We start from the raw sequence: 71,501 nt of genomic DNA, 5'->3' as shown, positions 1-71,501 counted from the left end.
ATGTTATTAGTCTTGCCTAATGAACACCCTGATAATGGGGCTACTGATGTACCTGTGACTACTGTTTACCTTCCTGTCCCCTTTAGTTCAGTTCAGTTCTTTTATTGATTGGCCCATGGAGGCTGTCCTGGCCGTTTCCTGTCTGTGAGGTGTGTTTTCTATACATTCCCCCTTCTTTTGTGTGTTCTAGCAGGGGACCAGTGGCTGGGACCTGCTTAACAACTCTGAGAGGCCCCAGCTCTTCTCAGATGACTTTGCTGTCTTGGCTATCAGCAGGCCATCCCAGGCACAATGGTGCTCCTGAGGGCCATCTTTGCTGCAGGTGGGCCACCTACAAGCCCAACTACACTGGATAGCASTGATTCTATCTCCCTGAGTTGAGGCAGATCATTTGGGGCGGTCACCCTGAGAGGTTTCTCCTGATCCTTCTAGGGTGACCCTGAAGAATCTCTGATGACGATGACTTCGTCCTGGAGGTCTTTTCTCCTGATACCCATTCTTTCAGTCCCAAAGTGCACCACATGATTCATTTGTTACTGGACGGCTTCCCCGGCAAGGCTCACAGGGTAGACACACAGCCTGGGCTGTCTGTGGGAGACGCTCCTTTCAGGCCTGTGCAACCTGCATGATGTTCTCAGCACACTCAGCAGAAGGTGGCAATAACTGTGTGAGGATGAGATGTTGAATGCCTTCCTACACTCCCAGTGTTTACTGGTAAGCCAGGCTTTCACAAATTCCAGACTGAACATCTCTTTTCTCTGTTAGCCCATGGAAGCTCTTGGCTTCCTTTTCTGCCTGTGGGATGTCTTCTGCACACCCCTGCTCATCTTTATCTTCTCAAACAGATCTGAAACAATTTCATGTTGCTAAGCCCAGATCAATGGCCGCGAGAGACCCTGCTTCTCCTAGGATGACAGTGCCATGGGTGCAGGCAKGCAGTCCCCAGCACAGCAGGGTTTCTGAACTTCAGCTTTGCTTCTGGTGGGTCAATTTTCATGGGTTTCAACTTTCAACTTTGGAGGGTCCTCCTGCAAGGCTTCCCATTTGTCTCTTGGGAGGTCTGTCTCCATGGGTTCCATGTTCAGGATGACTGGCAGGTTAGCATGGAACAACAGGGTAGCATGGAACAACTCTTTTGCTAAGTGGTAGGAAGACACACGTAGACCAGGTAAGCAAATGCTTCCATTTTCCACCTCTGGAACATCTGCCTTCTTCACTTCCCCTCAGCTGCCTTCTCAGGGAGCACTGAGCTGCTTTCAAGGAACCAGGCTCCAGCTGAAGGTCACGATGGTCCACGAAGGTCACGATGGCCCCTCGAAACGACTTCACCGCCTCTTTGCCAGCAATGCCACCATGCAATTACCCCGCCGGCTCSGGCCGGTCGGCGCCCGCCGCGCGCCAAAGCCTTAGGGCGCCCAGGGGCGGCACCGCTGCCCCTCAGCCGCCAGGGCGGGAAGGGAGGAGGCGGCGCCGGGAAGGAGCCAAGGCGGCTGCGCTGGCGACGGGGCGCGAGGCGCTGCCGGCCGGGGAGGAGCGAGAAGCCGGCGGCGGTGGCGGGAGCGGGGCGGGGAGAAGGGCGGTTGGGAACCGTTGGGAACGGTTGGGCGCGGCTGGCGACCGTTAGGCGTCGCTGGCGCCCGCTGCGGAGCGGGGCTGGGCCAGACTGGGGAAAGCGGGGAAGGGCTCTTCTTTATTTAATTGCCTTATATCTTTGTTTTTTTTCAGTACCGAACCTGTAAGTGAAAGTTCATGGTAACTGTCAGCAAAATCCCCTAAAATCCCCCCCGAGTTGAGACTGTTCGGCTAGCAACAGCAATTAACATATTCACATGTCAGCTATTACTTTATTTATTGGAAGTGGGGCTGTAACGAGTACGACTTTAAATGCTGTTATCAGAGCTAGCAGTGCGAGTTGGGCAGTTCTTACATTTCAGATGTCAGAGCAGTATTTGTAGATGTGTGTATATGTACTTTGTGAAGGGTGAGTGCTGAGGCACCAAATTGAGGTAGTGCTTACTTCATTAACACGCCTGTTTTATTAAGACATTTCAGATTGTCTTTATGGACAGTTAGCATTGCTTTTAATATCCCGTATCAGCATTGATGTCCAATGGCACAATGTGAAAGGAAATACTAAATACATAATTAAGTTGGATGTATATTCACTAGTGTATTGTAGAAGAAATAGAATTGTATGAAAAGCCCSTTTGTACTTCTTAGAAAACAGTTTCCTTTTGTTCTGTAGTTAGTTTTCTTTACTAATTCTCACCTAAACTGAATTGTGACAAGTGTGATTCTAAATTAGAAAATATTAGCAGGAGAATCACATTTAGATATTTTTCCTTCTATTATATTTTGTCAAAATTTAGTAATGGCGAAGGTCACGTGCAGATCAACAATTACAGTTTGTGATAAGATTCATTATTATTGAAACAACTTTCTTTGGAAATGCCTAGCAGCAGCACTGATAATTTTGTTTACTGTTATAGCTGTTACTCAACTCGGAATCATTATGTTAAAATACACTTTTCATAAAGATTTATTATAACACAAAAGAATTCTCCAAAACAGATGCATTATTCAATAACACCCCCTGCCTCTAGTATTCACATTGTGCTTTTATTTGGATATGGCAAAATGTTGTACATAGCCCCAAAAGATTTTTTTTTATATCCACATTGCACTTACCAAAGTTCAAAAGAAATGTATTTACTTGAAAGCTGCTTGTGTAATAGTTGGTATTCTTGTTCACAGAGCTCGCAACGATTTTGAGAGTTTGGTTTACCTTTAGCACCACCGTGTGGCAAATGTGTGAATTATTTGTTGAAAGAATAAGAATAATCCAACCTTTCTAATTAATATCATCTCACAAACATACAGGAAAGGAGAAAACGTGCCTGATAAAGTTTTGCGTGATGGGATGTGACTGACAGTAACAGAAACTACTGCTCCCTAAAACAGGGCAACCGTCCTCTTTACAAGTGAAAAGACATGCATAGCCAAAGTGATGTCCTGGCCTTCTGCCATTTAAATAATCTTTTATAGAATAACTCTATGTACAATCACTGGAAAAGCAGTGTCGGGATTTCTGTGTCCAGTCACACAGCTGTAGTTAGATTATATAAAGTAGGTGAGAGAAGACTAAAGGAGTACTGCTACAAGAAAGGCACGAGCAAAAGAAGGGTGACTTCCCAACCATACTGACACACTAAGGTAGATCTTYCATGGATTTGCCCAGTTCATTTATGGGAGCAAGGGAGGAGACCCTCCCTACATACCRTGTTTGGTGGGACTGTGTAATGCTCCCCAAGGCACAAGGGGAAGCAGCACTGCGGGCAGCAACAATTTCAGGGGCAGGGAGGTGCTGCTGCTTTGCCAGTCAGTTCACACCCCAAAGGTGCGGGTGAAGCTCACACCTGAGCGCGCGTGAACTCTGCGTTGGAGAAAAAGACACAATAACTCATCCAAAGAGGAAGCTCCAGGTAGACAGCAGCTGTCCTAGGAAGTGTCTCCTGCCCTAGCTTGTCTCCAGGGAGCCAGAGGAGTGCACCGAGGAAGAGCCAGGCGCCTCCGCGTGGAGATGTGCCCAACCCGGAGAGCGGGATTTGGGATCTGGCGAATCCTTCACCTACCTCTTCAGTTTGCTGAGCTCCTCTTTACTGCCTACCCGAGTAAGGACAACAAATGCATGATTTTTTTTTTTTTTTTTTTTATCCAAAGTTAAAACTGGAAAGGAAAATGCCAAAATCCCCACTCATGAAAGCCAAGGAACGCGACACGGTAACGTTCGGCTTTAGCGGAAGGCGATTCAAATCCGCAGCATGGACGCCCAGCCCGCCAGTTGCTACGTGACGCCTTCCTTAGCAACGCGCGGAGCCCCTCCCTTCCTGCRGGCGCCGCGGCTCCCCATTGGCCAGCGGCGGCGCTATATATAGACGTCACGCAGGGGCGCACTTCCTTTCTTCCCGCGCCCGGCGAGCCCTCCACACGGCGTTGTCCCCGCGTGAGTCCCGCGCGGCGGCGGCGGCGGCGGGGGGGCGCTCCGCGCATGCGCACCGCGGCGGCGGCGGCTCCCGCGCGCTGCCCGGGCCCGACCGAGGCCTGAGATGGGCGGGGAGCGGCCCGAGAGGCCAAAATGGCGGCTGGGGCCCCGGGCGGACACGTTGGCCCGGGCCCTGCCTCCCGCACGTGTCCGATCCGCGGTGTTTGTCCCCCCGCTACGTGCACATCCGCCGCGCTTGTTTCCGCGCACAGGCCTGATGGGCGGTGCTCGTCCTCGCGCACGTGTCCGATCCGGGGGGCTTGTTCTCCCAWCCCCCCACGTGTCCGATCCGCGGYGTTTGTCCTCACGAACGTGTCCGATCCGCGGGGCTTGTTCCCACCTAAGTGACCGATCCACGATACTTCTCCTGCCATACGTGTCRAATCCACGATGCTTGTCCTCCCGCGCGTGTCCGATCCGCGGTGCTTGTCCCCCTCTACGTGTCCGATCTGCGGTGCTTGCCCTCCCTGCACGTATCTGATCCGCGGTACTTGTCCTCCCACTCYGTGTCTGATCCACAGCGTTTGCCGTGGCAGGTTCCCTGTCGTTGCTTCTAAAGGGAAACCCACAATGTCCGGAGGTCTCGATGTCCTGCAGATGAAGGAGGAGGATGTCCTCAAGTTCCTCGCTGCCGGGACCCACCTGGGAGGCACCAACCTTGACTTTCAGATGGAGCAGTATATCTACAAAAGGAAGAGCGATGGTGAATTGGTGGGGTTGGGGGGTCTCGGGTGTAGCTGGTTCAGGCAGCTGGGAATAGCAGGGTGTTGTGGGCAGAGCTGGGCAAAGCAGGAAGGTGACAGAGGCTTCCAGTGGCTTCTCTGGCCTGAAAGGTACAGGGCTCCTTAAGAACTGAAACATCTTGCTCAAAAAAGTAGGGCCAAAAGTGTTTTTGTTTGTTTGTTTCTTAGAACATAATAAATTAGTCAAAATCGAGTTTGAGCATTTATGCTGGTTTTTTTAATCTTAATAAAAGCACTTTTGATGCTTCTATAGTAATCTCTGTTTCTTGTGTTGTTTTTAAAGCTGAACTGCACAGCTTATACCAGAGCTGTTGCATGTTGGTTAGATTTGGAGGTGTTTAAAACCATAAAAAGCCATATGGGCTTGAGTTYTGTTGGCATAGAAGTTTTTTACCAACTGGGAGTTGAGAGTAACTGAGTTATGTGATGAGCTTAATAAAAGGCTCATCACATTAATGATGAGGCCTCTGTGTTCACTGTAGATTCTTCTGTTATTCATAGGTATTTACATCATCAACCTGAAGAGGACCTGGGAAAAGCTCCTYCTGGCAGCCCGTGCCATTGTTGCCATTGAGAACCCAGCTGATGTGAGCGTCATCTCCTCTAGAAACACCGGACAGGTATGGACCTTACTGGTCAGGAAGCCTGAAGTCATGGGAGCAATACCCTCTGGCCTTGCATAATGCTTGCAGGTAGCACCTTGAAGATGATTCTAAATTCAGCACTTAGGAACTTTTCTGGACGTTTGTTTTTCGGTCACATTTGGAGTTTAAAACAGATTGGTGGAAAATAAACACTCTGTAAATTCATTTCAGGATTTYGTGGAGGAGAAGGGGCAGCTGGAGAGTTTGTTCTTTCAAATACTGCCTTAAGKGCTTTGTCTGGACTTCATTTTAGCTGTTGCTCCCCTCCATTGTTCTTTGCATCATTACCACTGCTTTTGGAGGAAAAAGCGCATCGTATATAGAAATTTTGGAGAAACAAAACCTTCAGTAAGGAACACTAACAAGTGCATTTTTAATGTTTTGTGTATTTCAGCATTGCACAGCAGAATGTTTCTCTTAAAATCTAGCAAGGGGACACAGCCTTCAGATAAAGTCTAACTGGCTGCTCAAGCTTACTCAAGTAAGCTTAACTTGTTTTAGAGTAATCCAGGTACTGGAGCAGGGTGGGTGGATTTTGAGGAGGAGAGCTTGGCCTTCTCCATGTGACCTGCACACTATTAAAGCTTGATGCTGAGGCCAGTCCCTGGCCGATGAGCTCCCAAGTGTCGGAAGTGTGCTACAGCAAACCACACGGCAGGGTTTTCGCTAACACCAGGAGAGGAGCTCCCTCTATGATTGGAGTTTGATAGTAGCCCTTGCCACAGGCCCCGCTGGCGGAGAACTGAGAAATTGAAAGCTGCTACACATTGGTAAGAATCGGTGACTCCAGCCTTAGTGGGTGCTGCTGCTACTTAATAGTGATCTTAATCTGACAACTGAAATTACCCTGCTGGATGTAGAATAGATCTAGAAATAATGCAAGGAAGTTGGTTGTATTTTTCATAGAGTCTTTATTCCTTGTCCCATTTTCATGTTTTTTTATGGAAAACTAACTTAGGAGTTACATAGCTCAGTTTTTCTCAAGACAGCATTTTGTTCTGTATTCCTGACTTCCTGCTTTTGATGACCTTTTTTTTTTTTTTTTTTACTCCTTGTGTTGGTATAGCTATTAAGTATATTTTTATGACATCTCCTCCCGAGTGCAGAACTGTTGAGTGATCCCCAGTTCAAACAACATCAATTGAAAGCCATGTGTCTCTTCTGACAGCAAACCTGAGTGGCTTGGTTGAAATTGAGTTGTCCTGCTTCACCTTTGCTGTGGTCCACTTTGCAGCGTGCTGTTCTGAAGTTTGCTGCTGCCACTGGCGCTACTCCTATTGCTGGACGTTTCACCCCTGGTACCTTCACAAATCAGATCCAGGCGGCTTTCCGCGAGCCGAGACTTCTGGTGGTTACAGACCCTCGGGCTGATCATCAGCCCCTGACAGAGGCATCCTATGTCAACATCCCCACCATTGCACTGTGCAACACTGACTCCCCACTGCGCTATGTGGATATTGCCATTCCATGCAACAATAAGGTAAATGCTTGGCAGCAGTGTTCAAATGTGGAATGCACCCTAGGGTGCTGCAAGATGAGATGCTTTTTGCAAGGGCAAGTTGGATTGTGTCTGGTTGGCTAATGAGGTGAAGAGTAAGGCCTTGGGCAAGAGGAGTTAGGCTGCACACAGTTGGAGCTTGGAGCTGAGGCCAGTTTCTGGCCAAGGAACTCTCAAGTGTAGGACGTGTGCTATAATAACCTGGCAGGATTTTTCGCTGACACCACGAGGGTCTTCGTGGCCTGATGAATGGAGTTTGATAGTCATTCTTGCCACAGCTGGTTGATATTGGGGGAAAAAGGCAAAGGGAAATGATGAAGAAATTTCTCTGAAATGGTACCTGCTTTTCTTGGAAACAAAAAGACAAAGTTTAGGGGGGAGAGTATCTCTGATAACTGTTTAGAAGCTATTAACCAAAATTGTAATGTACGCCAATTCCTAGCAATTGTGTGTAAGGGCTGTGTGGTCAAACAATATATGTGCATATTGCAKAGGTGGTGACTGTGTATGTGGGAATTTCAGTAGGAAGCTATGCTATGTATTGAACGTTAGTATGCTGGTATTATGCACTTGAACTTAAAGGACTCTGCTTTAAGACATTTTCAAGTGCATGATAGGTTGTCGTGCTGGGCATTAAGTGTCATTAGCAAACTGTCTTCTCTTATGAAGAAATAATGACTTAGTGCAAACATTTTTTGCTCTTTTTGTGGGGGAAAGTGTTTTTCAAAGTTTTGTCTTTGACACAGAGTTTAAATACTGTTTTTCTACTTTAAGGGGGCGCATTCAGTGGGTCTGATGTGGTGGATGCTGGCTCGGGAGGTCCTGCGTATGCGTGGCACGATTTCCCGTGAGCACCCRTGGGAAGTCATGCCTGACTTGTACTTCTACAGGGATCCTGAGGAGGTAGGACATCTGTGGAAGTGTGGTTGTGAGAGACACGTCTGTCCTCCTACCCATCATCATGTGTGCCTGCCACTGGAGGATAGGTTTTAGCCAATATAATAATTAGACTTTACACTTAGGATGGTGATTAATTGGTTGTTTTGTCTGCAGTCGGTGCATATTGCAAGGTGTGTGGTGATGTAGGGCATTCTGTTGCTGAGCACCTTCRGCTGTACCATTGCCTTGCAGATTGAGAAGGAGGAGCAGGCTGCAGCAGAGAAAGCGGTTACGAAGGAGGAGTTCCAGACTGAATGGACAGCCCCTGCTCCCGAATTCACTGCTCCTCCGCAGCCTGAGGTTGCAGATTGGTCTGAGGGGGTGCAGGTTCCATCTGTGCCAATCCAGCAGTTCCCCACAGGTCAGTTTGGGTTAGGGGGGAGGATCTTGGGAGCAGAAATGRAAATCTGTGTCCAGTTAGCTGCAGAGGTGTGAACAATGTTGGCAGTCTCATTTTCAGAACCAGGGGAGAATTGAACAGCATTCATCAGGCACTTCATTCTTCTGGGAATGTATTTGTGCGTTAACCTTTCTAAGCCAACTTGATACAAGGTGCCTATCTTGGTCACAGTGTTCCTTGAAAGTCAAATAGGGTGTTTTGGAGGCACAAGATCTCCATGGGGTAGTRTTTTATGGGTACTTTTTTGTGGATAGACAATAAATGCTTAGTGTATAACATATTCTAGTGGGTGGAAAGAATTGGGAGGTGCAGTCAGGGTGATTGTGTTCTGTCATTGCAGAGGACTGGAGTGCCCAGCCTGCCACGGAGGACTGGTCAGCAGCTCCCACAGCTCAGGCTACTGAGTGGGTTGGAACTGCCACAGAGTGGTCTTAACTTCAGTGCCGCTGTACTGAGAAGAGAAATAAAGCTGGTTTAATACACATTGTGTTTTGGTATGTTTGAGTGTTGCCTGGTACTGTTTTTTTCCCTTTGGGATGCATATTAAAAAAAAACATAATAGTGGTATGAGGGTTATTAATTCTTGCCCAAAGGTGGGAGATGAAGGTGTGTAACCTGCAGGGGCAGAGGTAGTTTGCCATCTGCCAGCCTGACCTGATATCTTGGGAAGCTTGCTGGGACTCCAGATCTGGAATGTTACAAAGACTGCTGAGACTGGTCTGTATCATCATCAACGGGTGCTTGCAAAGATGTTACTTGGGTCCCTCCTGTTGCCTTGGCCTACCCTACCTATTCCACCACCACAGGTGTCCCGTGTACTTCCTCCTGTTCGCTGAACTGTCACCAGAGATGGCCACTCAGATAGCTCAAACACCAAGAAGCGCTCACAGAAATTCTGTGCCTCTGTTCTAGCCTTGGCCCTACAACAAATATGCCTCCCTATGCTTCCTCCCGTATCCCAGGCTGATACTATGCCTGGGGATGTTACCCAGATAAAATGCTACATGGGTGGAATTACACACTGATCAACAGCTGCCTATAGACAAGCGCTTTTGGAGAACTGTTTCCCTGAAGATCCTGAAGCACTTGGAAAAGTAGCATTGCAGTGCCCTCCTACTTCGCTGGCATCGCCACTGCTGACATGCATGCCCAGGCATCTTCACAGCACGCTGGGAAGTGAGGGCCTGAGCTTGGGTCGATGCAAAGATCTCGGGGTGCTGTCACCCAAAGAAGGCTGCTTTATGTGAACTCAAAAGGATGCTCAGTGAGCAAAACACTGAGCCAAAGGATGCAGTTTATTTAACACACAAACTAAACACAACCAAGTGCAATAATACTGTTTCAGAACTCTCAATGCATGACCGCAAACTGCTCACTTTCCTCCTGTTTTGGGGTCCCCATTGCCTTGCCTTGACTCTGGTTCCAGTGGGGCATCTCCCCACTTTACTCAGCCCAGCCAGAGCTTTTGCATTTGCAATGAGTCTGGCAAAGACACCAAGATTTCAGAGTGTGAAGAGGCCTTTTAAAGCCTCTGCTGGTGCTGGGGATGCTGGAAGTTTTCCTCAGCAGATTGATACTTACTGCACCTGCCTCAGGGTAATGGTGGAAGGTGGCCAAGTTAGTGTAGCCTGTCATTGTTGTCAGTCCCTGTCTTATCTGCTGAGTGCAAATTCTCATGTACTTGTTGTAGAACAGGGACTTGACTTCATGCCTGCCTGAAGAATGGTCTGGCCATTGGGCAACTGATGGAAGAGCAGACAAAAAAGGGACAGTAAATCTCCACTGAAGAGGAGAAGCTGGCACCTCTAGGTCTCCCCTGCCTGCACAGGGCTCAGAGTTCTCCTTGTTCCTGCTCTGTCTCTACTGAGAACRTCTAGACTGTGCAAAGTGGATCAGTGTCCTCATGAGGGTCTGAGGCAGCCCAGAGGTCTTGTGCTCAGTCTTTTACAAGGATTCATTTCAACAACCATCCTTGCTCAAAAAGGAGCACAGAGAGTTTTGAAATCTCTTTTGATCCTAAAAGCCTTCAGTATTCCTTTCACGGAATCACGGAATCACAGAATCAYGGAATGATTGAGGTTGGAATGGACCTTTGGAGATCATCTAGTCCAACCGAATACACGAGTTGAACGCCACTCATCAGGATTATCTTTGCTACCAAGCAGACATGTCAGAGTGCACAGACACATTTTCTTGAAAGACGGGCCAGGCTGATGGTCCAGTTGAATATTYGGACAGCAGTTTCATTGAAGAGATTGATTATATTTCAGCCTTCCAACAGTTAGTGATTACTACCTTGTACATCCCATGCAGAATAGTAAAATGGATTTAGTTATATTCTTTTCTTTTTCCCTCCTGTGCAAATTTTTAGTTTACTGAAAAACACCTATTGCTGTAGAAGATTTCCTCTAGGTTCTTAAACTGTTACTACAAAGAAGAACAGGCGAGAAGGAAATTATTCCTAAAAAGAAAGAAAAAGATAAGTCTGTTCCGTGGAGGGCCCAGGGCACAAACCTGAGTTAAGTGATTCTGCAGCCCAATCTCTGCAGCTGAAAAGTGTCATCATTCAAAGCTGTAGTCGCTTAAGCAGTCAATATCCAAATTACCTTTGCAGTACTGAGTTTGGAGCTGCAAAAGCACTTGTGGGAGGAAGGTCATTAGAAAAATGATTGAGGCTTATTAGATTCAGGGGAATTAAAAAGCCAAAACAAAACAAAAACAAAACCCCAAAAATGTATATAGAAGCTTYAGGTACTCTGTTCGCTTCACTAATGGTTGATAAACTGGACATGGAGATAGGACGTTCTACCTCTCCTGTGTTTTTCATTGTATCCTGGGAAATTCRTAGGCATTATACAGATCTGTTTTGCCTCAGTCCCACACTATTCCCACATTTAAGACAGATTTTTTTAGTCTTGTCTTGCTTTACATTTCCTGGAACTCTGCAGCATGTTGAATAGTTATGCTTTTTCTTTTCCTTAGGTAAGCCCTAAGCTCTGCTCTGGAGATTGGGTAAAGCCTAGCTGTGCCTATGTCTAAGGTCTGAGTTGAAGCCCTTCGCAAGGCAGAAAAACATTGGAGCAGCTCATCTCTGGGTCTGAGATCTGCTCGCATCAGAAGAGGTTCAGATAAAGCCCGTCCTTGGCTTTATAAGGATCATTGCTCCACTAAGTCCCCGTTACCSTTGGTCAGATGCTGTTAACTCAATTTTTGCCTCACACTTAATGCATAATTAGCTTAGAAAATATTACCCTTCCTGTCTGGCTGAATTCCCTTACAGGTGATAAAATAGTTGCACTATTGAACCTCTGTTTCTGGGTATAGATTTTCCTTTGACTGGTGTAACTGAACACAGGAAATAGCTTTGCACTCCTTTTCTTACAGGCCCATAAAAGCGAGCTGGTTCCAGAAGGCAATTTGTAAGACCAGTGAGCCATGTGTTAGTGGTGGCAGTAACCCAGCTTGATTGTCTTTGATTGTCTGCAGGCCTGGTGCTGGAACTGATGCTGAAAGTGGGGCAAGTGCATCACTGAGTCAGCAGGGAGCAATTCACTGTTTCTTAGGGAGAGAGGAGTTTTTTATTTGTTTTTGTCTGTTACTTTTTTGGTTGTTTGTTTGTTATTTTGGTCATTTTTTTCAGTGGAGTAGTCACATTTATCTAGTTACAGTTCCAAAGTCCATGGGATAGATGCATCTTGGACATAAAAGAATGTGATAATAAATAGGWTCAATAATTATGGTTGGCCTGTGTCCTCCCCCTCTTCCTAGCACTTTGCTCTTTAAAAGATATCACAATAGCATGTAATACAACCAAGGGGGATGTTTCTGTGCCTAATGCATTTAGGGACTGCAGGATCCATCAACTGACATGCAGACTCCTGCTGTGCCAGTTCTTAAAGGTTGGGCTTCTGTAAGAGACTTTTGTCCTAACAAAGTGAACTCACACTGCTCAGCTCTGTGCTGTGCCCGGAAACCCCACCGTGAGGCAGAACAGCCCAGGAAATCTGATCTGAAGCTTTCTTCCTCACATACAATGCTGAATTCAAGCAGTAAAACCTAAATTATTAACCTTGGCATTGGTAGCAAGGCCTGTTTTTCACCTTACCTCTAGAGCAAATGCAGTGCTAAAGGAGAGGGAGGTCATTTGGATATTTGCCTTTTGCATCTGAGCTAGCTAAAACCAGTTCAGTGCGGGTGACCCAAGCCCCCTTTCATTACTGTCAAGCATAGCTATGTTCACAGTAAYGGCTTCCTGGGAGCAGGAAAACACCTGTACATCGTTCCCATCTAGAAGGTTCCGGGTTGAATCTTCCAAATAGGTTGCACAGCTGTGAAATACTGATGAGATTGTTTCCAAAACCCCAGTAGATGGGGCTGGTAGACCTGGCTTTTCTACATTTCAGCTCTTGTTGGCCGCGTAGCCAGAGCAGCCGGGCAGGGTGGGCCCTGGGATGGTGCCRGAGCTGCCAGCAACCCGAGCAGCGGGCAGAGCACCCCGGCAATTACTACTATTGACCTCTCTGCAGTATGTGATGCTTGTGAGAGCCAGACAACTCCACCAGGCCTGCGAGAGGCTGAAAGGGAGCACTCTGAGGTAGTGCTGATAATGCCCTTCAACTTGYGCTGAGCCGAGTAAGTGGTTTGGGGGAGCCAGCTCTGCTGTAGGCAGTTTTGCACTCTGGCCTCACAGGAAAGCCATTTGGCTGCAAAAACCTGTGCTGTCCTCAGCTGTGTGAGTTTATAAACTCCAACAACATCCCCTTCTGCTCTTCTACTTCCCCTTAGGAGGATAGTGCCCTCTCATGGGGCTTCTAGCACTTTTTGCAATTGCACGTAAGTACTCTTTGTATATGTCTGGGTATTAAACTTGGTGCCTCCATGCTCAGTGGCAAGGCTTGCTCCCTTTTTATTAAATCTGCCTAAGAAAGCAGCTGTGGGATATTGTTATCTTCCAGTGCAGGGGGAAAAAAAATAAGTGTTCATAATTTAAGATGCCTTGAAAACTTTCTAGGTCTTCTATCCCACTAGACTTAGCACTGTCAGCATGTCTAGAGTAGCCTGTCTTATCCCTTGTGGCCACAAAACTCATAGCTAAGTGAATTCAGGTTATACAATTCAATGTTTGCTTTGCTTAAACAGGTGAATTTAAGGAAACAGGTGAATGTGGAAAGGGAAAGAGCATGAGTACTACTTTGTTTGATAAGCAAGATTTTTAAAAAAGCTCTTTTAAGGAACATTTCTGCACCTGGTAGGGCGAGGTTTTRTAAGTTTCAGGTGTTAGAGGCTGTAGTGCTTCTTCAGCTTCTTTCACAAGAAGGGGTGCAGGTGCAAGGTAGGAGCAYAGTTTTTACTAATTGCTTTTCTTTGTTTTGTGTTGGCTTTAGAAATAACCTTTGTGCCTTCCTGTGGTCTCAGAGGTAAGGATAAGCTGATCTTGAACTTTTTGGTGGCTCTCTAGAAGGCAAATCCATTTTGTTCAAATGCTCCATCCAGCCAGTTGTTCTCTGTCAGCTCTTTCGAAGCTCCAGCAACTTGTCTTGAAAATTTCAGGAACTAGTTTTGTGCATTTCAAGTTCAGTCATCTGAAAAGCTCTGGAAATGGCTGAAATTTTCTTTCTGTTTACCTTGCCGTRCCTCAGGTTCTTTCTGCTAAAGCTTCTGGGTTTTGACTTCTGTTTGATTTTTTTTTTTTCCTTACATGAAGGCTGCTTGTTTTTGTTTTAAAGTGAGAATTGAGGTTTCTTGAGCCCTATCTTGAATGTAAATGTGGAAGYTTACAGCATCTTATCACAAGTCTCATATTTGAGATTTTAATTAAGTTATCAGCAGTGCTGAATTGCTGCTATGTGGCTCTTTCCTCTTGAAGTTACAGGCTTGGCCTGCACTGGCTAAAACGCAATGTGATCCCTGGGAACCAGGAGTAGAAGTTGCTGTGTTCAGGTGAACAATTATCAAGTCTTTGTGTCTATTTAACTTTGTTTTAAACTTGAGGATTGTTTTATTGTTAGATGAATTTTGTAGGTATCTGTAGTAAAACAGTGTATCTCTTAAATGGAGCCTGGTTAGGAAGGGCTCAATGTATGTGTCTGATATGGGAAAGCTTCGGTAAGATTTTCTTGTGTCTTGAGCTTGATTTTGTGACTAGAACTCCTGAGGCTCTTCTGTCAATAAGAGAACTGCAGAGCCAAGTCTAGAGCATGACAATGAATGGCTTTGGTCTATTGCTAACGTTGCAAGCCAGTGAGGATCAATATAGAGATCAGGAGCAGAGCATGCTGCACTGTTGTTTTCTCACTTCTTTCTCTCTCCTTCCTGAAATGTCTGAGACTTTTCCTCTAGGTTTGYTCCTGAGCCCCCACTTGTTTTGTATCCTGTGGCCCTTCCCTGTACTTTTGGGAATACCACTGGACTTGTGGTGCTCACAGAGGGTTGGAAGCTTGGAATGTCTGGGAACATGGGCTGCACTCTTCCCAGCCCATGTGCTGAGGAGGCCAATGGGGCCCAGTGCCTTTCCCTGCTCCCTGGTGTCGCTATCCAGGTGGGACAACTGATTTAGTGTAATGTCTACCACATCCCTCTTCATTTCCTTTTGGGGGCTGTAGGGATGGCTGCCAGTTTGTAGAAAGGTATTTCACACCCTTGGGAGCAGCAAAGCAATAGCCAGGATGTGGTGGCTGGGGCAGGGCAATGCAGAGCATCTGTGTAGGGAGTAGGCTCTGTTCTCTGACACTGTTTTGTACTTTTATTCCCCATGATGTCTGTTCTGGCTAACCAGCTCTGTACAGGGCTTACTGCCATTCTCAGGTAGAAGGGAAGTCCTTGTTCCTGCCAGTCAGCCCCAAGCACATTCAAAAATCCTACAAATTTAGCTTTAGCTTGGCAATGAAAGTGTTTTGGTGGTTTCTCTCAGCTGGTAAAAGCAGTAAGAACCCTTGGTTTATGCCAGTCTAAATTTTGAGGCAGAAATTCCCACTGCCCATCCTGTGCCGCTGGTGAAGATCTCCCCAAACCCAAGCTGCTGTCTGGCTCTGTGTGCCYAAGGGTGTTTCCTCATCAAGTCCAGGGCTAGTTTAGCTAGCCTTTAACTGCCTTAGCAGTGTGACGTTGATACCTTAGGTACCCCTGCAGCAAAAGTGCGCCAGGCACATTTTACTGGATTAGACAAGACTTAAGATTGTTTAGGAGTGGCTCTTGCTGATGCAGAGCCCTCCACATCTCATCTCTCACATGCTGGCAGGCACACATTTCTGACTGTGTAGGTTTAGGATAACTGGTTAAAAGTTAAAGAAGAGCTCTCCTGCCTGGTTAGTCTTTTCTCCACTAGACCTGGGTATTAGTTTGGTGGCAATGGCTGTTCTGATCTTCAGGCCGCTGCTATGACTGGTGGCAGAACGGTCTGTGAGATGTCACATGCACGCACCCTGAAGCTCCCTCCTTGCCCGTGCCAGGTGGAGTGACAGCCTTTCTGATAGGTTTAAATAGGTGTTGTTTTAGCAACTCTGTCCTGCATCATCTTTGCTGCTAACACAAGACCTGGATGTTCTAAGAAGTAAGCACTTCTGAGCAATCTGAGGATGCTTGCTGACCGCCAGCGTGTTAATGCTGGCTCTGCTCCAACTCCAGTTAAGCCAAAGAGGATAACAATTTGAAATGCATTTAGTAAATGAACCATGACGAAGAGGAGTTGAATCAGCGCTGAATCAGGCTGGATGTGTTCTTGGAAGGGAGACGTGTGATTCAGTAACAACGAGAAGTGATGCAGGAAACTTCATTCTGCCTTGGCTGGGAAGGAAAGTTAAGTGGTATGAATACCTAGGTGTGCTGTGGAGAAAGGTTGTACTAAAGATGAAGGTAACTTTGGGGTAAGATGGCAAAAGGTGMTTAGGTTTTACCTGTTGTATCCTGCTGCAGAGATGTGAACTTTGCCTAATGTCCAGGACAATCTTTTATTTGAATAACTTGGTTGTCGATACTTCTAATTCCCCCGTGTTCTGCGTGGATATGTAATTATTCTTCCTGGGCTTTGAACTGGGGTAATGCTGTGAGCATTGTGCATCAGTCATGAAGTGATTGTTCTGGCTATTTGGTGGATAACCAGTTCAAATACAGTATTTGGCTCAGTTTAAAGGGTAAAGTATTACAGCTGCATAACCAGATAACGGCTTATCCTCTTTCATGACAATAAGATAAACTCTCCGGAGCCAGCAGAAGTATAAAACTATTCATGYTCCATGTTATTTATGCCATGTTATTGACGTTGATTTAAAAAAAAAATAAGTGAAAGAAAATGTGTTTGGTACTTAKCTTGCCCTTAGGATTGTTTACAACAGACCCTACTGCTGCCACCCGAGGGGACTGGCTGTGTCCCCAGGTCAGCGTTGAGGGCAGTGCAAAAGCAGAGCTTTCCCCGCTGCCTGCCCTTTGCTGCTGTGGCACACTGCTGTCCCCAKGCAGGGAGGATCACGGCCTCCTCGTGGTTTGATTTGCTGCCAGCACAGCAGGGCACTATCTCTGCTGGGCAGACCAGTTTGGGTCACGTTTACAGGGCCCGCTAGGGTCAGCAGTCTATCCATCGTTGCTCAAGAGAGGTTTGGGGCTCCTGTCTTGTCATACCTCTGCAAAACTGCCCTTYCCCCCTAGCCTCACTAGCACGGTTCCTGGTGTCCCATTTGCTGGGATCGTGTGGCTGTTCCCTGCACAGACACAGTGCAGGGGCATCTGTGCCCAGTGCTCCCTGCCTGGCGCAGTGGGGACTCAGCTCTGTGATGTAGTAGTGTAGGAGCAATCCCTGATGCTCCCCCTRGGCCCTGCCAGGCTCAGCCTCCTCTACTGCCAGAAACTTTGTTGCCCACTTAAATCCATATTTACACAGAAGCTCCATTTTTTTATGTCTGWTTTTGCAGAGTTCAGTTGGAGTGCAGTAATGTTGCGTGTAAAATGAGCCTGACCTTGTGTAACTGCATTAGAATGGGAAATAGAGCTTGAAAAGGCACATCACATGTAGGCTGAATTGTTGCCCTTGCCAGTTCCTTTCTTGAATATTGGGGAGTAGCCTTAGAAGGCAGTACCATGTGTTGATAAGACTGCAAGATACTGCAAAACTTTGTGGAGGAAATGGATACARAATACTGGCAACTGGCACGTTCTCATCTCTGAGAAGGACTAAATGCTTGTTCCATGTTTTACATGGTCCTCAGTGCCATGTATGGTGTTTTGACAGCAGAGATGCACATGTGGTCACAGCACAGGTTACACAACACGGCTGTGTTCAGTGACAGCCACTTATTCTTCATGTCCTTTTTCCCCTGGGCCCTGCCAGTGAGTCCAGGGTCCAGCATCGCAGGGGCAGCATGTTATACAGCATACATGGGGAGCAGTGTGCACGTGTCTGCTTGTAGAAAACATCTCATCTTCTAGTAAGATGGTTTCCACAGGAAAGGAAGGGTTTTCTTGCCAGAGGAACTTCTGAGTGGAACCAGTCAACCTGGTTACCAGGGCTTGTGTGCATGGTTTGGGAGGGCACCTGGGTTACAATGTGGTTTCTCAGAGTACCAGCTTGATCCTGCAAAGGGGACTGTGCCTGAGGCAGGTACCATTACTGCTGCATGCTGATGCAGACGTGGTGTGTTGGAGGCTGTGCTAACTGCAAATATATAGGGAAGTGGGAGAGGGGAAATGCCGGCCTGCTGTATGTACCTTCTCATCTCTGTGCTTCAACTTCTTCCTCCATAAAGACACTTTGCTTTTGGAGGAACAGCCTTGCTAAAGGAGGGATTGGGGTCTGGATTAGTGTTTCTCAGTGGAAATCAGCAGAACTGGGTGAGATGATGTCATTTATCACTGTGGTGTATCAACAATCATTCAAACACAAGGTCAGTGCTTGGAGGCCYGTTTGGACTGAGCTCGAGGTGGCCTTTCAGTGTTATCCATTTAATCTATGCTGCTTGCACATAAGCAAGGCTGATCTCGAACACCTGATCTCGAACACTGGCATCCTGCCTGAAACGTTGGTGTGATGGTTCAGCAAATTAAGCTTTCGTCAGACCCCTGKCTGGCTGCTGTCCTGCAGGGAGTCCATGGGGCACTTCAAGCTGTGCTGGAATGCCTTTATTGAAGCAGTGCAACCTCTTGTTTGTGTGTAATGGTRGCTTGGGACCAGACTTGAACTCGTGGCTCCAGTTCACATGCAACCCTGTGACAGGTTATCTGCTGCTAGTGGTTTATCATCAAATACTAGTCAAGTAGAGGAGCAGAAAAAATGAAGGGGACTCATGCAGAAAGCTCCCAAATAAGTGATGGACAGTGGCCCAGTGAGGGAGGGCTTCTCCTTTTTCTGTGCAGAACAACCCCTTTAGTCACTTATTCTGCCTGCTGGGTCCTTATTGATGTTTGGAGGAGGATGTGGTGTGGAATTAGGCCTAATCCCTTTGCCCTGCCSTCGTGTCTCTGCTGCTTTTGTTGGGGGAGCTGAGACTGGTGAAACAATCTGTAAGGTCACAAATTTTGTTGGTGATGCAGGATCATGGAGAGATTTGGTTTCTTACCTGTATAGCCAGGCTGTATTTAAAAGCTGCCCTTGCAGGCATGAACATGTCACAGTATTTCACCTAGCCATCCCTTATTCTTCTTGAAAAGTAAAAGATAGTCTGTGAAAGAYTTTCAAGTTAAGAAGTGGGGCTGCTTGGCAGAGGGTAACCTGGCTGCAGATGGGCTCCAGGAGTTTTGATCAGCACAGGTCAACAGCAGAGTCAGCTCGTGCCCTCTGAGCACTGAGCTGAGCTCAGAGCAGACTGCRACTGAAAGCATGTTGATGGTTAATTAGTTATTTTTGCATAGACAGTGTTGAAATACTTTTGCATCCTTAAAAAAAAAACAAAAAAAAACAAAAAACAAAAAACTCCTGTTCTTCTAGTAAGAGGGTTTGCTTTTGCTTGTCCTGGTTGTCATCTCAAAACAGCTGGGTGGGGGGAAGCACAACTCTGCTGCAATGTGAGCCCAGCAGCTCAGTGCCACCCAGGTGAGCTGGCTCCCTGCTCTGCTTCTTCTGTAAAGCCCTTTGCAAAGTCCCCTTTAAGCTCTGGGCTTGGTGACAATTTCCCCTTTGCAGTTAAAGCTCACAGAGTTGGGAAGACCTGCAAGCTGCAGCATAGCCTGTGCCATAGCAATGCAGCTCCGTTTTGTATTCAGGCAATGTCTGCAGTGCTGCTATAGTGAAGTGCTCCAGTTACTGAAGAAGGGATGGTGTGTGTGTGTGTTTTTTTTTTTTTTTTTTGTTTGTTTTGTTATAAAGCAGTTGCTCTTTACCTGGATTTTGGAGACTCCTGATTTAAATCTGATAAATAACCTTCATATCTCAAAATTCCTAAACATCTGCCTAGCACTGAATTATTTAGAACTAATGCTGTACAAAATAAAGCTCCACAGCTGTGAAACTTTTCTTTATTAGAACAAGGTTTTGGTGTTGCGTCTTCTGCAGAAGCCTGAGCAGCATTAGTTTGCTGGAGTGGAGGGGAGGACGTGCCAGGTAGGGGTGTTTCTGCAGCAGCTGTTCCACCATAAAATGCAGTGATAACTAACTCATTTTTAGTARTATTCCACCTATTTATAATCTGATCTGCACACTTGATCATTGTGATGATTTGCCACAGTTCTGGTATTGTGTCACTATAAATTTTTTTTTTGTTTGTTTGTTTGTTTTTTTAATCCCCAACTTATCTAAGTTATCTTTTCCTTCTCTCACATTGCCTGGAGAGGTTGCAGGAGTAACTTCTGAGAATACCACTAGGAAGCCCCCRTCTCCTTGATTTATCCTTTAATATTCTGAAGCTGTTTCATAGAATCATTATAGTTGGAAAAGACCTTCAAGGTCATTGAGTCCAACCGTAAACCCTTCAACAACAAACCTGCTAACCCRTGTTTGTAAGTGCTTTGTAAAACTTGTTCTCTGCCTGAACACAACAGGTGCCATAGGAAGTGCCATAACTGCTGGGGGAGGTTATACTTAATTTTTCTCCAACCCCTGGTTGCATCTGCTTCCTCAAACAAGATCTAAACTGTGATGTGACTTAGATCAAAAAAGGAAAGAAAAGAGAAGGAAAAATAGGGTTTTTTTTCTTTGTCCTACACGATTTCACAGATTCACAGCATCACATCAGGACCCCAGAAACAACCACTGTTAGAAAAGGCAGTGAAGTGTTGCAGAAGCGCAGTAACAGAGTCAGGAACTGGAAAATGATAACTTTCTTTTTTTTCCCCCCGTCCTCCTTGCAGGAGTAATCTTTTGTGAACCTCCACTTTCCCTTTTTCTTCTAAATTCAAGTATTTAGCTATTGCTTTCCTAGAGAACCAATCGGTTATTTATGAAGATAAAATGATGTATGAATGGGTTATTGATACTGTAATGTCTAAGCCTTTAAGAAAGGGACTGAGAGCTGTTTGTTTAGGCTTGTGCAGACGCACAAAGAAAAAAATTACTGATCTATCGCCCTGCCCTTCACCTCCCACAGCTTACCTACCTCATGCTGGTTGTTTCCTGGCTAAAGACATATAGTCTTTTTTTCTTTCTCCCACATCACACTTGATTCTGACAGAYCATTCCTCTAGTATTTATTTAGTCCATCCTTCTGTGACTTCCTTCTTATGTTGATCTGGCCTTCGTACCTCTGCCTGGCAGTGGGTTCCTCTCTGCCTCAGGATATCASGACCTTCTCCCCCTCTAACTCTACTGCCCCATTAAACAGGTTTCCTGGGGGGTGCAGGTGGAGGTGGCATTTTGTCAGGGCTCCCCAATCTGTGTGCTCATCTATACATGGGAAGGGGTTCAACACAGTGGCTACAAATGCCCGTGGTCACCTCTAATTTGGATCTTCTCCATTTTGGCATAAATCAAAAAGGATGCAGAAGACAAGATCCAGAGAATGATTTTAATCCTGAAACACTTAAAAATTTGTTCATCTGTATCTCTCTGTCTGTGTGGATGAGCACATCAACAGCTTAATGGTCTCCATTTCCTGGTAGAAGAGAGTGTTTGGGTGTTCTTGGGCAGGACCATATACTGTTGATTTAAGGTTCAGAGACAATGTTCAGTGTTCTTTTCACTCGCATCTTTTGGCTGAATGAAGGGGATTTGGATCTTCTGGTAAAAGGATAATAAATCCAAACCTTCCGGGCTTAGTTAATCACAGCGTTGCATCAAGCTGATGCAGCTTATTTAAAATACATTGCTGAATTCAGATTCGACAATTAGGACCATGCTGTGTGAGTTATGGGCACACACATAAAATCCTCTGATTAGAGTTGCCTTTTCCCGAAGAAAAAATGTGGTTTAGCATTTCTGAGTGATAGTCTTGGCCACAGAAGAAACCAGGCTGACACCTGCCAAAGGACAAGCTACTGCTTTTGGGCTTAAGCAAATAGTGGGGAGAAAAAAAGATGATGTAGAGGGGGRAAAAAAAATCCTCACAGCTGTCAGGCAGCAGAGCTGATAACATTTAATGCAGCATGAATTAAATTGTGAGGGATCGTTCTTTAATGCTCTGCTTCAGACTTCCAGTGAACATTTCATTTTTCACTAGTCAGTATTTAGACAGGACGTAGCTGCTCTGAAGAGACATGGTTTAGAACAGGACGTAGCTGCTCTGAAGAGACATGGTTTAGAGATTCATTAGGGTCAGACTTCAAAGGTCCAGATCTGACCTGCTTCAGTGGCAGCAAAAGAGTCTGATTTACTGTCATTCACAGGGCAGAAGCTGTGTCAGCGTCACTAGTTTCTGTACTGTCTGTTGCTTCATATATTCTGTCCTTCTCTGTCAGTCAGAGAAAAGAGAAATCTTTATTTATTTATTCTGTGTCTCTTGATAGTCCATTTTCACTACAGAGGATTATCTGCCATTTTATAAGGGCAGCTTTTGACCCAGGCAGAAATGTCTATCTTTCAATCATCCTCTCGCAAAGGAGAGGCATCCTGTCACCATCCTGAGGGCATGTGCCTCCTCACAGAAAAGCAGTGGGAGCAACTTCTCACTCTGCTGCTGGGAGCCCCGCATGGGGAAGGCAGGTGGGTACTGGGGCAGGCAGAGCGCAGGGCATCCTGCCTGGGTGAGGGCCGCATCCGCTCTGGTCTCTTCCCAGATAAACATCCCTCCCAGTTACTTTTTCCTAGTTTCACTACATCTGTATCCCATTTTGGTATTTCTGACAATGGCTCATAAGCAATCTTAGCTTTATGTGGTATTGTTGGTATGTCATAGAGTTTGTAACCTCCCCAAGTCCGCAGTGCTCCCTTACAAGTATCTGTGGGGTTTGGCTGCTGTCTTGCCCAATTCTCCTGCAAACCCCCGTGAGATCTAGTCACCCCGCACGCCACTATGTGTAACTCTTTCAGCTTCCCATGTGCAGCAGTTTATCCTGTTGTGGCCTGTGGTCGTCCATGTCCYGCTCAGTTAGCATCATGTGGGGCCAGGGCAGCAGGATGCTGGTGCTGCAGTCCTGCACCGTGGGCTTTGGGYAATGTCAGAGAAACGGAGTCGTGTCCCTACATCTCATCGGTGTGGATGCTGGGGACTGGTGGSTTTGTGTTGAGGAAAGGCCTATGGTGGCCAGCTCAGCAGTGTCACTGCGTTTCCAGTGAACAGGCACTGTCAGAGATGGGCGTATTTTGCAGTCACCAGCCTGCATCTCYGCCAGGACAGCGGGGAAGAGCCACCCCACTCTATCCAGGCTGTAGCTGCTGGTGACTTATGCAGAAATGCTCTGGTTGGCCTGGCATGACAAGCAGTGTGCTTTGTAGAGACCAGCGCAGGCTAAAATAAGATTGATTCCCAAAAGCGGGAAGTTTCTGTGGTCATGGGGAATGGCTGTTAGGTGTCSTTCTCATCTTGATTGGTCAGTGACGATTACTTGAGGTAATTTGTGGGACAGCACTTGGCCCCATACAGCTCACAGACCATATACATATTATGCCATATGTAGTATGTAGAGCCCTTTCGGCTCAAAATACTGTAGAGATTTCTTTAACTTAGATGTGTAATTAACAGCCCTCCTAAAAGCACCTTAAAAGAAACCAAAAATTCCATACGACAACACAGTTGTGTTTTCTTTTACAAAGAAATCTTCCTCCTTCCCTGCAAGTGGTGCTTTGCAGTTAGAGATGAAGATACTGAAGAAGCAAGGAGGTTGATTAGACAGAGACCTCTGTAAACTGAGTTTTGAGCAAGATGTCAGTCTTATTAGCTGTAGACGTCCAAAGCATGTGATAAATAGCTTTGTCTCAGTGCATGGACAGTTAAAGAAGCAGGGAACGAAAGAGGGCTCAACAGGATGATTGTGACTTGTTGGAATAAATAAGGTTATAAGCTATAAGTAAAAATACTGTCAGTGTTTATGATGTGCARTGTTTGTTTCTGTTGCTCCCTGAAAGCTTTATTTAAGCAATCTGAAAATGCAAGACCAGATATTTTTAAGTTCTTCAATTGCTGACCACTAAAGGAGACTAGGAAGTCTATTGAGGGAATTTGATTTTTCTCTGCCTTGAAAAGCTGAGGCACCGATATTATGTAACTGAATGCAAAAYTGGATGCAAAGTCAGTGTATTTGTGCATTTGTACAAGATACTTGGACCGCTTTGCTGAGTTTATTTACTGGCTTTATGAGCAAACCTGATTACTGATGTCTACTTTTTCTCTGTCCATTATAACTACAAGTTTGTCTCAAAGCACAGTCAAGAAATAAATGGCAAAATGGTATTTTTGACCCTAAATAAAATATAAATGCTGGTGTCACTTTTAAAGATCACGTTTAGCCAAATTACGCACAACTGTACTTTCATATTTATTTATTCATTTTCTTGAGCCTCATCTTGAGTTGAGCAGATGCTTTCTCTGCCATACTCTTTTTGACTGCACAAAGGAAAAACTGACTCCTAGAAGAGTTACCGGTTTAACAAGAACATTCAGTGAGAATAATAAGAAAAGATTTAAGCTTTCATCTTTTTCCCCTCTTTACCAAAACCTGTTGGAATGCAGCATTAGAGCAACTGGCRATAGGAGATGTTTAAAATTTGCAAAGCAGAGGCTTTTTTTTTAGCTGTACAAGAAAGCAAACTGACTGCTGTGTTACAGGTACTGGGAACATTCTAGTAACACACACTAAACCACTAACATTTTTTTCCTTCCTTCTTATTCCCATTCTCCTTGAAGTCAGCCTGAGCCCCAGGGGAAGCTTGGGATGGATCTAGTCTTTCAACAAATGCCAGGGGAGGAGAGGAAAAAAAAAGATCACTGCTGAATTCTCAGACAAGTACTTACTGCTGATCCTACTAAGAACAGAAAAATAGAGATGAAAATCAATGATAGCAAATGCTCTACTGAGTTGGTGAAGTTTAAGCTGATTGCACCTGAATAACTGGTAAATAGGCTCAAAGTCCAGAGAGAAATAATTATCATCATTGAATTGGAAAACTTAGGGTTGTCATTTTTAAACTCTTTTGAATTGTTACAATTTAATAGATGTCCCAGTTTTGAACCAGGGGCAAGACTTGTCACTGGACTTTACAGAAATTGTTGAGTAGCTAGTATTTTTACCCTTATATCCAGAAAGATCTATGCTAGCAAAGGACATTGATGAGTGGCTGAACCTAATGTGTCGTAATTAGAGATGAGAAAACCTTGAAAGATAAATTAGCTGATGAGTAGTCAGATGCTCCAGTGATGATGAAGTGCTTTGTAATGCTCAGTATTATTGCAAGGGTCAGAGGTTTGATTGAGAGAGCACTGAAATCCTGAAATAGTTACTCAATCTTGATCTAAATCTGTCCAAGCTTCTCAGGTTTTMAAAAGAAGCCTGGAGTTCTCATCAGGTCTGGATTCTTCATGAGATTTTTGGTCTTATTTCTTGTAAAAGCTAATAAATATATAAAGCTATTCTACATCTTTCCATCACGTGTGCACACACATTGTGCATACATGTTTCCATCTGGCTYATATTTTCTAGCAAAGATGTAAGATACGAATTCACTCCTCCCCTTTACTGGTAATTCATGTTTTAATGTGAAATGAGGACTTTAAAAGGAGAGAAATCCTATTCTTTATTTTGCAACTATTTGCTAGGACATTGGAGTTAGTAGGGCAGCCCAACTGGAATGCAAATCAATGAACTGGCCATTTCACTCATGCAAGTCCCTTCTTACACAGCAGGTTAACAGTGTGCTCATCCATTGCAGTTTAACACTTTTGGTGTATTTTCTATGGACACTTGTGGGAATGATGAGGGGCAGCATCCTCCATAACCTTTTACATTTGAGCTTCAAATCATTCTGGCATAACAATCTTTTTGCTTTTTATCATCTTTTCTAAAGGTTATGACTCTTTTGACATGTATGAGGAAGCTCTTTGTTCCTGACCAGCATTGCTACTTCCCATAGGCACATCAGAGAAGGCCTTCTCTCATCTGACTTCTYTCCACTTAATCAGCTGGGTATCTCTGCAGACCAATGCAGAATAAGTCAAGTACATCTGCATTGCACTAGGATCTCCTGCAGCAATGAGCAAGAGAAGATTTTTATCTATGAGACCAGTTCTAAGAAACCTCCTTTCAAGACCAGGAAATAAATCTAATAAGCAGCTTCCTGTGAAGGTTCCCTCAGGGAATGGGCAACACTGACCATTTTAACATATCTAGAAACAGCCAAACTGACTTTGATCTGCGTGTTAGGGACATCTRTGTCTAAAAATAATCAATAGACTTTTCTGTATTTGAAAGCAAAATGCAGTCTTTTCATTTCTGAAAGTACTTCTGAATTCTCCTTTTATTGACTCTCATTAAATCTCCTGGAAGCACCTCTAGTACTCTGTGCACCTGTTCTACTTTATAAAGCACAGACATGTAAAAATAGGTTAGATCTTTACAGATAACTAGAGAGGTATTTAAGTTCTTAAATTCTGTTAAGCCCTACTAGAAATCAGATGCTTAAATACTTTTATTGATTTGGATATGGAAAAAAAAATACTATTCCCAATCTAACTAAACTAAACCTCATTACCCTGATCCTCAAGGCAGATGTTCCTGTWTTGAATGTCAAACAGTCTGTGGTCTATAAAGTCACAGAGGGGAACTAGATTACAGAATTTCTTTTCCTGAATCTTACAGGACAAGATATATTGCCGTGAGTAGGAAAATTACAAGAGAGAACCTTCAGTTCCAAACATTTCACTTAGCTGTAGTGGAATAGTTACTAGCCAAGTTACAATTTTGATTTTAATAAGGAAGATGGCTTTATTTTCTGCAGAAATTTTATGAAGATCAATGCACATACAAACTTTTTTTTTCTTCAGATCTAAGCTTTACTGAAACAACAGTAAAAAGGCTAAARATAAGAGCAAGGCAGCTCAGAGAAGCTCTACCACTAAGTTCTGAGAAGTCCCAGGTTCTAGCTCTGTGTATCTGGACATGATCTTGAAATTGCCCCAGAAATTTCTGCATTGTTTGGGAAGAAGACTAAGCCCTTGTAGTCTCTCAACTATTCTGGACTGTTTTACTAAATAAAAAGTATGTCATATTCATAGTTCTGCTATGAATAGAGAGTCCCCTGAAGACGTGGTAATGATATGCACAGTAAAGTTGAAACAAATGAAAATCTGAAGCAGGTAGACTGAAGGAGATCTATTGCAGAGGACAAATACAGTTTAAAAAACCTTCTTGTGTTAATCTAGTAGGAATCACCAATTCCTAGGACAGACTTTTGTGCAACTAGAAACAGTTGCTTGATTGTGAAGGAATACTCATTTCATCAGGTTGGGGAATAGCAAAAGAAAAAAKGCATTGAAATGACAAGTAAACTCATACAACATTCATTAAATGAAAAGATTWTGAAAAGACCAAAAAAGCCTAACTTCAAATAATGTGCTCACTCTGCAGCTGATACTGCCCATTGGGCAGGGTCCTGTGTGTCGTAGTTCAGCAGTTCTGAGAATAATTTTCAGCCTGAAAAATTATTTTCAGACAGGAGCCTGACCCCTCCTGTCTTCTTTATGATCAAAATCAGCACGGACATTATTGTTTGCATCTCCAAAGTACTGCTACATTTCTAAACAAGACTATTATAGCTAGAATCAGCTCTGGATCAATATCGTTAATGGATGACCAATGTACAACAATCATTTTCTACTAAAACTACTACACATCATACAGCACATCTACTTCAGTGGYCAACAGAGGAAATGTTACTGAGCCCATTGAGCTGCGTGTGGGTATCGTGGCTGTCCTCTCCCCCTCCAAGGTACTGGTCCCTGTGGGTGAGGGCCTGGTCTGGGCTGGCCAGGGTAAGGTGACCTGACACCAGGCATCGGTGGCCGTGTCACAAGCACGTGAGGTGGTGGGGCGAGGGCTGCTCCTCTCCTGCCGTTCATGGGGCTGGCGTCCTCAGCGGCTGCTTTTCCCTGTTTTCCGACGGGGCTGGTTTTATTAGGAGGCTCTATTTTCTTGTCTAGAACAAAGATTATGAATATTATGAATTTTCTTGAAAGCAAACAATTCCTTTCTCCCTTTCCACAATTGCTGCTGTTTCTTCTACGTGCAATAACCCAGCTGTGTGAGGGTTTGTGTTTGAGGGTCCAAATGAAGAAACTGTTAGCTCCTGGCAAGGAGCGGGGTGTTCTGTCTGTTAGCCCCCTGAACAAGCCTGTTAGCCCCTGGCCAAAACACAGAATGTGTCCCAACTATGCAAATTCTCCTTGCAAGTTCTTACCAATGCATTTTAAGACATGATAGTCTTATCAGCCTTGCTGGTAAACATCTAACAGTAGGCACTGGTGTTCAGTAGCTACTGTGTAGGGTCTTTATTTTCAATCCACCCACAGTGTTTCAAACATTATTTCTGCTCAAGTGAAAAACTTGGGTCTGCTCCAGAGAGAATCTAYACAAAGCTGATCACAACTTTCCGATTCATCTCAGTCTGTCTGAGAGACAGCTCATTTAATAGGGGCGCTGATCTGTCCCTGAAGGAAGGCAAAATCAAAATCTTTTACATTTGAGGTTTAGTTTTTCAAAAATGTTAGCAAGAAGTGGAAATGACTGATTCAGCTTAATGCTAAAATGTCTGGCTTACACTTTCCTTGGGAGCACCCTAACTCTGATGTTAATGCTTTCTTTTTCAGTCACTCCTAGCAAGAGACTTCACTCAGCAGAGCTTGCTATGTGCATGTATTTGTCCTTGCTGTGACCAACACAGCCTTGTAAAAAAGCTTATCTCTCATTCATTATGAATTTTCCAGTAAAAACCTCAGTTGACAAAAAAAACTTTTGGACCAATTCAACACAGCAGTCCAGAAACAAGGAGTTTCTTGAATGAATTGTCACTTTTATGCTTGGTATGATTAGTAGCTTGGTTTTGAATCCATACTGGATTGTAATATCCACATTTTGATAAGGGCATGTGAGACATAATCCAGTCTAATAAAAGACCATTGCTTGGTCAGACAATTTTTTTTGTAACCAGACAAAATCTGTGCTAGTTATACTCCTGCAATCCCTTGTCAGTCCCATGTCCTCAGAGTTTCTTACCCTTCCCTGTCATCATTTGATGACAAAAGAAGCCTTTTCAGGAGCGTGGGGGGATGCTTTATTCCTACCTTCCTCTTGTTTAGGTTGACTTTCACTCTTCGTATTTGGTTTAAATAAATCCTCCAAATCTTGCATTGCAGAATTTGTGGTGGCTTTGTTGTTTCTCTTGTTTTTCTCCTCTTCACGGAGCTGTGTTAATTAAAACCATCAGATTTAGTTTGCAGCTGAAGGCATAATCTGTGATACGACAGATTATGCCTGGTGTCATGCTTAGCCTGGCTAAGTGTTTTTGTTGATACGAATGTAATCTCTTTCTCAAGTTCAAAGTGTTGCTGAACCTYGGTCCAGCAACATCTGGTATGGCTTTATAGAAAAGAAACACATCCCAGAAAGGATCAAGAGCCTTGGAAGCAGTGACCTTACTTGTGTTCAGGGAAAGTGCTAATGCATGATATCCTTTGTGTTTCTCACCCTTTCTATGTGTTTCTGCAGCTGCCCTTCTGCCCTCCCAGGGATTTTGTTTTATACAGTTGCATCTCTCAGGGAGGATATCTGTGACTGTAGGGCTGTCTGTGATTTTATTTGCATGGTTTTGTGTCTTTGAAATATTTCCTTCTGGCTAGCAAAAAGAAAGAGGGAGAAAAATATAAAGGGATTCTTTCTACACATGACATGCATACTGTGTGAGAGAAGGAAAGAGTGTTCCCTTTTTTATACAAAGAGAAAGCTTACACAGACATCATTTCTGCTCTGTCTCTCCTCCCAAAAGGAGAGTTTGCTGCTGTAGAGGTCTGTGAGCCTGAACTGACTGAAGTTCTGCAAGTTGTCATGCTGGGACTGCCAGCAGGCTGCASTGACTGAACCCCTATGCCAGTGCCTGGCAGCTCCCTTCTGTGCTCACTAAGCAAYAGGATTGTGCCCAGCCCTCCCCATCTGCTCAGCTTGTACCCCTCAGCTACTTCAGCAAACCTGCAGGTGCCTGYGGCACAGAGATACGTCAGGTTTGTGCAGAGATGCTTGTCTGTGGATGTTCCTGTGTGTCTGAGTAGTACTGGACTACTCTGCCTTGTGACCCTTCCGTAGGGGGTTGTGGTTGCTTGTCCCAGCAAATAGGTGGCTTGCATAACACAAACCTGCTATGTGCCCTAAATCCAACCCTGCTGTAAGAGATCGACTTCTGCAATATACTTAAATAAAAGTTCTATAGGCAGCAAGATCTATATTTTAAGTCATGTTCAGAAGTGATCAGYACTAAATTTGGGCACTCATACCAATTTACGGAATCTCATTTCTCAGTGCTCAATTTCTCACTTTTAATGTTGCACTGATATCTGTTTATTGCAATGAGTTCCTTTATACAGCATCGATTCCCTGACTTGGATTCTGCCCTRTAGTATTAAAATGGATGATACCACTCCTCTGATGGGATCACATCCTGTCCTAACGCAGGATTGGATACTCCAGGTATGTCTATATTCTACAAAAAAACCACTGTGTTAGTGGTTTTCCTGGTGGGTTTTCCTGGTGGGTACCAGGAAAGCTCTGAGGGAAACGAACGGATACTGCCAGACCAGCGTGGATCCTGGAATCAGGACAGCTACATGAGCACGGCTTTGCCTTGTTTCTCATCAACTCTAATTAGCTAATCAGGAGCAGAGCTGCACTTCCACAGAATCCTGCTTCTAACTTTAATTCATATCAACATGTTCAGGAGTCCTCTGCATATTGCGAACCTCCCCTAGCTCTGTATTTCAGAAAGTCCAAATCCTATCCTCTTAATTCAAGCAGTTTCATTTGTATTTTAGTTTTCCGATCTGTATGACAGATATCTGCCTCCTTTGTCAATGGTTTGAGAATTATATATATGGACACACACTACATATATATATAAAATATATAGTTCTGTTTATATGTCTGTATATTTATAAATATAAAAATATATATAAACTGTTATTGCCATGTAGTTATTTATAGTTCCTTACTTTTCAGCTTGAATGAAATCGGGTTGATGTTTTGATAGGCTTATCATTGTGTCTGGGAAATTGCTGTTTTCAAAACATTACTTGAACTTTGAGGAAATGTATTTTTGTAGGTTGAAAGTGCAATTGCTAGAAAAATTCAGTGTAGTTTTGATGTATTAAATTGGAACCCGTTATGGGATAAGACAACACTTTGCAGGTAGCCATTAAAAGCCACCAAAAAGGAATGAAAAAAAATGTAAAATGTATCTTCCCCTTGTATCGCTAAAGTGGTCTTAAGTGAAAAGCAATTTAAAAGCATGTGTTACCCATCAAAACTGAAGTGCATGGCATGTCAAGAACAGCTTTGCCAGATGAATACTTACCATTTGCATTTTCTTCTTCAGCTCTGCATTGGCGCGCTGGTATGCTTCAGACACAGCATTTAGGTAATAGATGGCAAGGCTACAAAAACAAATGTGTTGTATAGCGATAGGATCAGGGGAGAGAGAAACTTTTAAAGGCAGAGAAAGTAAAATCCCCAGAGTTAATGCATTCCTGAGAATACCGAGGGTAAATTTAAACCTAAAAAAAAGGAAATTCCTCCAAAGAACCACCTTGCTCTTCAGCTCCCAAATGGACAGAGCTAAACAAGTCTATTTTATCTGACCTATTTTCTAGTTCTGGAGAAATTCCCAGTGCTATGCTGGACTCGCAGAGCTCCTGTGGGAAATGGCAGAGCTTCCAAGCAGCCCTAAACTCACAGCTGCCACTATCCCCGAGCTGGGGATACCACCACACATTGCTTAACTTTATATGACAGCAGGCCTGATAGATACGGAACTTACATTAAAAAAAAAAAAAATCTTCAAAGCCATGTCTGGCTGCAACTGGCACTAACTAGCCCTGGGAATCACCAAGGATCCATCATTAACTTCAAAAACATTCCTGCCTACTTTATGTATTGCAAATCCCTTATCTTCTTAGTCTGCTACTTCCAGGACTTTCACTTCCTGACTTGTATGATGCCCCTAAACACATGTCCCTCAGTGGGTCTGCTGTCCTGTGGGGTGATGAGCTGGGAAAGCCAGTTACCCAAGTTATCCATGTTAYCCAAACCCAATCTAGTGGCTGTATCCAGAGGTCCATACTCACTGGTTCTGATTCAAGTGGATTTTTAGCAGTACCCTCTATAGCTCATACAGTGGGCTTATGTACGGCTGAACTTCCAAGAAGGATAACCTATGGGCCTTGATTACTGAGCCTTGACTGCACAGTAGCTATCTGTTGGGATGAAGGAGGGCTGGTGAAGGGCCCTCCTCCATATGTGTACTTCCTCTCTCAGGAAGGGAGAATGCGGGGAGGAAGGGGACAGGCTGTTTTCACTGGTGGCCAGTGAAAACGAGGGGTAATGGCCACAAGCTGGAGCATGGAAGTTCTGTCTCCAGGTGAGGAGGAACTTCTTTACTGTGAGGGTGACAGAGCAGTGGAACAGGCTGCCAGGGAGGTTGTGGAGTCTCCTTCTCTGGAGGTCTTCAAACCCCTCCTGGATGCCGCCCTGTGCCCCATGCTCTAGGTGTCCCTGCTGGAGCAGGAAGGTTGGACTAGATGATCTCTAGAGGTCCCTTCCAACCTTGAATATTCTGTGATTCTGTGACCGCTGAAGTTCTGCCTGCMTCCCCGTACCTATTTTTTTCCGCTGGTGGTCTAGAAGCTACCTTGAGAGTTTAAAGGCTTAGGAGGAATTTAAGCTGCTTCATGGCACAGTCAAGTTTGATAGGATACACTAGTCCAGGAACTCTATTCTATTCCAAAATAACAGGAAAAATAAAAAAGAAAGAGAGGGTTTTTTTTTTAAAAAAAGTCACCCTGCATCCTCTTTGTCTTGTCATGGACTCTCTGCTTCCCCTAGACCAGCCTTGGCCCTTGGGTCTTTCCTCAGCAAGCCCATTCCCATGATGAAAATCAATTCTGTCTTTCTGCTTTTGGCTTACGGGAGCACCACAGCAAGGGGTCAAGGGGGAACCAATGTCCCTTTCTGCTCATGGCAGTCTTTTAGGTAGATTCCTCTCTGTCACACAGCTGAGACCAGATAGGCACTAGATTACACAGGAAACCTGGAAGAAACATAGGAACGAGGAAAGCTGTGCTGGTAGAGCAGTGCTGGAACCCTATCCTGAAAGTAGTGCTTGAAGCAGAGACAGGGAAAGGAAGGTGAGCGGGAGCCAGGTCAAAGTGGAGCCACAGGCTTTTGTTTAATTTCCTTCTGTGAAAAGGAGCATGCCAAAGCAAGGATAAAATAAGCTAAGCTGGAGGGATCTAAAAGGCAATGGGAATGGAAGAAGGTTTCCTGGCATCCAGCCTTTGGCACATGGAGAGGTGCATATTTTAAAACATGCCCAAGTGTCTGGGATTGTCTCACCACTAGTGCCACCCGCCAGCCAGTAATATTTTGGTTGTCAGAAATGCTTCCTCCTGCTTTTGTAGAGTGATTTTATTCTTCTAAATTATAAACATCATCTGCTTAGTGACTCTGAGCCATTCCTGGGAAAAGCACCATCCGTTCAGTTCACCACTACTGATTTTCAAAAATGGTGTAAAACATGCAAACTTAAAAAAAAAAAAAAAAAAAAGAAAAAAATCCTGACAATTCATAATCCACTTCAGTAGTTACGGCCCAGGCTCAACAATCTTAAAGTAGGTTGGGGGATTTTTTTCAGCAGAATATCCAACTTTAAGCTGACCAATGCAGTGTATACAGAATTGATTTCCCAGGTGGGAGATCAGGAGGAGATACTCTAGACAGACTCCTCCAGAAGGTCTCAAGAAAGGCTGTCTTAAAGAGACACCTTTCCTTCCTTTAACAAAACTCAGTGTTTGTCTTTGATATATTTGTGATCTGAGCCAAAAACCTTCCGGAATTTTGCTTTTTCTGTAGTAGTTCTGTAGTAGTTTCATTTCTTCTTCATCAAACTGATTGCATCATCAGCAATGAGCTGGATTCCTGCCAGCTTTTTGCCCTGGCTGTCACTGGAGTAAATAGAAGGAAACTGTCACTGAATAAAACTTTATGTTCATGTCAAGACCTACCCCTCTCCCTCCATCCTTTGGAGGGTTGAAAGAAGGGGGGGTTATCAAAGCCTCAGCAAGCTAACTTGTAACCCTGATGTAAAAGCCATCCATTTGGGATGGATTAGTTATGCATTCTTCGTCTTCTATTACTAGTAGCATCTATTAGTGCTACATCAAAGCCCTCAGGAATTGAGCAAATATCTCAGTAGCATGCTTGATGATAAGGGGGAGGTAGCATGAAGCTTTTTGTCTTCTGCACGTACCTGGTCTGAGTCTCACAAGTGCACTATCTGTCTATGTGAGTTAAATTATTTGATGATCTTTATTTAGGTTAAAATCAATAAAGTAATTTTCGGCATGTAGAGGGATGGCAAGTCATTTTCAGCTTAATTGGGATTTTTTTCTTGCTGTTCTAATAAGAAACTCCTATGACATATTGTAGCAAGTGAACTTGCATTTGATTTAATTTAATAGAATTATCTTTAACCTGTTCAGGAAAAAAAAAAAAAAAAAAAAGAGGTATTGCAAGGTATTGCAATGCATTAGAATGGCTGATCTGGATCAGATCAAAGGTCCATCTGGCCCAGAGGCCTATTTCCAATGTGAGCGGATGGTCAGGGAAGAGTAAAGTAAGCAACAATATAGGGTAGGTCCCCTGAAACTCTCTCAGCGTCTAGCTTTTTGGTCTGGTGTGGTCAAAGCTGCCTACAAATTGTGACTACAGCTCTCCCACTCCTTTTGATAGTTTTGAAAACCTCAGGAGCAATGCCAACAATAAATAAATAAATAAATAGCATGTATTTATATGTGTGTGTATACATATATGTACATAAAAACTTGTCCTGGTCCTATCCTCATGCTTCTGAAGATCAAATATGACTTCAGACATAAATTCAAAGCTTAAATGATCAGACAGCACTGAAACAAATTCTAGATGTAATATCTGAAAAAAAAATCATTATATTTTTGGAACTTGTAATTTTTGAATACCCTGGCTTGACAGTGCTGTAAATACCACCAGCTGTGATAGAAATTGCTTTTCCACAAGGAACCAGGCTAAAACCATCCACACAGTTCCCACAGGCTACTGAAAATTTTCACATGGCATCTACAATGCTTTGAAAATCCAGCAATGTCAGCAGTACATTTCAGTGTAAAGGCAGTGTTTAATTGGGTCAGGAAATGAAGTGATGACAAGCAGTCGAGCTGATTCAGTGCGAAGGTTACCTTGCTCTCAAATAGCAACTGCCAACTCCAACTGCTCCCTGAAGACAAGTCCTTTGAACCCTGCCAAGTGAGCATTGGAGCCTCCTCAAGGTGGGCACCCAGTGGCAGCAAGTGCTGCAGTGGGTCCCTGCAAATGGGCACAGAGAGGCAGCTCCTCCTGATGTGGGATGGCCACATGTAGCATGGAGAGAGCATGTGGGAAGGAGTCCTCAGCCTGGATCTCGGACATTAACACGGCAGAAGTTGCACATTACTAAAATTCGGGATTCTTTTTCAACCTCCTCCCCACAATGAGATATAAAATGTTGCAAGAGAAAACTTACACCATGAGCAGAATCGCCGGTATGATTAGTCCTGGATTAGCCAAATAGCTGAAGATCTTGGCAACAAAAAGTGGGAAATCAAGTTCGATAGTCTCTTGAATGACTTCATACATCCTTTTCTTTCCACTGGAAAGACAAATAGTTAGGGACTATAGCTAGTTCCTGGARGTCAGCAAAATCTCCTTATTTAAAGATGCATATTAGCATGCTTCCTCTCTTTCTGCTTGCTGTTGGCCACCAAGGCAATTTGACATAAAAATTCTACTAAAAGTGTTTTTATTTCAAATTATCTCTTGTTCAAGMTTTTTTCCCCTACTGAGTGTAGAAGTATCTCTGTTAAATATATTTTCTCTTGGAGAAAGTTAATCTATTTCAACACATAGTTCCTGCAGGAGTCCGGATCATTTATTCCTCTGAAATGTATAAAAACCCTAAAAATTGCAGTAACCTTACATTTTTTGATCAATATCTCACTGAATGTGGTCTTTTCATAGTAGAGATGACTTTCCATATGCAAATTCTGGCTTTCTGAAATAATGAGCCAACTTGAAGAGCAGCTAAATAAGGACAAAGATAGCAAGCTGTGATTATCACTTAATAGGAAACTCAGTGAAAGAGTAATTTTAAACTGGGTTGATGAAACAGATGAGAATATTCTGTATGAAAATAGAATGAATCTGTACAAGCAGGGAGTTGGGCTGCATTGCATAATTGACCTTCTTCAAACCACAGCAACTATGGTCTATGAATTCAACCCTGTTGGTGTCTACTCCAAATCTTTAGGCTTGTTTCCTTTGTAGATCTGGTAGAKTCATTGCAGGTTCTGCTTAGGAAAGTGTTGGATTCTGTTGTCATGATGAGAATCGATAAATACAGAGCTGGCTAAATGGCATTCCAACTTCATCAGTTGTCACCAGCCCGGAAGAGTTAAGGTTTTAATCAAGCTGTGGTAGGAGAGGTGTGCTGAATAGATTTTGAAGGGGAGATTAGAAACTAAAATAGCTCTTTCACATTTCATGTTAGTCATCTCCAAATGATAACCCGCAGGCAACAAGTTCCTTGTCAGATCTCCTGATATAGCTCATTGACACCTGTCTTCACTATAGAACTAAGGAAAATTTGGTCTGTCACCTTCTCTTGACTATTGCCAATTGTTATTAGTGCATGAATAACCCAAAACAGTGCCTCTGCAAGAACAATTTGTTCCAGTTTGGTTCCTTGCTGAGTCAGACCTCGTGGGCACAGGAAATGGTGTTACTCAATCAAATTAAACTTTATTGGCATGTTAATCCAGTCCACTGAGTGCTCTGTGCAGTGCTGATTCAGGCCTAATTAAAAAAAAAAAAAGAGCAATTTAGGGAGAAAATAAAAGCTGCAACAGTGCAGGCTCAGACTTATCAATTTCCTACTATTTTCCAACAACTTTCGGCAAGTAAAATCCATCTTGTTCTGTGGGAACTCTTGGTTTTAAGGAAGGTCTTGGAAGGCTTGATGTCTCCTATTGCTTTTTGGGAGAAGCTGTGCCATGCTGCCTATCCCTGCACTCCTCTTGTGGTTTCGCTGGCCCTTGTTGGAGGAGCACTGGAGGAGTTCTGGGAATCACGTAAGTGAGCAGGGGGCAAAGCATCTGARTTAGCAGAGCCTGCTGGAAAAAAGAAAAACAGACAAGGACTTGGAGCAAGCTCAGTGCTCCCGGGTGCCTGTTTGCACCTCACAGGTGATCATGGCCTGTTGCCTTACACAAGACAGAAAATTTAGGTACTTCCCCCTTATCTGTTGGATAAAAAGCCTTTTAATTTCATGAAAATACTCTTATATCAAGATAGAAAACTAGCATTTTGTTATTTTATTAATACCTGAATGGTCCACAGTCAAAGGACGGAGGCAGGGACATGATGGTGTAAGCTACAGGCAAGAGACTGAGGAACAGGATCAACAACAAAAGTCCCATGTAAAAATTATTAGACTTCGATGCTTTAAACACTCGCTCATGAGGGACGTTGCTACTCATGACAGCCCAGCACTGAAAATACATGGACGTTAATAAACGCAGCACATTTATACCCACAAGCCCTGGTGCATAAAAGGATCCCATCCTGAAAAGGAAAGGAGAAGAACAGGTGTTATTTTTTGCTTGACTAGACATTTTTGGTAATAGCCATTACCAATCCCAATAGGGATTTCCTGGGCTTTCAAATTCCCACCTTCTCAGTACTTTGCCCACAACAAGATGGGCAAGCCTTTAAACAGCATGTGCTGAGAACCTTGTTGGGGAGGAGTTCAGTCCAGTGATTTGAGGACTGGATATTGAACTGGTCCTTTGGGACCAGAATCGGACCAGTCCAGTTCACAAGATTGAATGCTCTGCAGCCTCAATGGAAAGTTTTTTAAAGAACATGAAAACCAGRAAAGAAATATAACCTACCAAATCATTCCTTGGTTGAAGACCAAACCCAGAACATTGCCACTGATGTCAAACTCAGCATAGGAGGGCTACATGGAGAAAAAAAAGAGTTTGTTGCTACCAGAAGGATGTGCTATTGCTTGCTCTTGCTGGGTATAGGGATGCTTATTTAAACCTGGAGTGAAAGTATTTGTGGGAGGTCTCCTGCTGCACGCATACTGCTTGAATGTCCAGAAACAGATGTGTGAAAGCAAAAATGGAGCTACTGTGCACTGGGCTGTTTGGAGAGCATGACTCTATTGGCTTATGGAAAATTGGAAGGATACCCTGAGGTGCTTACATTTGTTGTGTGTTTGTATCTACTAAAGAGTCCTGTACTGTGTGTTATGCATACGTGAAAGAAAAAAAAAATCCTTATTTCACTGTGGCAAAAAATAACATCAGCTTCCAACATAGATCAAAAGACCATGTTGTGAGCATAGCACACTACAGCCTGCAAAGTGGGCAATGAACAGAGGTCTGGGGCTTTGAGAAGGGGAGCTGAGCATAAAAGAGTCTGAATTTGGGAGATCTTAACTATTGAATGAATATCATAATATTTTTTGGAACTTGACTTCATGATTCAAGTTCCTGARTGGGAGAGAGAATTGTATTTTTGTAGAAGTTCTTTATCGGATAAAACTAATGCAGAGAATAAATATGCCAATTAGAATATCAAAAAAGACGAGAAGGTAYCTAGAACCACTCAAAACCCATCTTTCAAATATATTTTAACATACGACCCTATATTAATTTTATCTTCTCAGATAAAAGACACTGACTTACAAATCCAGCCTCTAGGTCCCARCACCAGCAATAATTCACAAATCTGACGAAGCAGGCACGGATGAAATCTCCCACAAGGATGGTTACGAATGTCACTAAGATGTCGGACACAGTGAGCCTTACAAACTCCTGCGATTTGAAACAAGGAAAGCACATTTAGCTCCTATAATTTCAGTAGCCTATTCTGGATTTTATTTTATTAAGCCATTTTTCCTAATCACAGAATCACAGAATGGCTGAGGTTGGAAGGGACCTCTAGAGATCATCCAGTCCAACCCCCTGCTATGGCAGGGACACCCAGAGCACAGGGCACAGGGCGGCATCCAGGTGGGTTTGGAAGATCTCCAGAGAAGGAGACTCCACAACCTCCCTGGGCAGCCTGTTCCAGGGCTCTGGCACCCTCACAGTGAAGAAGTTCTTCCTCACATGGAGATGGAGCTTCCTGTGCCTCCACTTGTACTCATTACCCCTTGTCCTGTCACTGGCCACCACCGAGAAGAGTTTGGCCCCATCTTCTTTACATTCTCCCCTCAGGTACTTACACATATTGATCAGATCTCCTCTCGGTCTTCTCTTCTCCAGGCTAAACAGGAGAGCTAAACAGCTCACTCAGTCTCTCCTCATACAAGAGGTATTCCAGTCCCTTAATCATCTTTGTCGCTCTCTGCTGGACCCTCTCTAGAAGCTCCACATCTCTCTTGTCCTGGGGAGCCCAGAATTGCTCCCAATACTCCAGGTGCGGCCTCCCCAGAGCTGAGTAGAGGGGCAGGATCCCCTCCCTTGACCTGCTGGCAACATCCTCTTGATGCAGGCCAGGATCCCATTGATCTTCTTGGCTATGAGGGCACTGCTGACTCATGGTTAACTTGTCACCCAGGATTACCAGATTCTTCCACATGGAGCTGCTTTGCAGGAGGTCAACCCCTAATCTGTGCTGGCTAGGGGCTGTGTGAGAGTAACCTTCAGAAAGACATGCCACGAACATCTCTCTGTTTTCAGACTCTCAGCAGTGCTTAAGGTTCATTTCTGCACCTCGTAACCACAAACTCCATTAGAGCTGTTAGCCCTCTCAGTTGCTGCTAGTTTCTACTGACCGCATTACATATTGTTATAACACATAAAAATAAAGCAGAATGCTAATGCTGCAAAAATGTTATTCTAAAACATATGTATACACAGAGGCCAATTTTGATTTTGCAGTTTTACGGTTTGCAAATGCTTTACAGAAATTTCTACCTTACTTTGGCTTATTTTTGTGAGTCTTACAGGGATTTCTTTGTTCTGAAGAAGCCCTGTTTGAAATTAGTGCTTGATTCAGAGTCACCTGCCTGTGGACTCTATTTCCTCTGTGGAAGAGGTTCTGAGCAAAAGCCAGTGACTCTTGTAAAACTGTAGGATTTCTCTCAGTTATTCTGAAAGATGTAATATCAACTGAAAATTAACAAGTTAAGGTGGCAGGAAGAAAGTACCAGTGCTTCTGAAGGTAACATTTCTTGACAGTTTCATAAAGTGGGAATCACCTATGCTCTTCACTGAAAATACTACAGAGTTGTGGGTGTCCCAGGCTTTTCTTTCTGTGTATTTTATGACCATACAGATCCATGGCCATACAGTTAAATAGCCTTGCTATGTGAGGATTTGGAAGAGGACATAGCATATATAAGAAAATCCTCAATCCTGGAAATACTGAAAGCAACAACCCAAGCCAATCCGGAGCTTTAGTRTATTATGAATTTCTTACAATGCCAACGGTTGTCTCCCAGCAAGGTCCCCTGGGTACGTCTGCTGGATCAAGGGGAGGCAGGGTGGCAGTGCTACCATTCCCTGCGGACGAGTTGTGGTGGTTAAGCAGGGTCCAGTGCGTGATGTTCTTCAACACATCCTCTTCAGCCAGCTGAATGGGAGAGAGGTCATCCTGGCTTAAAATGTCTGCAAATGGATCCCGAGGGGATGCAGTGGACTGAGCTGGTGCTAACTTGCACTCAGATCCAAATTATAGGTTTCCYTTCCCCTTTCTATCAGTTACCATTTCTAATACAAGAAAGTGCCTATACAGAGTTGCAGGCCTAGCATTGGAAATGTGCTTTCTGTAGCTGGGAATAGGGAGGCASTCTCTACAGACCTAAAGTCCATTGATGATTTTAGCAAGCAAATACTGACTAGTCTTTCCAAAATCTGCTTTTGGCAGTCCTTGCTTGAGCTGGACTCTGATCTCCTTCTTTGTGGTAGCCACTAGCTTAGTCCCTATACATGAATGGCATTACAGGAGGAGCTGGAGCTCCTCTAAGGTCAGTCAAGGTTGGGGAATATGGCCTATGATAAGCAAGAAAACTGGRTTGCTGTAAGTATGAGCCTCCACTGCAGTCCTCCTTGCTCACTTTGTTTTCTCATTTCTCAGAGCAGAGCAAACCTCTCTAATTCCTATTATTTTTCTCAGCTTAAAATGGAGTCATTTTTTCTACGGATCAGTTAGACATTTATCCTTTCCTGTGGTTATCTGCCTGCAACACACTGCCAAGATAATATTAAAGAGGGGAGGGATGGGAGGAAAGGATTATAAACTATATCCTYAGGGCCTGCATTAATAGAAATTGCAAAGAGTGTCGGATGGAAAAAATTCAAATTACTCKAATATTCTATGATTATAGGAGACAATCACCAGGCTGTTTTCAGGGCTATAAAAAGAAGTTTGAGAATCTCTGGCAAGCTTGATAGACCTAGGAGCATTTTCTTGATTTGCTCATACAGGCCATTCAGCAGGTAACTCCATTCTTAAAACAACTCTAAAACCCCTCCAGGTTGTGAGTGACCCCTGAGCGGCTGCTGTCCGTGCTTGAGAGGATCAGAGAGGGAGGAAGTGATGACTGCAGGACTGCTTGCTGCAAAGGGAATGGTTGTCCATGCTGTAGAGATGGGCTGTGCTAAAAAATGCAAGTGAGCTTGCCCTTTTGACTAAGATCTTACTTTTTCATTGACATCATCCATCAAGGCCAACAAAAACGTGTAGAGATTCCCAAGGAAGAGCGCAAAGATCCGCCCCAGCTGCCATTTCAGCCCGATGCGGGGATGGTAATTTTCTAGTGCAGCGATGGTTTCAAACAGAGGAGGACAGAACATACCCAGCAAGGACATCACAATTTCAACCTGCCGAAAAGGAAGATTAAATTACTGCTACTAATACTAACAACAGTGACCATGTTACTTTGAGCAGTTATCTRAAGTATGAGTGCAAGAACTTCATATAGTGTGGCCACTGCAGCCTGGTTTTGCTGAGGAGTAAAAGGACAGATCTCTTTAATTTTGGTAAACAATTTTCCATTAGAACAGGACAGCAAATGTGGAAATGGTACATAACAAAGGGAAAGTTTCATTTTGTGATAGCATGTCACCAGATTAGTTTCTGCTCTTTTCCACTCAGGGAGGCTTATCGCAGATTTAGACTGACCGGCACATGGAGCAGAGTACAGGCAATTTGTCAACAAGTATTTTGAGAATTCTTAAGAATTTATGAAGGAGAAGAAGCTAAAATAAGCTCAGCTCCTGGCTTTGCTTGGTTTGTGGTTAGCACAGCATCAGACTTGACCGTTGGGTGTATGACTTGCTCTTGCAGGAGCGCTTTTGCTGTTTTCTCAAAGGGATGAGCTCAGAAAAAATTCTTCCCCTTCAGTTCATACTCATAAATATTTAGTTTTCTCTATTCTTCATGTACTACTGCCTGCATCAGCTTTTAGGTTCCTATTTTAATTTTGGGGGAATCACAAGACTTGGCTTGTGTGCCTAAAGCAATTAGTCAATGCTAATGTTTATTTTCCATGTTCAGCACCTTTGCTTTGGCAATAGATGATTACAGATTTAAATGGAAACACTGAATGGACTCAGTTTTGAAGCACAAGGGAATATGTCCTCTTCATTTTTTGTTTCTCCGCAAAACACTAAGTTGCATTAAAGTCAATTAAGTCATTTACCAACCAGTGTTAACTCAGCCATGACTTGGTGGCTTTATCATTTCTTGCATAACGTCCATTGGCCTGCAGGGAACTGCATCTGAAGAGCCACTGTTGAGTGCTGACTCACAAGTCTCTTTTTTTATATACATCTTCCGGGAAAAGGAGCAAGTACCCAGAGTTGTGCATACTGAGGTCTTATCAACAGAAAAGTCTCAGATGTTAAACCATTTTTTTTTTTGAATGTTATTTTTCCTTTGGGAAAAGTTGACTGAAGTAAATCAAAACATATTGAGAGCAAGTGTTAATTTGTTAAGGCTTTCTGAGGGAGCTGTGAAAATTTATAGTTGACAGTACATTATAGTATAATTGAAATCAAACATTTGCAAAGATGGAAATGATATTGTGTCAAAATCTTCAAAATTTCCCCTTTTTATTCCAAAATCAGATAAAAAAGAAAACAGACAACTTACATTTTTCTGTAGATTGACAGATTCTTTTCTCATTATTCAATAAATGGTTTAGCTTTGTATGGGACATAAATGGCTTTGTATCAGAGCTCGGATCTCTCTAACACACAGAGAGCTTTCTGGCACAATACAATTTGTAAGYATTAATGTGCAATTCAGTGTAGATGCCTTAAGAATTGGTAAGGGATGTATATGCTAAAGACCCATTGACTTTGCAATTTTATTGCAATTGATCRTGAGACTATTTTACCCTATCCACAAGAATAGTTGGTTTGTCCTAGAAACTCTCTGTGAGCTTCCTGACTAATCCAAGTACAAAATCACTGAGGGACTTCTGAGCACTGATAAGGAGTTGTCTCTGCCTTGAATGACACCCTAAAACTATGGCAATGATTATGCTGGTGTCCAGTGAAGGCTRTCACAGTAGAAAACTGGAAGTAAAGTTTTCTTACCTCATTTCTTTCGTACCACCCAATGTTTTGCATTTTGGAAAAAGTCTGGGAACGTTTCACAACGAAGTAAATGAGATAACCACTGCCACACAAGCAGCATATGATGAGCACATTYGCCAGCACCCGCAGGAACCTTCTCAGGTGGATGTTCTCATCCTTGTTGCTTTCTTGCTCATCCACAATAGATTCCTAAAAAGCAGATATATGCACAGAATAGTAACATGAATGTAGGAGAACAGAGCCTAAGGCTAGAAGGCAACATCAGATCATTTTCTAGCCTATAAAATGTAATTCCATGCTATTATGGTTATATTGAACTCAGTAATTTGTTAGGCTCAGACGAAACTTCCTAGAGGCATCCCAGCATGACTGGAAGACATCAGGTGGTGAACAGCCTGCCACCTCCCAGGACAGGGTAGCTGGGAAATYGCACTCTGAAGTAAAGCACTTCCTTGCTGAGGCTGAACCTGGCTGTTGGTGGCTGCCAGACCACAGGGCCTTTTAGATCTCCCTATTTTCTCCTGCATAGGTAGCTGCACACTGTTATCAAATCATCTCTTGCGTGTCATTTTTCACAAACAAAGCTGTCTGGGCACTTAAAAATTGTCCAGCAGTTAGGGCTTTTTTTTTTTTTTTTTTTTCCATTTTGTGAATAATTTTGTGGTTAATTCCTGCGCAGTATCCTATCTTAGCTCTCTTACACCCTGAAATATTCATTTGTGCACGTTAGCAAAGATTCTTTTGATTTTATTATATTTTTGATGTCCAGTGCTACCATGATGTCCGACTTCTATGGGGCTTTATTTTGAGTGTTTTCCATGGGAAAAAAAGATTGAACTGAATGAATTTCTTTTTAAGATCAAGTAGCTATGTGCTGACTGACTTCTCTTTTAGCTATTGCTTTTCCTCTCCACCCAACCATATGTTTTGAGTGTGTAAAAGACTGTGGCATGGGCTATTGTATGAAATGCTCTTCCTTGAAGAGATGCTAAATACATATAGGCTTTCCTCTCTATATTTTTTTTCTAATCACAAAAATTACTGCTTGGGATATTTTACTTTTGTCATTTTTTTTTTCTGAAACTAGTTATGATTAAAAGAGGACTTACAGAGCAGAAGATTATTTAGAAATTTGTTATCCAAAGACTGTTTTCTTCAGTATTTCCAACAATACTTTATATATACATATATACACACACACACACTTCATAAAATTAAAGAAGGAAAGCACTATAATTGGGTTTTAAAAGCAAATATTTTTTTTTTTTTTAGCAAAAGGAGTTTCTGCAGGATCTGTGGGAGAGTATTAGAATTCAGAACAATACAAAAAAAATGCAGGGTAATTTTACGGAGTCTTTGAGAGGGCATTTCTGGAATTCAAGATGATGAGGCTTGGATACAAGTACAACAGAGAAGCAGGACAGACAAGCTGTACAGCAGAGAATAACATCCTGTGGAACTGTTATCTTCTCTTGTGCATCAAGCTGCAGAATAAAATCAATGCTAGGAAAGGAATGAGGCTGGCCCAAAGCTTATCCTGCTTCTGCTATGTGAATGTAGATTTAGCYGGGGATACGAGAGAAGGAAAGAGGAAACTGTGGCCCCCTTGGCCACATTTGGAGTTCTGTGTGTAGGCTTGGTTTCATGTGGTGGGGTGGGTTGTGCCCCCTATTCCCATCCTATTCCTGTAGCTCTGCAGCTGCCCCAGCTTTTTGGCCCACAACAGCATGTGGATCCCTTTCGCATGGGACAGAGGAGAAAACGTTGATGGGAAGGATTAAGGTCCCCACATCCCCACTGAAACCTGCCTCTATTTCCCATTCCAGAGGAAATTCATATGTATACAGTCTTCCAAATCCTAAAGAGAGTGTTGGGGGTGACTGAGGGCACAGGAGCTGGAATGTCATGGATCAGTACCACACCCTGATGCACTGAGCGATGCCATATAGGTATCCTGTTTTCCCCTTAAACCTCTGCTGTGGTGGGATCTAGGAGCATCCCCACAAGCTGGGAAATGCCAGTTAGGGTTACCTTGAAGCTGGTGGTGATTGATGCAAACTTGTTGTCTGCTGTCTCCGGGTTTCCAATGAGGTAGTCCCAGCTAGTGAACATTTTCCAGCTGAAAAYGAAATTTTCATCATCCCCTTCTCCTGTACTCTCATTTGCATTGCGTGCCATCCTGTATAGGAACATGTATCATGCAAGGTCAGAAAAAGTGTTCCACAGAGCTACTAGATGTGATKGAGCATTACAGAGCAAGGCAGATGACTTGAGATTGCTGGTAGATACGGAAGGGAAGCAAGGTGACAGTGCGTGGGTTTATCTATGTGATTGTTCTCTTTGACCTGTTGTGAGTTGTCAGGTGGGATCTTCAGGACTGTACAGGTTTTGTTTTAGAAAACATACTGTAAATAAAAATTATGATTGGTGATTAAAGTAAGTCAGGAATTGCTTCTACCACGTAGTGTATGAAAAAAAAAAGTCTATTTACAGTGCTTCTGGTCTGTAGGGTAAAGGATAACAGTTATCTTTAGCGAGTTAAATTAAGTCAAAAAACATGGGTACCACTCTACTACCACGACTTGAAGTTTTATTGAGATTTCAATATCTGCATTGAAAGGTTGGAGTCAAGGAGCTTGCAGTAAATCAATGCAAAGAAAGAAAAAGGATTATTCTTGTTATTCAGTATAGGAACAGACATGGCTTCTGTTATTCCCTCTCTATTATTTGATCCCTGAAATACTTATGTAACTCTCATTAGAGTTCCTAGCATCAGTCTCTCAAGGAAGACTATATTTCATGGCACATGTACTGCAAATCCCCATGTCCTACTCTAACCAAGGACTCTAAGGTCTATTTCTGCAGCACAGCAGTAGTTTCAATACAATAGCTAATACAACAGCTTCTTCTTTCTTGCAAAGGAAGGAAGGATGATCTTTGGATCATGTGCTTTCAGGAAAAAAGAGGTTTTATTTCCAGCATTGCAGAGATGCTCTGAACAGCAAGAAGTGCTTTGGTTYATACCCTGCTTGCCTCTGTTCTAGTAGCCAGGGAGAGACAAGGAACTATCATCAGTGCATGGGATGGCGTACCAGCAGTCAGGGCTTGTTCAAGGTCCAGCATTAAAACTCTTCACTGTGCTGATTGTTTTGGGGTGCATCTCAAAGCAGACTCCRTCTAACCCATGACAGGAGCTGGCAGTGGATGCTGAATTAAGAGTATGTAAATGCAGCAAGCATAAAACCCTGCTTTTTCCAGTGCTCTCCCATCCATCTTGGGTCAGAGGCTCAGGGACTTTGAGGCAGAGGTGGTGCATTCATGTTGAGGAGCCATCGATGGAGTTTTGTTTTGTGATGTGTCCAGTTGACAAGTATCAAGACTTGTCAGCTGAGATGCTAAGAGCACCCAGCAGAACATCAATAGTTCATTAAGCTTTGGTAAATTAATTGCTTGCAATTATTTTTCAGGTGTTATAGAGGCACACAGCACATACAGGGCAATTACCTTGGATTTATATTGGGCTACTGTGATGACAATGGAGTATTTCCTTCACTCAGAGGATATTTCCAGTGTCTTTCTTCTACAGTCCTAAGTTTTCTTAGAAAACTGTTAAGGAAAGTAGCAGGGAAGTCTGAAAATGCCCCCTTATACTTTATTTGACAGAAGTTTAGTGCTTCTATGTAATATGTATGATTTTGCTTGAGTCACACCATGGAGAGGCAAAGCRTTTCATGGTGCCCAAACTGCTGCAGGGCCCAGCATCCTGCAAAGCCACAAGACTTGCCAGGCTCCATGTCCATGGTGTCCTTGCTGGGGCTGTGGGTGTCACACTAGCTGAACCAAGCATTTAGCTGTGCCTGATGGAGGGGAAATGCGATGCAAGACACACGGGGGTGTATATGGAAGAGACGGGAACCCAAACCATACTTACGATCTTATAACAACCATCAGGCTGTAGCCAAATACGCTGATCCCAACCATGAAATATGCCATCGGTAGCCTGTATTTTAACCAGCCAATTGTCCGCTGGTTATTGTAGTATCCATAAAAGAGTGCCGAGTACTTGATGTATCCCTGGAGRAAAACCAAAAGCAAACTGTGCGTAAGTAGTGCAGCTTTTATTCTACAGGAAAGAGGCTTGCTGCAAAATACTTGTCCCCATTTTGGTGAAAAGAGAAGACTTGAAATAAAGAAAATCATCTTGGCAACATTTTTAGTGTCTCATTTTCAGCCGTTTGCTGCCCTATCATCTTTGAAAGGCGTTCATGTACTGTTTGTAGCTTCCTTACAAGAGGAAGGAAGAGAGAAGGCTCATCAGAGAATACTAGCTCAAAAGTAAAATGYAGTTTTTATCTATCATTGTTTCATCTCTAGCAGAAAACAACTTATTACTCTTTGTGGCTGTAGCCCATCTGTTTCTCTAACCCAGTATCAAAGATTCGGATCATGTGAAAATGCTATCGTAAAGGGGTTTCCCACCATGATATGATACTTTTTCTTTCAGCGAGGAGGCAGCTGATGTTTGGTCCCCTGCAGATTTAGTTCCTTTTACAGGCTACCTCCTGCAAAGTAAATGTAACTAAAGACTAAAATCAAAGCATTATTTTCTGTGAAAGCAAAGCTMTGACACAATATCAGCTAAGTTGTCGTAAGCAGAGCTATTTTTTGCTGTACTATTCAATGAGTGTGCGTATCTTCTAACCTGCATTAGGCATTTTTTCCTATTTTTCTGTCATATCTCACCCAAGTTGTTATATATCATTGCATATTGTACATTCTGTTGGTTTTTTGTCTCTTACCTTTCAGTTGATAAGTTATGTGCAGGAAATCAGTCTAGCTGTGATAGTAGAGGAAATTCCTCTCTGATTAAGTTTTTTGAAGAACCAAAATTGAGATATTGTGAAACTGGATCTAGTTTAGCAACACTGAGTATTTAGGATTTCAGCTCTGAGGTCATATAGGTCCAGCTCCTTGTTCAAAGCAAGGACAACTTCACAATTAAATCCTGTGGCTCAGAGCTTTGGCCAGTTGAGTTTTGAAAGTCTACATAGATCGCACAGTCTCTCTGGGCCTCTGTTACAGTATTTGACCACTTTCATTTAATCAATAAGATGAGGATCCCCCTAAGCACTACGTGTTTTCATTCCTAATCTAATATAAACGTTGGTATCCTTGGCTGCAACATTAGCTGCGTGTTCATTCTGCGTGAAGTGCTGTGCCACCAGTACAGGATAACTTTGCACGTTTCTTGGCCAGCTCTGCTGAGCCACTTGGGGCGACACAGCAAGACTGCTCCTGACAGGCCAGAGGTCTGTAGCATGTTACGTACAGTGGGGGCTGGGGAGTTGCAAGGCAAAAAGCATCATAAAATATAAAGATGATGCACTAGCAAGGTTTATTTTCAGGTTGGAATTGCAAACCTTTATCTTTCCGATACATCATATTCTAGGGACCAGAAAACGAGTGTCTCCACATCATCCAGCATGTTCTTTAAACTCCATTTGTGAGACACAGTGTCTGATGTCCAAGTGAGATATATTTCTTTCTACTCTTCTAGAAATGGGTGAACTGACCTACTTGCTGCCAAATCATACATTTCCACTGGCTCCTCTCTGTTGAAATGTATTTTTCAGGGACTGCAGTATTGACTATTCGTCAATACTGCTTTGAAATGTATTTCTCCCATGCACTTCTCCTACTGAGCCTACTGGTATAAACRTTTATTCCTTTTCAGAGGGCAAGGCTTTGTGAAGGCTTAATTTGACATCTTCTGKCTGCGTAAGTTATAGCTGTACATCAATGCCCCGCGGCTGGAGACCACTTCTCTAATCTGCCAGATGAGCCACTGGTGCAATTGCTCCCTGATGTCAAGCAGCAAGGGAGCAGGCTCAGGACAGGGCCGGTCTGGCAGAAGCGGGTGGATGATGAAGCCCTCAGTGACCGCAGGGGAATGTAGATGTGTGCGCCGAGTACCAGGTAGGAGCCCAGTCGCAGTCAATAGTCCTTTGCTCTAATGCAACAGTACAGCCTCATACAAGAACAAATTTCCTTACTGTAATGTGTTCAATTTATGGTCTCGAACAAAATCAGCAGCTGCAGTTCAGCAGCACATACCTGGCTTTTCTTTTCTTTTTTCTTTTTTTTCTTCTTCTCTTCTCTTCTCTTCTCTTCTCTTCTCTTCTCTTCTCTTCTCTTCTCTTCTCTTCTCTTCTCTTCTCTTCTCTTCTTTCTCTTTCTCTTTCTCTTTCTCTTTCTCTTTCTCTCTTTATTTTTCTAGGGGAAGGGATTTAAATGATGCTTCCTGTGTTTTTACACAGTGCTGCTCAGATGAGCTTTTTGTTCACTGCAGTGTGATTTGATATATCACTAGTTCAGCATTGGCTCTGGTCAATTTTAGATGCTTGCAAGTCAGCTAAAGGACTGGGAGAGTGAGACTTAAATGATCCTTAGCAGAAAATAAGCAGCATACAAAGGTGTGACTGCATAAGATTCGTTTACACACAAGTATTAAAAGCTTGTTAATATTTTTTTAACAAAGGAAATTACCTTGATTTTTATTGTAAGCCTGGTAAAGGTATGGTTTTTTATGGTTATTTTCCAAAGAAAATAACCATATATATATATATATATACATAGTGTATGTATATAATGTAATAATGTAATAATGTAATAATGTAATAATGTAATAATGTAATAATGTAATATGCGCACCAGTGCCAGATAGCATTTTAAAAAAAATCAAGAAATAGCAGCTTTGAAAGTGAGATCCTAAGGAACTGGCCATATTGGATTATCTTTATTCTCAATAACCATCTTTTTATATTCGGGAACTACTGTCTCCTCTAAAAACAATTCCTTTGGCCTAACTCCTCTAAGGCAAAGAATAACTCTGGGTGGTCAACCTGAACTGCCTTTCAGGTAGGCTGGTTTCCAGAGAATAGGCTTGCAAGATCTTCATGTTAGATATGCATAAGTGCACCTAGTGGTGCCTGACAACCTGAGAGGAYGGTTTTGTAGCATCTTACCTCATTAATACCCGTGTGCCTAGACTGAAATCTTCCTCACTACCTGCAATGCTGCTACTAATGAAGCGCAAACAGATCCCCTGCAGACCATCATTATTCCTTTTTATTTCATTAATTTCCCATCYCGTTTTCTTCTTGTATGAAGATGCTGGTTACTTAGCCCAGATTTTTAGTTCTGTGGCTTGTAAGCAGTTTGAGTCTAACAGTCCTGGATCTGAACCAATACTGCAGCCATGCCTGAGCAGAGCTAGTGAGCTGCTGCAAGCTCAGCCTTTCCTTTCAGATGCAAATCTGAAACCTGCACCAGCTTAAGACATGTAAAAATATTTCACAGGCCTACTGGTGGCAAGGATGAGGGGGAACGATCTTCCTCCCAAGGTTATAAGCAAATTCTCTGGCATTTTAAGATGTTCCCTGCTTGGTAAACAAGACCTGCACTTCAAAGTCATTTTTTTGGATTACTACATTAAGTGGAATGTGGTTTGAATGAGCTGTACCAAAGTCACCATGGTACACTTTCTGCAGTCATCTGCTTCTCCTAATGATCATTAAAARGTGAAAAACCTTCATCTTCTAGTGCTTCAGACAGACATTGTGTTCCTAAATTTCTTGTTCTTTTCTTCAGTATGGAGMTGCATAACTCCACTGGCTGTAGTGAATTTTGTCCTTTTGCACCTCAGTGACCTCAAAGAGACACGTCTTGGATGGTGTCAGCCAGCTCTGTGTTCAGACATGACACGWGCTGTTTTGAGTGAACATATGTCTGCTTTGCTCCTGCAAAACCAAGAAATATATGCATGTGTTCGTGTATTTGTGTAAATGCATGTGTGGCATAGGACAGTAAGCTCATTTGTACATGAAAAGAGTTCTAGTCCACAGGCAGATGCCTGCATATGCACATGATGGGGACCTGCACTATCTGCTGCTCAGGTAGTATCTTTGTCTTCTACAAAAAGTATATGTGTTGCTTTATTTACCTTTGAATTGAGTCTAGGTCTGTAGATGATAACTTTTGATGATTTTACCAGGAATTCAATTGATCTCTTACAATTAACTGTTCTATACTTACCTCAAAATCCCAAAGAACTGAAAAATCCATAGCTGTTGCTTGTTCAGCCCGGGGTACAGTTTTCCTCGGCATGCTCCCATATGGCATTCCCATCAGGACCTGGAGAGCATTAATAATGATGATACATATGTAATATAACACACTGTAGAACTTCTCTCATTATTTTCTTAAATATTTCCTTAATTCTGTTTGGTTTCTTCTTTTAATATATATCTTCTTAATACCAAAGCTGCAGCTTAAAAGAGTTAATTTCACCCAAATAATCATAGGAGCTTCCTTTCCCTAGTAACAGCCATTGCACAGCAAGTATTTTGGTAAGGAATTCTCTCTCTCCATGAACAATTCCCATTTAAATGTCCTTAGTTTAGAAAGAGGCTTTTTCACTTGAACTTCATGGGTCTAATGCTTTAAAGGGATTAGTTTTATCTGTGTATACAAGACTCTTGACTCTTCCCTTGAGGGGAGTCAAGAGCATTTGGTCAAGCCTGTGATAGATTTCATACTACATAACCTTGAAAGGAGAAATGCTCTCAAGATGAGGTCAAGTGCAGTTTGGTTTGGGCAAGAAGTGTGGATGGAACCAACAGCATGACACAAGGAACAGGTTTTATGGCATAATCTGTCCTAAGGGCACCAGGCGAGGCAGAACTGCAGCAAGTCCAGCAGTTGTTGAAGTTCACAGGGAGAACTTCAAGGGCTAAAGAGAGTTAATAACATATTTATAAGCAGATTCTGTTGCACATACCAAAATATCTCATTAACATTCATAGGATCCTAGCATATTATCAATCGCTTATTTTTCAGGACTATCTAATTAATTTTGAAACCATTTATGATTAAATGTTTATTGCCAAGCTACTCTCCATATTGTAACAGCTTAGTAGGCAATGAGTAATAGTGTGCATACTTCAAAGACAAATTATATAAAGCTATTTTATCCTCTACCATATGTATAGTTCTTTACAAAAATACATTTGTTTTGTGCAGTGTTAATGGTTATGTCTCCTCATTCCGGGAGGAAACAGAGTTTATATTTTTGATAGTGTGAACAACCACATAAAGAAGAACAAAAGCATGGTCTTCAGGAGAGACTATATGCTGCATTTTTGTTCTATAAAAAACTTCATTGAACACAACAGATGCCACTGTCTGTGGACTGCACAGCCTTTGAAAATTGTATAGAGTAATTTAGCCTAGCTATAATGGCACCATTAAAAAATTCTTCTGTAAATGATCATATGAAGCTGATTATGGGATCATTCTCCTTCTCCAAGCACAATTAGAAGTGGAAAAATAAAAATAAACCTCTTCCTAGTGAATCATCTCAATTAGAAGTACAGAAAGGGGTTATTTCTCAAACAAGCATTAGTCAAGTTCTTGGGAAATCATTTGTTCATTCACAGGATAGCTCCTTCCTCAGGGCTCTGCCGTGGCTTTTGCACAGGGGCTGAGCCCCTTCACGGACAAGAGGAAATGTCCTCAAGTTGTGCCAGGGCAGGTTCAGGACAAATTTCTACGTGGAAAGAGAAGCCAAACATTGGAACAGACTGCCCAAGGAAGTGGTGGAGTCACCACTCYTAGCAGTGTAGATGAGGCACATAGGGACATGGTTTAACAGACGTGGTGTTGAAGGGCTTGTGGTTGAGGTTGATGATCTTGAAGGTTTTTTCCAACCATAAAGATTCTATGGTTTTAAGGGCATACAGTCACGCTGCTGGAGAAACTGGAAGCAGGTGCTTTTGAGTCCAGTCTTGCCAAGCTGAGCCATGCTGACAGAGTTTATGGGTTTCCTAACTCTAGGGCAATCTGCTCAAACAAGTTGACCAAAGAGTTGATCTCTAAGACCAAAGAAGGAGACTCCAGCATTGAAGCCATCCATGAGATATCTGGGCAGATTTCCATTGTCACCTTATACTTGAATTTGTGAGTGCTCTTTAAATTGAATTTATGTCAAAAGTGAACTCAGTTAACCCAATAAGGTCTTAATTGTAGCCAATAATTCTGGTTCTTGATAATCAAGTAGGAATAATTGTGCCTACTTCAACATCTTTATTGTGATTTTTACAGTAGAAAAAGCAAGTAAAATGTTTGAGAAGCTGCCATCCTCTCAATGGCGTTTTCTTAATCATTTTAAGAAGAGAGCTCATTTCTTACATCTCGTGTGGACCTGAGCTTCTACCTAAGAGGATTTCCAGGTTATGTTTTTCACTTCAGTCAAAATGTAAAAATACCATCAATTTAGATTTCTGAGTTCCTGTTTTAGCTGGTGGATGGACAGGATCTTYGATAGCATTTTAAGCGTACTGTTTTCAATATAACTTCTGCTTCAGTATCAGTAACAGCCTTATAAGCCATTATTTGTATATATCATTCTCACACATTTTGATCTTTTAAAGCGTAATTATAACAGACTTGTTTGTGTCGTCAGTCCCATGTTTGTGGTAATCACTGAGCTGAATACTACTGAAAGCTGAATTAAGCTAAGGAGAATAATTACCTCTGGAATTATGACCAGTCCAAATATTAATCCAAAAAGGACAAGATTTACTCCATACATCCATCGCAGAAATATGAAGTAGGAAGCAACTGAGGAGCCAAAATGACCTTGAACCAGAAGATACTTAGTGGTTAGAAATTTAGGAGGTATAAACTCTACTCAGTTTATCTGGAGTCTTCTATCTATAGGTCACCCAGGTGCTTTCCCAATAGTTCCCCACCACTGCTACAGTCAAGGTTATGGAGGCAGCAAAGACCAGCATTACCAAAGTTACGTGTCCCTTGTTTGTTTCTAAACCCCAAAGTGAGCAAAGACTGGGGACAAGTAATTTGGATTAAGTTTTGAGTGAATTCAGAGCTGTCCTATTGCCACCTCATATGGCAGAGCGGCTTCAACTTACTCTCCACTTCTTTTATCTTCATCTCCCAGGGGATGCACTGTGTTTTAAAATTGTCAAAGTCTCTCTTAAATTTCACCCATTTCTGAAACAAGACAACATTATTGTGAGCAGAGAGGTGTGAACAAGGAGGCTATTGTAGGAGGGCTTTAATGTTAGAGTTTGGTAACATTGCTAGAAATGGATATAAAGCAGAAACTCTGATTTGGATCTGGTTATGATCTTTTGTGTTCCTTCAGAAACAACTTTCAACCCAACCCTCCCATCACCTGCCCAGGCCCTCACAAGTGTTAACGTTCATTATTTGAATTTGAACCTTTCTAGACTTTGGGGAAAGCACTGTTTTGAATGCTTCCTCCCCAGACCCATGACTAAACTCCTATAGATAGATTTCATCAGCTCAGGTCTGGCTCCATTTTTTTGCCTCTCCGTATAATCTCTAGGAAAACGTGCAACTTGCTTTCCCATTTCAGTGTCAAAACAGTCACAATTGCCCCTGCTGTCTCCTCGTTAACAAGAAAGATGAAATTTTATGGAAATCCATGGGACAGTACATGAATTTGGCATGACTTCTCTCATCCTTAGCTGGTACCATCTCGCATAGCTTAGAGATTTTGGAGATTGCAACCAAATGCCAAATATGGGTCAAAAACTCTGCCAAAAGTATGCGATTATGTAAGCAAGTATCAAATATTTTCTTAATCATTTCAGGGCTTACCTTTGCCATCATCATCTTATATGCGTAGAGTTTTTTGCCCTTTCCTTTTCCCAAAGCTCCTTCAAACTTCTCTACAAAAGCTTGTGCCTCTCTAAGAATAAACCAGATGGTTATTGAAATAGTGAAAGGGCCTCCAGCTCTTCACTTCTGTGAATGATACTGCCTGCACTAGTGGAAAAATACAGGAAATACAGAGCAAAGATAGATGTTGATAGAGTGTGCTGCATTTGTGAATTAGATTATATGGTGTGCTGATGTAAATGATATAAGAAGAGATTAAATATAGGGACTCAGGATATCCTTTATACTCCCTTGGTACTTCACATTTCTCATCTGCGCAATGGTGCTTCTCTTTACTTGTCTCATGAGTAAGTTTGTCTAACTAATAAATGTACAGCACAGATCGTTCCTACAGCCCTTTGCACAAACAATGCAGCAGGTTTTTGTTTGATTGTTTATTTTTTCATTTCAGTAAAGGGTGGTAATGATTACCATCGTTCAGGGATAAAATGACAGGATGGAGATAAGGTGTCAAACATGATCCTAGGCAGAGTGCTAGTTGACAGAATCCTATATGACATGTCCTATATGTCAGAAATAATATTTGCTTTTTTTTTCCCCCCAGAATTTCTGACTAGGAGGGTCATACAATTTTATTTGTAATGAGCTTCATAACATGCCCGTGGGATATAAAAGCTGCTTTAACATAGTTTTCTGTATCCAGATCTTTAGAAATAATTGGCAGGGTTCAGGGCTCCTAGGTCTAATGCAGGATGGAGCAGATCTTGGCCTTTGGAGTATGGAAACAGAAAAGCAGAGATAAAGAGTTGCTGCAGCTCTGTGCATCTGCAGCATCTTAAGCAAACATGGAGAGCAGGACAGCAACCAGCCCTATGGAGCTCTGTGCATCTTGCAATGCTGTTTGAATGCCAACATTGTCATCTGGTAGGAAGGGGCTTCAGGTGACTTTTAATCAACAGGGCTGGGGTTTAGATCATTCCCTCGGAGACTTAAACAGTTTGTTATAAGATTCCATGTTGATCAGTGGGTTTTGACTTTCCTGCTCAGCCCCACAGGCCTGCCTCACTGTCTTCCATCTCCTCATTCCCCTACACTAAGTGGTCTCTGCAGCTGTCCCTGCTATTCTTACATTGAATATGGTCTGTGTGGCAATATTATCATTGCTCCATAAACATCTCTAAACAGTACAGTGCTTTTTCCAAGCCGTACTGTTTCAGGAAGTGTGAAGTAACATGTCACCTTGCTGCTTTGATTTCTGCTTAACAATGAGCATGAATAAGCAAAGGAGGACACAGAGTTTGCTTTAACAAGTAGTCTGACAGTAGTGAATCATTTGGTTTTAAATACAAGGCTAGAATGACCTAGCTGTGAGTATCAGTTGAACAGATTTGCACCTCATCCCTTCTCTGGTTACAGAGACTGAAAAATGAATTCCACATTTTAACTCAGATCATTTAAACCAGAATGTTTAAATGAGATAGGCCAGKTTTCTGCTGATTGCTTTTTCCAAGACAGGAATGTTAGGGTGTCAGCAGCAGAAATGCAAATTTGGAGAAAGACAAAATGCAGTTGGCAGTAAGCAAACACTCCTGTCACATGGATTACTGTTGAGTGGTGGCTACCTGAGCATTGCAAGTTTTTTCACCATTCGCCAGGGCTTGTTCCTCATGGTGGAAATTAGTTTTTTCTTCTGCTCCACCTGTTCCATCAGCATTGCAAGCTCTTCCTCTGACAGCGATTCCTCATCGGATGAGTTAGAAGTGGAAGGAGTACTGGAATGCACAAATAAGAATGAATGCTCACATTTGGGTGGAAGCTACAGTGGTTTGGATGGGCATAATCTCTCTGTCCCCAGAGGGCCCCATGTAATGTATGTAATGTGCAGGGCTGTCTGTTGGTCTGCAGTGAAGCAGCATCCTCCCTGCTTGAGGATCACCATCTAGAGTAAAGGTGGTCACCTTCTAGGTCAGGCTATTGGGTAGAGGGRTGCAACATGGGCAGCACAGGGCTGGAGATACCCACTTCCTGGTGCTGTATTTGCTCTGATTCTGACCTGCCTCTGCCCAAGACTTTGGGGGGTTTCTATATGGAAATCTTGAGATAGGGGCAGAACCCTTATCTTCATCCTGAGGATCCATCCAGAGCCTGCATCTCCCTTAGGGATCAGGTGGCCTCTCCCCTATCCCTGCTGCCTGGTGCAGTGCCAGCACCAACTCTCTGCAGACAGAGCATGGCTGATTCCAGACATGATAATCAGGAGTCAATAATAACTCCACAATAACTCCCCCAGCATTGTGCACTGGACCACATTTCAGCCACACAGACTTTGTCTAGTGCTGTAGTTGGTTCTAGAGAAATGTCTTTTGCATCTTTGGAGGGAAATAAGATATGGGGAGAGGCAGAAGGTTGGAACAAACAAGACTTTACAGGGGAAAAGACTTGAAAACATGAGAGATCCCTTTTAGCCTCTGTGTTTCCATTTCTCAACCAATAATATATGTCTAGATTTAAAGAGGGCTTTTTTATTTCCAACTGTATGCTTTGGGATTCTATTACATATATGGATCTGACCATCTCTAGACCTATCCTGTTGATAAAACAATGTTGACTGAAGACTTTGGAAATAACATGGCATTTTTTTTCAGAGTTGTATCTTTTTGAGAGAGAGGAACGAGTTACTTCCAGTCTATTGGTTTAGCACTTTTGACCAATATGCCACAAGTTCAGGCCACATCTATAAAGCTATAACTGCAGTTCTGTGATGTAGCACAGTACTTAGGGATAGTTAAATTACCTGCTTCTCCTGTCTTTCTTCTCTTTGTTCTCTTTTCCTTTCTCTTTGTTTGTTTTCTTTTCTTTATTTTCTGAATCCTTTTCCTCTTTGGTAGGAGCCTTTTTGTCCCTCTCTCTCTTCCGGCTTACGCCCTTTTCTGTCATTTTTCTGTCATTGTTTTTTCTTGGGAGAGTTTTTCTCTTAGAGGTTCTATTTTGGCTAGTACCATTGTCCTCCTCTTTGCTCTCCTCTTCCTTATCTTCTTCATCTTCTATTTTATATTGCCTTTCCCTTCCATGTCTGTTTGGCCTGACAGCTTCCCTACGGGGCTGTTTCTTAGGTATCTTTTTCTTTGCTTCATCTTCTGCAATGGAATTTAAAAAAAATAAATAATTAAAACTACTTAGGGAAACGCTTAGCTCTCCATGTTGGCACAATACCGATTCAGAAGAAGAGCACAGAGTGGGGTGCCTGATGTAAACTCAAGAGAAGTCAATGAACAGATGTTCATTGAGCACAGTGGTCTTTGCCTTATGCCCTGTAGGAAAGCCACATCCAGCTCTTGGTTATATAACTCCCATGTAAGAGAAGAAAAGCTTACTTTAGCACGTCAGTGGCTGCTTTATGACTGCAAGAAAACTGGAAATTAATTCTAAAAATAAAAGTCCGGTTCCTCAGAGCACATTACAGGCATCTTCATAGCCTGTAAGTATATCAGAACAATGGAAACAGAAATGGCAGTTAGTTAAATAATACGTAATGTGCTTGTTGGTTTTATGTCCTTCAAAGCTACTTACTTCTTAAGTCTGGGGATAGCTATCTTCTAGAGAAGAGGTACAACTTAGATAGATAAAGTTTGATTTCTATGWGATTTTTTTTCTATGAATTTTCTATTTGGGATGTTTATTTCCAGTGAAGAAAATAGCCAAATAGTCTTTGGCGAACATTTCATTCTCWTTAGCACTGCAAACTAAGAAAGTCATTTGTACAGGTTCAAAAACACTTCCAGTTTAGAACACTTGAAATGGTGAAAATTTCATACTTCGGAAAGAGTGAAAAACATTCAGAAAATACTCAAACCACTCCTTCCCTGCTGCGACCAAGCACATTAATATCAAAAGTAAGCTTTTCAGACTCTTTTAGCTTCTAATTTACTAAAATTTATGACTGAAAAAATAGCTTGTTCAAAATACAAACTTAAGTTTTAAATTTTGGCATTAAATTTTTCCTCAAGGTTGGAGGAATTAYAATGGCAGAGGAAATTGCAAGGAGGAATGGGTTTCAGAGTGAAAAATGTGCAGCCTAAATGTAGAAGAAAATAGAAACAAAAAAGAGTTGGAGTGTTTGAATTTTTATTTTTGTGCATGATTATAAACTAATAACAAGCACCAAGATTCTTCTGGCTAGTGCTACTTAAAATTAGTAAGTGGTGGTAGTTACYCTTGTCATAGAGAATAAGAAGGGACTTTCAACTCACTTCTAAAGAGCTATTAGAGCTATTAATCAGAGCTATTGATTATTTTCTTTTTTTTTAAAGATAATGCAGGCTGTSTATACACCACAGGATAGGAAACGAATATCCATTTAGCTGTACATTCACGTCATCCATCCAGTGATGTTACAACCTTTTTCTTTAGTTTTCTCTCAATGTTTAGTGTTACAATCCTACCCTTTAACTATTTCTCTTYGTTTACTATACATGCAAGGATAAAATTGAGTTTAATCTTGTCACTGGCTCTTCCCAATTTTGCTATCAGCCATGAATCTGCCTCCAAACCATTTTCATTTCTGTCTTCTCATGGTCATAAACAATAAAGATACTAGTGTGTTACAGTAGCAAGCATTGCAGAAAAACAATAACCCTGCAGAGGAAGCAAGCAGGATGTCAGTGCTGTGCAAATCAGACTTAGCTCAGCTCAGGGTGATGCTTCACTGTGATGCCTATTTTTCCAGGAGTGACATGGGTTACAACAACCTTGCACTTTACAAGCMTGAATAGAAGGAAAGAGTCCACTTAAGAGTGGCCATTAACATATCACTATTGTAAGTCAAACTCTTAAGAGAAAAATCTGCTTGCTTACAAGTAGCTCTTGAAGCAGTTCCTACTGTAGAGCAAGAAGCAACTCACAACCCTCAGAAAAAAAAAAAAGACTTCTTCTACTTTAAAACAAGAGCACAGTTTTTAATCTCTACTTTACCTTCACTGTCAGTGTCACTTTCAATTTGTCCATCAATCTCTATCCCAACTGCAAGACAAAGAATGAAGAGTAATTGCAGATATTGCTAGGATTTGCACATACAATATTTTACACAGTTAGCTAACAGCCACCTGAGATTGACAGAATACTCTTTATTGATTATGCATTATATTCTTTTTCTATAGTGATGCTCTTATTATTTCTTTTAATCTGGCAAATTAGCAAAGTTCCCTGTGTGAGGGAACTGAAAACACATGTTCTTTGACAGGCACAAAATCGTGTGCTTGAAAAGCCCTGAGGCGTATTGTTAAGCACTTGGCAGTATCCAAACTGAAAAAAAATCTTGTAGTGATACTAACCATCTTCCATGATGACCTCTAGYGAACATTTCCTTTTCTTCCCCATGGCAGCTTCCCGTCCTTCGCACAGATGTTGTAGCTGCTATATTGCATACACAGACCCCAGTTATATACAGGTTTCTCCGTCTTCTGGTGCCCATGAACTTGTCTCCAGAGCATTGCACACAAGTGGGGACATCCAGGTGCCTGTGACTTCTTGCTCACAAGCCACGCAGAAACAGGAGGGCAGGAACACAGCAGGAGAGGCAGGGAAGACCCCTTTCTGCCTGAGCCCAATCCAAACACTTTCTTTTCTGATCCTTTCTCAGTGTGAAAAGCACCTGTCGGCATTACATTGCATTTCATTATTTAAACATGAAGGAAAGCCCTTTGGTGGGTATTTGGTGGTATCATATGAAACACAGACACAAGTCACGTCTGGTTCGGACATCAGCATGCGGCTGCAGGCTTTGAAAGTGTCARCTTTCTTCTTGCCATATTCTTTACTGACCTGCGTCAATCTGTGTAACCCTACTAGTCATTCTCCTTCTTCACTTTATTAAACTTCTCATTGCAGAGTGTCTCAGGCAAGGCTGTGGGTCACCTTTTGTCCTCCATGTGTGACGTTGTCAGGATACTCATGGGAGAAGAGATGCAGCAAGGAGTCAGGAGTCAGGACACCGGCTCTGCCTCTTGCTCCTTCTGTTCTGCTTGACCTTTGCATACTCATTGCACTTACGGGTAAAATGGGATAGATTTTCCTTCTGGTGTACTGAGGCTTAATTAATTAATGGGCGACCCTCAGCTGGAAGGTGCTTTAGTACCACGAAGTATTGTATTGCCTTCCTTAGCTTGCAGTCTTCTGTTGGAGCTTCCATGACAACAGTTTTGTCCGAGTAATCTATGGGTTAAAAATTGCAGCATCTGCCCCATTGGCTGGCCTCAGAAGAAGGTTTCAGCGGGCTTCAAAGAGCAAAGTTTCAGTTTTCTCTTGCAGCTGATACTTTTGTGATGCAGGGTTTTACCTGCAGGCATGAAGATGGCACAGGAATAGTTTCTAAAGAGGGAAGTATACAGTCACTCTGTTTCTGTGGTGTACCTGTGCTTCATAGGGGTCTTGGCATGGCGACAATACACAAAGACTCCCAAAAGAGGGGACTGTTGAAGAAACTGTTTTGAAAAGCAAGGGATCAGCATTGCTGCAGTGAGCAGTGTGAACACTTCTGCATGGGACACTTGTTCTCTGTAAAATGCAGCACATGAGAAGATGCCAGCCTGAATGGGAGACTCTCGGTTTCTTTCTGCTTGCTGACTTTCAGATCAAGCAAGCCTTTCAGCTCTTTAAAGTTGAATCCCATGGTCTTTTTGATCTACCTTTGACTTCATCCCAGCTCATCTGAGCTAAATATATAATGTATGTTATGTGCACATGCATTATTAACACCTCTAGGCCTACAAGTTCACTACACAGGGCAACTGTACTGTGTGTGTCCTGCAACAGGGGGGCTGACTGGGCCTGATGACAGGGGTAGCAGTCTTTGAGTGTTCTGATAGTGAATAATGCTGTATGTCAGCATGACAGGTAGAAAAAAATTTAAAATGTGATTTTTTTTTTTGCCTGAAGCATTGCACTGGCAATCGTTAGGCTGTTGAATTCATACCTCTCCACGTAAAACAGAGCAATTCACAGCAGTGGGAGCTGCTGGACCAGATTTTCTGCAGGTTAGTTCATTTTCATCAGGCGTCAGGCCTAAGCATCTCTCTCCCAACAGAGTCAGGAACTTCATTTTTCCTTTCCAAACTAGATTTTGGGGAATAGGCAGTCCATTCAGAATAAGAGGCATGAGAGATGGGGTGCCTACCACCTTCCTGCAATACCTTCTCCGTGTTGGCACTGCTTGTGCTGCAATGCAACATTTTTCTTCACTAAAAGCATACCTAGAGATTGTTTAGATGCTCTGAACACACTCATGTGAAAGTCGCATTGTTGGAGCTATTGCAAATACTTTGAGAAGGAGCTGGTTGAGCATCATGGTTTCCAGCTTCAGAAATTCATTCATTTCCTACGCTATAGCTGAGAGAGGATTCCAGCTCACATGGATGGTGGCAAGGTTTTGATATTTTTTCATGGCACTCTCAATGAGTGACAAACAATGAGCAAACTTGAAGGAAACCTGTGGCCTCTACAGTGGAGGTGAGATCACTGGACATTAAGATACTGTTAACTGAATGATCCCAGCACAGGAATGAACAGGATTGCTAGCTGTAAAATGCAGTGCTCTTGAGACAATGTATCAGTATGACTGTTTTATCATAGAAAATATTGGCAATAAGCTGCCAGTGGATAACACTTCTCCCCCCTGCATCTGCACTATAAAATGTAATGAAACTGGCAATGAAAGTTGCACTTGTACAGGTTGGGTGCCAGTATTTTTCGTAAGTAGAGATAATAGAGATTTTGTACCACCAGCTTCACTGGACCGGATCAGGCAGAGTGGAGAGAGGAATCCCTGCACTGCCTTTTAGTTTGGCATTATGTACAGGAGAAGCCTCTTCGCATCATCTGCTGCTCACTTTGCCTTAGAACCTCAAGATAAGCATAAAGTGATGCTGTCCTCCTTCCCCAGAAATTAACATTACAGCCTCAGAAGAATGATAAAAGCCTCAGGATCTTTGTCCCTTGTGGAACATACTACTGGAGGACAGGCGGATCACCACTTTTCCCTGACAAGCTCTCAGGAGGTGCCGTTCCCAGGTTTGGGATTGCACCACAGGACAGTGGCACCTCAGCTGTGCCAGACACATGAAATAGAGTGATACCATGCAAGCTGAGACTTAACCAGAAAGACCGCTGTGGTTAGACCAAACAGCAGTTGTGATGATCTTGTTTGCTTATCATGGAGTCTGGTAAGCACGGAGAGATGTGCAGATTTTCCCAGGATCAGGCTAACTGAGATTTCACTAAACCTTGCGTGCTATTTCTGCCTGTATGATACTGAATCTGTAGTGCATTTCAGGGAGGACGGACACCAAAGAAAATCAATCAAAAAAAGAAATACTAAAAAACAATTTTTTTGTTGTTTATATGTGAAATTGCATTTTTGGAGGAGAAAAGTTAGGTTGTGATATTCCATAAAATGCTACATTTGAAGCAGGAAAAATATGTTCCACATTCTTTTGACTCACATCTTTTTTTTTAAGGTAGAAAGAGTTTGTTAAAGGAATCATATACAAAAATGTTGCAGCAAACCCAAAGAATGGCAGGCTTGAGAGAGCAATGAGGCCTCAAGTGTGCTCTGAAAGAGGTCACACATGAGGGCTTTGTGTGTGCTTGTGTGTATCCCAAAATAGCTCTGTGCAGGGCTGACCTGGCCTTAYGTGCTTGTACAATGTGGAAGTGCTGCCGTTCTCCAGCACAAAATATGCTATCATCCTTAGCTTAAGAGTTTGGTTTTCCTAAGAGGATAAACTGTCTTGCAGCATTTATGATTTCTTAGGATTATGGGCCAGGGGGATTAATGGATTAGTCTTTTGCCTCTGAGTTATTCCACACAAGATATGAATAAGTAATGTACAATCATGAATCAAGCTATTACTTATGTAAATGTCAGACTTTGTGTACAGAGTGTGAGTGATTTATAGAGTGCTACTGGTAAATTTTTCTGTCTTACGCTGTTTATTTTGTTTCTTCTCATGGTGATAGCTAAAGCAATATAATTTGACAGTTTCAGGTTTTAACATGTTAGGACATTAGATTTCTCACACACCTCCAAGTGTTAAATAAAAAACAGTTGTGTTATGAAGAGAGGGTAACTGAATCCTGGAAGCACATACAACATGCTCCTAAATGTTTAATGAGATAGTGTTTCCTTTCTTGCTTTCCGATTAACATAGAGCTTTAGCTAATTAATCCATGGATTACATTTATTCAATATTCATCTCATCTATAAGTAATCTTTACTTGAGAAGGTTTTTTAGTAATAGCAATAATATCAGACCTGTGTAGATGGATATTTTGATGGGGGCTTAAAACTTGTAAATTGCTACAGCCAATTCTAATGATATATTTGAGATAGACATTTAGAGATCACTTCCCAACCTTACTCAGTCTCCCTGTTAAAGAGATCTACATATTTTTGGAAATTAGTCTAAGAGCCTTTCCTAGGATTTTTTAGACATGCTTGATAAAACTGGACCCAGCTCATCTGTGGTCCAGTCTGACTTTTGATCAAAATCTAGGTTTTCTTTGGCACAGGTAGGTCTTTGCCAATCAAATTAGTCATAAAACAAATTTTGTCTAAACATTAGAAATCCAATTTGAGCTACTTTTTTTACTTCAGCACATATGTATATAGAGGTTTTCTTCATCCTCATGTAATCTTTGAAATACAGCAATGTGTCTAGGTACTTAAGTGTGACAGGCTAGAGTGASCTCTAATAGAACAACATGGAAACATTCAGCAAGGATTCATCAGCAGTGTTCACTGTAAATATGTGGGTAGACAGGSTCATTAATTTGACATAATCTGACAAATTTCTCAGCTTTTTGCAGTCTCTGAAAACAATAGTTTAGCTCCCATACAGAACAGCAGGACTGGMCATGGCTAGAGGCAACAAGATGAGATCAAAGATGTTGCCTATACTATTTGGGCCCTTTGGACATTAATTACTTTTAAGGACCGTTCAGTTCTCCTGGAAGAAACTGTGTGACACTAAAGGCTTTCAGGCCTGTTCCTTACAGCTCCAACTATGCATTTGGAAATAACCTTTATCTGAATAATCCTAAAATCAGATTAGGAGGATGGTGTCCTATGAGCCATCACTCTTTCCATTTCTTTCCTGTTATTATTTCATAGCATTCTGTTTTTTTTGGCATTTGCTCATCTTGTGCCTCAAGGAGTACCTGGGAGTTTCCTAGGAAGAAGAATAACAAGCTCTTTACATTCTGTTAGACTATATTTTAGCTGAATTAAAATTACTGTCAAAGAGATACTAATTCAGATGGCCTGTCAGCAAAAAGTAAAACAAAAAGAGTGTGTGTACTGGCAGGATGTGGAGCAATGCCAGTGTGGAGAGATATCTAGGTCTGTAACAGGATAAAACTTCTTGACTTCCATTTTTTACATATGTGGAAACCCAATGGAAGACTTCTTTTTTTCTCCTCTGGAGTAAGGGGGTTTTTAGGAAAAGGAACATTTGTGATGGGCACCCTTCCCACCTTATGAGAAACTCCCACGCCCSCTCAGGATTTTCAGGATTTTTGTTTGTTTGTTTTCTTGGAGGTGCCCTAGATAGAAGGCCAGTGATGAAGAGATCAATATGAGATGATCAAGAGAAGAACCACTTTATTTCGCTGGCTTAGGGCTTGTTGGTGCTGAGTTTCCCCTGCTTTCTTCCTGGATCTAAGTGGATTTCAATCAGAAAGTATGTAACCTTATTTTAATTTCCTCCACTTTTGTATAAAATCCCTCTTCCTGAGAAAAAGTACTTTTTATATACAAAGAATGAGGGAAATCTGCCTGCCAAATCTAGTCTTTGCAAGAGGGTCTAGCAAAAGGTTCCCGAGCAACTCTGCCTGCATCTGTTAAAAAAGACTCTGCTGCTACAAGCTCTTTAAGCTTTAGCATCTGCCATGTGTCTCTGACACATTTTTCTAGCCATGGGTCTGCATCAAATAACCCTAAAACTTTTCCTAGATCCTTGGTCAGTGAWGAACCATATTTTGAGGATCATTCCATAAACACTTTCAGAATCAGAAGGATCATGGAAGCCTCTGTGTCTAAAAAAAAAGAGGAAAGAAGTTGGGTGCARACTGGAAATCTGAACTAGGTTCTCTGTTTAAAATTGGTTCAAGARCTTGTGTGGAGTAGATTTATGCTGGAAAAATGAAACAACACRCTCATGCACCATTATTAGAAATGCAATGTCATCTTATTGGAATGTTCTGAATTGCTTCTTAGGTGCTTGAGCTAAATTTAGAAAGATTAAAATGCAGAATAAAACTAACATCAAAATAATGCACATTATTTGCACAGCGCAAGAGTGAACTAAGACGTAAGAAAAGCAATTTGTCTGGGGAAGAAACGACTAGGTATTATAAGTGAGTCTCTAGAATAGCGATATAATACTACAGTAACCTGTTTCTACCTTTGCTTCAGTCTCTTACTCCCTGATTGATGGCCTTACATACAGAAAGGAGAAGCAGAAGGGGGTCTGTAATGAGTCTTTCATGGTAGAGGGTTGGGATGGGTGGTGGTACCCTGTGCAGCAGAGCCTGGTGACCAGCAACAATCAATGAACCTGGYTGTAGTGCAATGGGACCTCCCTCTGGTGGCAGCCACTTTGCATAGCAAATAGCTCCATTGCAGAAGACTTACTGTCTTCTRGCAGTGGTGGGACAGTTTTTGAAGGAAGGGGGTTTTGTCCTATGTGAAATGTATATTTATTTTTTTTTTCCTTCAAGCTGTTTCTGCTTTCTGTCTCATTACTTAGTCAGCAGAGGTTTCATTAGCATCTGATTCAGAAAGAAATCTGGTGTGACAGACAGGACATGCCACTGAATTACAAAGTTACTTTTTTTTTTTTTTTTTTTTTTTTTTTTTTTTTTNTTTTTTTTTTTTTTTTTTTTTTTTTTTGCTTGCCATAATCCCCATGGATGTTTCTGGAGACCAGTGTCAGGGTCAAAATTTCACACACCAGAGATTCCATTGGTGCCATACTCAGTTTATTAAGCAAGTGTGCTTGCTGTGCTCACTGCCATCTGTGCTCCCTCGGCCACCATTTGGGGGGGGTTCATTTTTTCTTTCTTTTCTTTTTGTGTTAAAAAAGTCCCCTTAATTTTTTTTTAGGGGAAAAAAAAAAGGGCAGAAACAAACTCACTTGTTTGTCTTTTAAAAGAGACAAATCTACCTTTACATTGTACTTGAGTGGTTTTGAGGCCCCAGTTCTGGTATTCGCTGCCATGTGGCTCTCTCCAAAGGAACCTATTTCAGTAACTTTTCTCCAAACACGGTTACTGTCTACATAAAGCAGGAATGCCAAAAATTACAACACCTGAGTAACTGTTGGGAAATCTAGGGAAAAAAAACAGGACAGGGACTGCAATGAAAACCATTTTTTTTTTAATAAATTGAAAAAAAAACCAGTATGATCAGCAGATTTATGGTTTATGTGATTGTATCTTGATTCAAACCTTTGAGATTTTCCGCCTGGGTTCCTATAAAACGTCACCACTCTGCCCCTAGACCTCCAAGCCCTCATGTCCACCATCAGCAGCAGCTTCTTTTATTTTGAACTTGTTGTTTCAGCGTCAGGATTTCCCCTTGCTGGAACAGCCCTGAACTTTTGCTCCTTTGAGGGACTAAAATTCCTTGAAGGGAGATAGATGCCCAAGGGAAACAGATGCTGACCATTTCCTAGCATGCTAAGCGGCCAAAAACCAAAGGAGTTACCTGAACAGTGCTGAGGGGCACCAGGACAGCTCCTGCTGTAACCACCTCCCAGATACACCAGGATGCCCTGAAGGGCATCCTAGCAGAAATAAGCAGTGCTAGGAATAGGGCAGTATTCAGGGATAATTTAGCATGCACAGCATAAACAACCCCAAAGGAATAACAAGGTGTCTTAAATCTCTTAAGACTATTAGCAAGGAATTTGTGAAGTCACTAATCACAAATATCTTCAGGAAAAGCCCTTAGGAAAGAGGTTGGAAGGCAGTTAATTCATTGTCTCTGGTTAGGCATTAGGCAATGAGACATCAATCACAGCTGTGCACTGCAAGCCAGAGTCAGTTGATAGAAAGTGAGGCTGGATTCTGAGGTCAGTAATACAGTAAAGTATTTAGCTATAATGTTAAAGTTAKGCAAGTGTGTAGGGGATATTTTTTGAGCAACTGAATAATGAAACTGATCAAGCCATGCCATGTTGGGCATAATTTCAGAATTATACTTCAGAATTATATATTGGGTATCATACATGTTGCCATGTTGTTTCTAGTGTTATTCTACTAGTAATAGTAGAACCTATTTTAGAAGTGATTTGAGTCATCGTAACTCTGAAGAAAATTGTCTCCCTGAAATTGTTTTTGTTTCTATCAGGTTTCTTTCCTTAAATGTGCTACTGTTTTATTAAGTTATTGCATCTTAAGACAACAAGTCAGTATGTCTTGAGTACTACAAGGCAAACATTGACAGGTTCTCATTTGTAGAAAAACTTTCATCAAGTTTGATGGAAATTCTTGCTCGTTTGATTTATCAACAAACTGAATAACTAGAAAGTGGCAAAGTTATGCAAAACTCATAACTGAGTTATGCAAAATCTTTCCTTTGAATAATTATTTTCATTTAATAATACCTGTATGTTATTACAAAACTGTCTTAGAAAATATGATGATTGATAATATAATGCAATGATCCTCCACCATTCCAGGATAGGTCAGTGATATAATTAGTATATGGGCTGTTACTGTTTATCTGGATTTCATTTGAAGTAGCTGGATATATTCTAGTGCATTCATTCTCTTTTGTGAGAAGACTCCTTTTGATTAGAGATGCAAAGACAGGGGCTTTATTGCTGTTATTATGTGCACAAATATTCAGGTATATGTGTATATACATACACATATGTAATATTTTGTTTAAAGTACTCTAATAGTATTTGTGAATAGGTTTTATTATGGTTTTGAAATGACTTAGTTTTGAGCTATAGCTCTTCTAATATGCGAAGACATTACACTCATTGCTAAAAGGTATTTTGAGTGCCTAATTTACATTGATTTAAAAGACTATCAATACTTACATGTCTACMTTTTAATGCCTTAGCACATTAAAATAATTACATTTGTGGAACTGCATACTTAGTATATTAACAGTGTGTATAGAAGTAACCTGCCTAAAGACACACAGATTGTACACGGGAGGTTAACTACTTTTGTTAACTACTTTAAAATCCTAGGGGTTTGGAGGATTTCTTTAAAGCTGAATATCTGTTGGTAGTATTACCTGGATTGTATTGTGTTAGCTGTACCTTTTGTGTTAAAGCTTTTACTTGTATATGAGCGTGTGTTGTGTGCACTGGATTGAAGTAGCATAGGTCAAAATCTACCAGGAAGTGTTTAGAGCCAGGAGAAGAGGAAGGCAGAAATTTCAAATAGTTTACCCGCTTGGAATGTAGTTATGAGTGTGCTGAAGTTCATCATTTCATGGTGACTTGTAAAGCAAATGTTCAGCATTACAAAATCATTAAAATACTCATTTTGAGGCAGAAAGCCAAGTATGGTCATATTAATACCAAAAAATGTGTTTAAACTCTTTGTCTGGGAAGGCTCCAAAATCCTGCCATTATTGTTATTATTTATTATGTTAGCATTCTCCCTGTGAAAGAGAAATTCTGACTGTACCTTCTCTTCCCAGCCTGAACACTTTCTATCTCCCCTGAGCACCATACTGTTTGTTTTCTTTCTCATTTCTGAAAATTTAAAGAGTGTTCTCTGAGACKTATGCTTTTATGCATATGAAAGGAATTTGAAAGACATTTCTTTTGACCTGCTAAACTTGGGCAAAACCCAAAGGGGCAGTAAGACTTGAGCTTTTATCTTCTTAAGTTATGCTAAAATAGTTTCCATTGTGGTATTTTAAGTTAGTGCTGCTTTTCTTGTATATTGTATTTCTGTAGGGAAATGAGTTGAGTTGTGCCCTGGGAGAAATTTAGCTTTATTCTTGTTTAATTACAGGGAAACTGAGTCTGAAGTACATTAAACTGTGTGCTCCACAAGATCAATATGGGGAGAAGAACTTTAAACTTCTCATTCCCATATTTGTGCTTTATCCATATATACTGCTATTTGCAGATTCAGCCTTTGGTTTCATGATGGTGTTTTTTTGCATAAAGATATGCACATTGAAGCATGTTTGAGATAATCAGCCACTCAGTGTCTTTAATGTTTGACCATCTTTTGATGCTGTGCATGAAATAAAATGTGTTTATTCTGCTCGGAGTTTTTAACCAGAGCCAAATTCCCTTGCTTATGAAATTGTAAAGTTAGCCTAGAAATTATTAAGATTTTTTTTTTCCTGCAGAATAGAGTAGGGTGGGAATAAAAATTAGGCACAACCGAAGCTTATCTGGGAAACAGACATTTTAGAAATTCCTGACAGTAGATATACAGAAAACATGGGAAACAAATGAAAATATTTTCTTGTGGCGGAGTTAGGAGCAGAACAATCTGTATCTGCCTCTGTTCTTGACTCTTATGGTGGCCAGCATCTTCTTGAGCTAAAAGTGCAAGTATCTTAGGCTTATTATAGCTTTTGGCTATATCATCAATAGATCAAGTGCAGGGAGAAGCACGTAACAGTCAACTGGCTCTTTATTTTTCTTTGCACATGTGAAGTATCTGAAAATCACTGCAGATTTAAGAGTAATCCAGGGAACAAATTGTTGCCGCCTTTATTCAGAATGGACATTGAATGAGAACTCTTGAGAATGCGTCTGTTCTGCTCGTTAAATGTGGATCTGAGCCCATTTGTGGTGTGGCTGCCAACGGGGCTGTCCTCCACAGCCTGTTTGGAGACTGGGSAAATTGTTGTGCCCCTTAGGTCAGAGTGTATGTTTCTGCATGCCCTGAGAGGATCCCCTTGCTAAGGTAGACAGTATTTGATGGGTGGGACATGTGTGGCATGTAGGAAGCCCAGGTTCAGCCTTGATCCATGGAGATCAGGATTCAAAGACACTTCTACCACTCTTACCATAGGCAAGTATGCTAATTTTTCTGACAGTGTGTCTCTGTCCTGCAGTCTTGTAATGCAGCTGCTCCACTTGTGTTTACTGAATGTGCACTGAGTTATATACAGACCTGGATGTATAGGAGAGGGAGAGTTGACCATAAAGTAATAAATGGATTAATTTAAATACTGATACTCTATGTTTCAGCAAATGGAGAGTGTTGAATGATATTCTCTGATTTTTTTA

General features: G+C 42.3%; 2 protein-coding genes and 2 non-coding genes across 4 annotated transcripts; 3 read left to right on the top strand and 1 right to left on the bottom strand.

Moving 5' to 3' along the window:
• The first annotated feature begins 3,963 nt into the window (after positions 1-3,963).
• LOC112953953 (40S ribosomal protein SA) lies at positions 3,964-8,750 on the top strand. Its single transcript, XM_026047079.1, has 7 exons — positions 3,964-4,003; positions 4,579-4,745; positions 5,287-5,405; positions 6,664-6,909; positions 7,702-7,830; positions 8,059-8,227; positions 8,607-8,750. The coding sequence occupies exons 2-7, from the start codon at positions 4,613-4,615 to the stop codon at positions 8,699-8,701; spliced, it is 891 nt and encodes a 296-aa protein (XP_025902864.1). The 5' UTR covers positions 3,964-4,003; positions 4,579-4,612; the 3' UTR covers positions 8,702-8,750.
• Positions 5,997-6,156, top strand: LOC112953957. Its single transcript, XR_003250649.1, has one exon. It is a non-coding gene; the product is annotated as a small nucleolar RNA SNORA62/SNORA6 family (small nucleolar RNA).
• On the top strand, positions 7,049-7,207 carry LOC112953959. Its single transcript, XR_003250650.1, has one exon. It is a non-coding gene; the product is annotated as a small nucleolar RNA SNORA62/SNORA6 family (small nucleolar RNA).
• Positions 8,751-27,483: 18,733 nt separating the features above from the next.
• Positions 27,484-60,600, bottom strand: TMC2 (transmembrane channel like 2). The gene is made up of 20 exons (XM_026047082.1): positions 60,555-60,600; positions 60,196-60,243; positions 58,019-58,361; positions 56,847-56,996; positions 55,204-55,294; positions 54,489-54,570; positions 54,089-54,195; positions 51,592-51,690; positions 47,429-47,571; positions 45,529-45,676; positions 43,498-43,686; positions 41,596-41,775; positions 40,373-40,525; positions 38,632-38,760; positions 37,828-37,895; positions 37,259-37,498; positions 35,403-35,528; positions 31,167-31,245; positions 28,891-29,011; positions 27,484-27,746 (listed from the first exon to the last, which is right to left on the bottom strand). Exons 1-20 carry the CDS (start codon positions 60,598-60,600, stop codon positions 27,484-27,486), a joined length of 2,805 nt encoding a protein of 934 aa, XP_025902867.1.
• Positions 60,601-71,501: the final 10,901 nt, after the last annotated feature.

Source organism: Nothoprocta perdicaria, unplaced genomic scaffold (assembly GCF_003342845.1).
Source record: "Nothoprocta perdicaria isolate Ctin4 unplaced genomic scaffold, notPer1 scaffold_474, whole genome shotgun sequence".
Taxonomy (NCBI): Eukaryota; Metazoa; Chordata; class Aves; order Tinamiformes; family Tinamidae; genus Nothoprocta; species Nothoprocta perdicaria.
Note: the sequence above shows the minus strand (reverse complement) of the source record. Positions and strands in the feature narration are given on the sequence as shown.